This window comes from Hibiscus syriacus, unplaced genomic scaffold (genome assembly GCF_006381635.1).
Source record: "Hibiscus syriacus cultivar Baekdansim isolate YM2019G1 unplaced genomic scaffold, ASM638163v2 tig00112857_pilon, whole genome shotgun sequence".
NCBI lineage: Eukaryota > Viridiplantae > Streptophyta > Magnoliopsida > Malvales > Malvaceae > Hibiscus > Hibiscus syriacus.
In genome coordinates this window covers 738,384-794,295 of record NW_024063412.1, presented here as the reverse complement: position 1 = coordinate 794,295, position 55,912 = coordinate 738,384, and the positions used below count along the sequence as shown (strand labels likewise).

Genomic DNA, 55,912 nt, shown 5'->3' with positions numbered 1-55,912 from the left:
GGTGGATGGAGCTATGAAGTATGTTGGTAGAGACAACGAGAAGCAAGAAATAATTTATTTTCTCATAACTAATAACTCTAATGGAGCTTAAATCCTTTATATTTCTAACATGAGGGTATGGATAAAAAAAATTTGTTCAGCTTGTTTACAATGATGTCAGCGTAAAAAAGTCTTTTGATCACAAGGCTTGAAGTAACCAAAACTATTTTGCAATGAAGGGTTTGATCAACTAAGGTGGTGTTTGTTTTTACTGTGTAAGGTCTGCAAAGCTCTTATGTCTGCGCCGCGCAGACCACGCGCAGACATTGAGCTTCGCAAACCGTTTGTTTTTTAGAAGACAGAAGCTCTTCTAACGTCTGCGCGTGGTTTGCGCGGCGTAGACCAGAACTTATGTCTGCAGACGTCTTCTAACCTCTTCAAAGAGGTTTTATATTTAATTTTATTTTATATTTGATTTTAATTTTAATATTAATTTTTAAATAAATTAAATATTAATTTTTAATATTATATTATAGATATTAATTTTAATATTATTTTTTTAAATTTATTTTATATCATATAAATATTTATATTATTAAAATTTTATATTTATTTTAATTATTTTAATTTAAGTTTAAAAATAATATTTTTTTTGGATTTGTTATTTTTAAATTATATTTAAACTTTTTTATACAAAATGTAAGTATTTAAACCACATTGCTTAGGTGGTGTTTGTATAAAAATATAAAAAATTAAGATTTACAAAATATGAAATCATATAATTTATAAAAACTATTTTCTAAAAATATCATATAATTATAAAAATAAATTATGAATATATATTTAAAAAAATTAAAAGCATTACATAATTGCATATTTAAAAAAAATCATATAATTTAATGATCATTTATAAATTTTATTCTATAAAACTTATAAAACTAATAATGCATGTGATTATGTGAGATTTATAATAGAATTAATAAGGTGATGTTTGTTTTTCTAAAAAAATTATTATTGTAGTTGTATGAATTATTTAAATTCCAATATTGTAAAACTAAAATTATATTGCAAAACTCTTTTAAGTTTAAAAAATCAGTTTATTTTATATTTCAGTTTATTTTAGCAGTCTGCAGACGTTAAAAAACAAACAGTCTTCTTCTTGCAGACTGCAGACTTTTGGTCCACCTCTTCTGCTGCAGATGTCTGCAGATGTGGTCCGCAGACTGCATACCTTTTACCTCTTCAAAAACAAACACCACCTAAAAGATAGTGATTTTATAGAGAAGATTTTTATAGCAGAAAAAGTAAAACATGAGCTTAAAGAAAGAAAGAAAGAAAGTGACGAAGAAAGCTGACAAAAAGGTTGACATGTTAGCACTTAACAGGCCACATAAGTTTTTTGTCAACCACGTTAACGGAGATTAACGACAAGTGACTGTTTTGTTACAAATTGATAACTCTAGTGACCAATTTGTTACTTTTGAAACTTCAGTGGAAAAAATAAAAACTTACTTAAACATTAGTGACCATTTGTGTAGTTTACCCTTTTTCTACCGTGACAGTCAACCCATCCATGTTAGCAGTTAATGCGTCAACTGTGTTTTCCATCACGACTGTTAACTGCTGTTAACGTTGAGTGACCAATTTGTAACCAATAGATAATGTTAGTGGTCGATTTATAACTTTTAAAAGATTAGTGAGAAAATAAAAACTAACCCAAATATTAGTGGCCAACTATGTAGTTTACCCTAAATATTAATGATGGGAAAGGCAAACAAATTCCATTTGTTTATTATTATATTACTTTAGTCAGGGGTCGCATTCACCTATGCTAACAATGTTTTTGGTTTTTGGGTTTTCGATTCTTTTTCTGGGTTAATTTCAAAGATTAAGAGAATAAAGTAGATGTCTTTTATCCACAAATGCAATTATTTTGTTGGGTTTTGTGATTCTTCCCCCCCCCCCCTCCCTCTCTCTACATCCAACTGCAAAGCCCAGTCGGTTGATCTTCTCAATCTCATCTACACCTGTTGAAAATCTTTACTTGAAAGGTGATTGAAAAGAGGGTTTTAGTCCTTTTAGCTTGGCTTTGGTTCTATCGCCTCTTTAACTCCCTCTGCAAAGAAAAAGGGTGCCCTTTTTTTCTTCTCCTTTCACTGTAAGTCTGGGTGTTATATGGTTACTTATATTATAATGAACTTTTGATTCCTTTCGTTTTCTTTAACCACACTGGAAGATATCTTTTTTGGGGGGTGGGGTATTTCGTGTATATTCTGTTCTTATCTTCCTTTTTGATTGGATTTTAGTATATTTGTTTAGGGTTCCAGTTTTTGATTGATCTCAATGAACATGTTTGTGATTGTAGACAACTGTGAATTAGATGTCTGACCTTTCCTTGGTGATTGAATCTTTGTAATTGGTCCCTAAGCTGAGAGGGGGTTTGTTTTTCAGGGTTTCCGCTGTTAAGCAGTACCGGTGAGGCTTACAAAGGATCCAAAATGGATGAGTGTGGTGATTTTATAGAATTGCTTGGACCTGATGTATCTATGAATATTCTCATGAATCTGGTTGACCCTTGTGATCTCATCCGGGTTTGCTTGGTTTCCAGTTCCTGGCATCGATTCGGTGAGAAAATCGAGCTGTGATTATGCATTGTTCACATAGTTTCCTTATGCGAATCCATTGGATCACATTTGTGTTTATCTTGCAGTGATCGAAAACGGTCTTTTTAAGCAGCTTTGCTTGAAATTGTTCCCTGAATTTCCTGGTGTCGTCCACACCATTGAGGCAAACGACTTGATATATCCTGCAGAACTTAAAGAGCATGATCGTAGCAAGTCGGAATGCCAGAGGAGGAATCATCGAGTTTATGCCTTTTTGTCGCGAGTACTTAACCTTTTCATAAGAAAAGATTGCATATCGAAGGCCATTGCTGCGTCAAGTACCGACAATTACCCGGAAGAAGGCATTCATAATACCATTGGAGCCACTGGATAAAATAGATAATAAAGCATTGTATTGGTCAAGTGGTGGGCAAAGTGATCCTTCTGTCCCTGAGACTTTATAAGTTGATGGCCAAGATGTGTCTTGTTACAGAAATCCATGTTAAGCCGTTCCAAGTTTTAACTCTAAAGCTTTTTTTTGTGCCCGTCTTCTGTGTATCGGACTTGCTTACAGAGTGACTCCCATAACTGACTGTGTTCTGTTGGCATATCAGCTTATTTTCAGTATGGCTTCCCTATATACTCATCAAAGGCTGTCAGATTTAGAATGGGCCATCTAAGGGTACCTGAGTGTGGAGTAAAACGGCGGATGGTTTAACTTATAGTCATAAATTGGCTGCTAACGAGTTCATATGGACATATACTTCGCCGGAATTTCCGATGGCTCAGGTGAGGTTCATGTCAACCAGTTGCATTCGATGTTACAGTCGTGGAAATGAAATTCAATACGCTACATGGCAACGAAGGCCATCCGTTGCCGAGAAATTATAAGGAGTTTTTCTCTTTCTTTTTTCTTTTAAAGTTTAAATCTGTCATCACCTGCTTCTATTAATAGCTCGAATAACTAAATCTCAGGAAAACTGCTTACAAAAGTTCAAGCTACCAGAGCCTGCTCTTTGCAATGGAGGGATCTTGCAGGTTGAGTTACTGGGTAGAGTTCAGAGACAAGAAATGGACGGCTTATATTACATATGGTTCTCTCTCTCTCTCTCAGTTTTAGCAATATCTCGAATACTTTATTTTAGGCTTAATCAAAATTAGAATATACATATTTGAATATGTAAAAATTGTTCGAGCCTTGTGCAGTATTTCACATGTTCAAGTCGTCGGACGGCCACTTTTACCAAGATTTGATATAGAGATGCTCGATTCAACAGGGAGGTGTGCTTTGAAGTACATGCCTGAAACAGAGAATAGTATGCTTTCCTCGGCGTCAGCCATAAGGAAAAACGGTGCATCTTCCTTTCGCACCGTTCTTTCGTCTCCGAACCTTCACTGCAAGATTAATACAGAGAGGCACAAGAGGTTGGGAACAAATGATTTTGAATTCGCTACTTCATGCCGGGGTAGCTGGTGCTAATGATGCCGATGATGTGCCCCCCTCTTCGTGCTAATAATTGTTCATCGCAGTTGGTCTAGTTTTGTTTTTCTTTTTACCCGACATTTGACTCTGTTACTGCAAATAAAATAGATTGGACTTGCAAGATGCAATGAAATTCTGGGCATTGAAACATGTAAGCATCATGTCATAAGAAACAGAATCTGTTCAAAAGTTTGTTCTGTTCAATAGATTACACTTGCAAAACTTGAAAACTGGAAATCCTTAAAAAAGAAAACAAAAAAAAAAGGAGGATGAAAGGGAAAATGATGGCTAATCCTTACTTAAAGCACAATGCAAGTTATGTCACAACAAATGCCCGACTACAGAGGTTGATGGGAAAGATAAAACAATAGGGAAGATAGGGCAGCTCTTTCAAAGGCTCTGTACAACAATTTGCCCTAAACTCACTGAACGGGGGAGCCGTTAATTGGGCCATATAAGGTTGGTCATGCCTTCCAGCCATAATAGTCAAGTTCTCTGTTAAAAATCCCGCTATCCAGGAACTCTTGAGCTATATCCGAAACTATATCATCCTGAAAATGGAGGCTCTGAGGCAAATCAGGTGCACCGCGGTTGAATCCAGCATTGCCACCGGCTGCCGAGGAGTCACTGTTTGAAGCACCTTTAAAACTGTTGCTTCGACTCGGTGCAGGCCCAGCTGCACTTCCCGATACATTGGAAGTGGCTGCACCTCGTGGAGCAGTGGTTTTGCTACTAAAGCCCATTCCGTTTCTTCCCACACTTCCATTCCCATTCTGCCCACTCAGGGACTGCAGTTGCTGTTGTTGAACTCCGGTATTGTTATTAGACATCTCATGGTACAGCTGTTGCATCATTTGTTGTTGTAAAACCTGATTACCCAGACACTGCTGCGGATGGTTCTTTTGGTTTTGGATTAAGTTATTGCCGCTTACTGGCTGCTGCTGTTGAGTTGGTAAATGGGGACTCGATAAGCCACTAACAGGCAGGGTCTGCATGGATCCTGATAACACGGCGGCAGCTCCTTGGAAATTTGAAGATGGACTCTGGTTAGAATTATTAAAGGAAGAAGAGGCTTCCTGATTGAGTGAGTTGGGGTTTGAATTCATCGAGTTCTGCCTACTGAGCATATTCTGGTAGTTAGAAAGTGCCAAAGCAGCTTGTGCTGAACCGCTTAAAATTCCTCGACCGACCATGTGCTCGCTGTTCCCCATTGGGCTGTTTATTCCTGGATGAAGTGCCATTAGCTTATTGAGGGTATTCCTGTCAGTTGGCAGACCCTGAGAGTTCGATAACTGCTCCATTTCCTGCATTTGGAGCTTGGATGCACCGGCACTTCGAGGATAGTTTTTCAAGCCATCTGTAAATACAATTTTTAAGCAAACAGATGGTTAGGATCAAAGCTATAAAGTTTTTCTCTCAATTCGCATAAACAAGCGTACATTGACCAATATCTGCACAATATCATTTTGACCAATAGTAAGAGACCAGTAAGGCAAATGCACAACTTACCAATTGGCCCAACCTTGTGTTCTCGACAAAAATCTATTAGATCTTTCATGCTACTTACAACCTCAGCAATCTATAACAAATTATGCAAAATTGTTAGGAAACTAAAAAAATGAATATTTATTTACTGAAATTTAAATGCAAGAGGCTAAAACTGTACCTGCAAACATCTGACATATCTTTTTGAAAACCCCAAGTCATTCAACGACTGCAATTCCAAACTCTTAACAAGCTGCCGTCCAGCTGTCAGGACCCTAAGAGAAAGCAGCCATGTAACCATGTTGAATCAGCAATGTTCTAATGAGTAATAACCAGGTAATAGCTAAACTACTCGATAGTCGATTCTTGGTTAATAAATATATAAATAAAAAATCTTAAGGTCATACAACCAGAAGCTCAACTAAAATAAACACTAATAATTCAAGACCCTGCAAAATAACTTTATTGATGCTTTTCTGGCTTAATGACATTCAAGGGGGTAACATTCAGAAAAATCATATTTCTATGGTTTGTGAAGCAAGAAATCTCTTGAAATCTTAAGGGGTCTCTAACCAAAAGAATCTGATAAGTGACATTAATTCATGGCAAAGAAAGAGTTTCACATTAGTTTAATTAACTCACATGTTGCTGTTTGTTTGCAAGTCCTGCTGAGAAACCCCCTCAGATCCACCTTCAGAAATTGTGGTCTGGCATTTCTGTGCTACCTGAAGTAACTGGTTTACCTACATGATTTACAGTCAAGGTACATCAGGTGACCTTAAAGAACTTAAAACAAATGGCTTAGGAAGTTCAACAGTATGTACTATTATACAACCATAATTATAGAAACAGCATTATGCTTCTAACAAATGCAAGAGAAATAGCAGAGTGACTCTATTTGCAGATGAATCATCAACAGGAAGTTAGAGCTAATAAAGTGCAAACTTTTAGTACCTGGGGTGCAACTAAACGACGTGGAAAAAGTTCTTCATGTCTACGTGCACAAAATTCCCAAGATAATATCTGCAGAAAGAAAGTGACAACAGGTTCTCCCGGAAATTGCAGAAATAAGGACTGCAAAATGTGAATAAGCTTTTGTTAACCTTTAATTCCTGAGTGAATATGATGCGAAGCTGCCCCTCACGAACAACACGAAGCTGTTCATATACACTCTCCTGGACTGCTTTTCCATACTCCAACATCATTATTCCAGAAGGGAATCTACACTCACGAGGCAAGTCCAAAAACAGAAGCTCATCAACCACTACACTACCAAATTTGATTTCATTAAGTCTGGGGAGTACTTCAAAAGTTGCTTCTGTAAACATGAGAGCATTTACTTAGGTTAAAATCAAGTGGTAAGAATAAGTGACTTCTGAAGTGCAAAACTTAGATTGAAGCTGCAAGCATGGGGCCTATGTTTTCTTAACTAGTGAAACAAAATACGAACAAACAATGGATTCCATAAATCCAGAGATGTTATGAATCGATGCATATTAATTTCAACCATTGGAATACAGTATAGTGTCTAATTGAGAAAATAACAAATGATAGGCTTTGTTGGCTAAAGTTTTAAGCTGGCAAAAGAATATCGAGAAATCCATAACCCTGAAAATTCAAAAATTTCCATTTCTCTCCTTCATCCAGTATGCAAATATAGGAGAGAAATAAAAAGGTATTCTATAATCATGGAAGTGCGACTGAGATAAAAAATGAAAATCAATGAAAAGAAAGCAATGAATTTACTGCAGATAGCATCCTATAACAAACATAAAATAAGACCCACTTTTTTCCATGCCGTACTTCTAAAATGTAATTCCTACCAAAATCAATTAAAAAGAATTTTATCTACAACAAAGCAAGAGCTCAGAAATCTCTTACCAAACCCCCTTCCAGATTTAGACCCACAAATATCACAATGCCAGGCATCCTGAAATTTTTACATAAAGAAAATCAGAATTCTACAGATATAAGACAAACAAACAACAATTTAAGAGCCCAAGTGATGGATAGTATTATTCATGCAGAAGAAAGAGTGCAGGATTAACAAATCAGTGCAAACAATTCAATGAAAAGGCCTACACTTCATGATAGAAAGATAATTTTCACATGTTACAAACTAGAGGAAAAATGCATAAAGACTAACCATAGCTGCTTGAGGGAAAACACCAAGTGCATGACTCCCAACATTATCATATTGTGACAAACACCATCTTTTCTTTGCACGAGGAGAATAATACTCTGCAACAAATTTCCTCCAGTATGCAAAAGTATTATCCTACAAAATTAAGGAGACAAAACAGGTTTCTCAGCAATTACCAATTGAAAATGAGTTGATGTCAAGTCCGTAACAAGAAGATAATTGAGCAATCATCGGAGTATATAGTAGATTTGTACATTCAAAAGAAAAGGAAGGATAACTTCATGACTGCAGGAAGTTAACTGAGCATACATATTTCCATAAAAAAAGGCAATCTTTCTATCAAAAATAAAATAAAAAAGGCAATCTTCAAGAGCATGGAAATTTCAAATCAAATCAATTAAAATTCAAGATACTTCGCCACCAGATGTAGAAAAAAAACATAAACTCACTGTTGGCCTTTGCCGTTGGTGATATAGGTATTGCATTAGCCGGCGAGCACATACACCACCATCAAAGGAGCGCTTCATTCCAGCTACTTGCTGCATGCCCTGTTGTTGCAATTGCTGCCTGAAGTGCATTTGCTGCTGCTGCTGCAACTGTGCTCTCTGCAATGGTGGCATTGACTGCAAAATTTGTTGTTGTTGCCTAAGTCGCTGCTGCTGGACCAAAGCTTGTAATTGGGGGTTTCTACCTTGCAACTGCATTGAATCCTGTCTTTGCAGTAACTGTTGCAACACCTGCTGCTGCAGAATGTCTTCTTGCTTGATGTCTAAACGAGGTTTCTTCTGCACCTGAGATAGATTATTGGAATCTTGCATGAAGGACCCTGGAACTCGAGGACCCATAGGAAGTGAAACTTGCCCGGTTTGTGAAGCAGGCAAAGATGTAGCTGTTGAGACTCCTTGCAGCAACAGCTGACTCTGCTGCAGTTGTCGGACAGTTGGGTCTTGATGAGAGTCCTGCTGGCCTGCAGAAGATCCATCAACTACTGATGAACCTGACATGCTTATATTGTTGGAAGAAAATGACATTGGCGATGCTGGTAAGCGCATATATGAATCGGTATTAAAGCTAGCACTTCTCTGCAACTGGGGACATCCTGACAGCGCCGAATTTGCATCTGTGACCAAAGAACTTGCCCCACCACTAGGTCCTGAATTTGCCAAACTGTTCATATCACCCGAAACCAGACCCAGGTTAGGACGCCCAGTTCCAGGAACTGAAATATATGAATTTTCATTAGGGGAGCTCAGGTGAGCATTAAATACAGGCTGGGACTGCCCATCTCCTTGGAAGAAAATTCCAGAACTCGAGGAAGATAGGGTTAACCCCCCAGCCACCCGAGAAGGTGCCATTGGAGGCACTGCCCCTTGGTGGCTGGTGTTTAAATAGCTATCCAGAGCCAGATCTTTGTAATAATAAACACGAGCTCAACAATTTGATGCAGAGATCTAAACACAAATTATGATAAAAAAACAGATGACATAAATTAGAATTAGAATTGATATGCTCCAAGAGAATAAAGTTACAACCTTTCCTAGCAGTATTTCACTAGATAAGTCAATCAAGACTAGAAACACCGTGAAAACACGTCTCTTTTGAAGATTGATCACCATATAAAAGAAAACCTAATTTTGAAACCAACTCATTAGACTAATAATGTGTACTAGATGCTCAAAAACTAAAATCTTTGCACTTTAAGAGCATGTATCAGCTATCAAACCACTCAACACACGAAACAAACTCCGAATCAAAGTTTGACCCAAAGTGATCACACGCATACGCATATCCCATAGTGTAAACAAACTCAAATTAGAAAGAAAAGAAAAGAAAAAAAAAAGCCCAAACAAAAACAACCGATTGACTTCAATTAAATAGTTAATAATAAGTTAAACAAAGAAGATCAAAAAAATTGCAACCAAGTACCGAAATTAGAGAGGAAAAAACCCCGTAAGCTTCACAAGTTTCAGAGATCGATCAAAACATAATCAAACTAGCGAAATTATTAGACTATTTCGATTAAATAAAACGGAACAAATTTAAAAAAGAAGGGAAGCTATTAACCTGAAATCGCGAGGTGGAATCGAAGAATAAGAAAAATAAAAAAAGCGAAACTTTACTCTTTTTCTCTCTCTCTCTTTTTTTTTAAAAAAATCACTTAATTTGGAAACTGGGAGAGAAGAACAAAACATAGAGAGATATTTCAAGGAAACTGTAAGATTACCTGTGGGAATAAAACATATATATTATTTAAAAAAAATATTTAGGATATTTTTGTTCACAGAATGTAAGATTACCTGTGGGAATAAAAGATTATCAAGAATAAGATTACTGAGAATATTGTATTTTGTGTTTGGTTGGTTTAACATAGATGTAAGATTATCGTCTTTGGTTAAAATAATAAAATATTATTGAAATGTATATTTAACCAAATTATCCTTATTATATATTTGTTTTTTAACAAGTTTAATTATACTATAATATTACTATAATTAATTTATATATTTTCTTTAAAAAATTAAATTCATAAAATTTATATAATTTTTTTTACAAAATTAAAAAGATAAATAAGTTTAATGAAAGGATAAAATTTTATTTTAATTCTTGTATTTCATTTAAAATTTAATTATATATTTTTTTGTAAATCTAAAATAGTTTAAGGATAAATTTTTAATTTAACTTTCGTATAATTTTTATTATTCAACGACAAAAGAATGATATTTTTGGAGAAAAAAAATTAAAGGTATTTTAGTCCAAAACGTCGGTAATCCAACAATACCTTATGGAAGGGTAATCACATTCCCAGTAATATAACCCAAAAAATTTACTGTTTGTAATAAAAGATTATCGGGAATGAGATCATCGGCCAACCAAACAGGGAATGAGAATTTCATTTCATTCCCCCGGTAATACAACATTTCTTTAACCAAACGGAGCATTATATCACAATAACACCCATAAACTCAAAAATATGTTCGGAAAGATACACATTTTTCTATGTATTTTGGTAAGTTTGTATACTTATAATCTAATAAATTTTAGCTATTTTTTTAAATTGAACAATAGATTAGTCAATTACTAAATTTCGCAATAATCTGTGGGGAAAAAAATAACATCACTCAATATAATCAACAGGGCCACTTCGCACCATTGACGCCAAAAAAAAATACTACAATTTTATTAGGATTTGTACATCATCCGGGCACAGGCTTCATACGGCATGCCGGGGCACTGGCTAGAGCATGTAGTAAACCCCCAAACATGCAAGCAGCCCAAATCAAGCCATGGGAGGGCAATTTCGGCCCAATATCATAGGCGGGCTAATTATTTAACCCAATCCGACATCAAAAATTTTATTTTGAGAACTCTAGTATTTGTTACAGTGACTTGAAATTCTTCATGTGGATATAACGAGTTTTAATAAAAATATATTTTTTATTGTAACTTGTCACTCCGACGTGGCAAAATCTAATAAAATTTATATTTTATTGGAGCTCATCACTTCCACGTGACGAGTTTGAATAAAAAATATTATTTAGAAAAACTCATCATCTGGACGTGACTAGTTTACCCTACACGTAGCATTTGTCGTAGATCCTAAATTAATTTGAGATAGTCTAATAGGCTAATTTTTTTACCCTCGTGGCCTATTAGACCAATTTTATCCCATGGGAGAGGCAGCGGAAATCCAAGATAAAAAGCCCAGTGTCATACCCACGAATCCTAAACGTTTGTTTTTTGAAATTCCTAAATATTAATTGATATTAATGTTAATTAACTTTTATAATTTAGGGTAAAGTATGCAAATGGTCCTCCGAGTATAGGGTATTACTTTATTAAGTCCCTCGATAATTCAAAGTTACAAAATGATCCTTGACTATAGAGTGTTGCTTTGTTGAGTCCCTCGACTATTAAAAGTTACAAAATGGTCACACGACTATTCATTATATTCCAAAGTCGTCCTTTTCTGTTAAAAGATTTGTGGTATTATAAGCTAAGTGTTAACATGTTAACCGTGATATGATAAAATCTGATCCTAGAATCTCAAAAAATTATTATATCCTAGTCATCATGTTAACCCCCAGCTTAGACAATCGCCGATCTTTAACGAAAAATGACAAGTTTGGAACATAATGAATAGTCACATGACCATTTTGCAACTTTTAATAGTCAAGGGACTTAATAAAGCAATATTTATATAGTTAGAGGATCATTTTATAACTTTTAATAGTCGAGGGATTTAATAAAATAATATCTTATAATCGGGGATCATTTGTGTATTTTACCCTATAATTTAACGAAATTTCATTGATTATAAAAGACTGAAGAGCATAGAAATGGGAGACAAAGATAACCTTTAGGGTGCGTTTGGTTCACGGAATGTAAGATTACCAGTGGGAATAAAAGATTACCAGGGAATAGGATTACTGGGAATGTTGTATTTTGTGTTTGGTTGGTTTAGCAGGAATGTAAGATTACCGTGTTTGGTTAAAGGAATAAAATATTATAGGAATGTATATTTGACCAAATTGTCCTTATTATATATTTGTATAATATTACAAATTGTAAAATATTTATATATTTTCTTTAAAAAATTAAATTCATAATATTTTATATAAATTTTTTTACAAAATTAAAAATATAAAAAATGTTTAATGAAAGGGTAAAAAAAATTTAACCCCTGAACTTCATATAAAATTTTAATTATAGATTTTTTTTTTTGTAAATCTAAAATAATTTAAGGATAAATTTGTAATTTAACCTTCGTAGAATTTTTATTATTCAATGACAGAAGAATGATATTTTTGAAAAAAAAATTAAGGGCATTTTAGTCCAAAACGCTAATAATGTTACAATACTTAAGGAAAGAGAGGTAATGACATTCCCGGTAATATACCCCTAAAAATATACTATTGGTAATAAAATATTACCGGGAATGAGATTCCCGACCAACCAAACATGGGAATATGGGATTCTCATCCCATGAGAATCCCACAATTCTTGAACCAAACACCCCCTCTATTTTCCTTTAGACAAGTAATGTGTACTGCCGCTGATAGGCTGGTCATGTGTCGGTAAACAGCTCGGCACATTGTATTGGTTGTGTGCCATGGGCGTCGGTACCCCATGGCCGACCCCGCCGTTGGGCTAAGTTCTTGCCGCATTGCCTGGATCCGAAAACCCTAGTGAGTAACGTTCCATCTTGTCATCGACCCCTATTTAGTATTTAAAATCCATATATGGGGTCAAGTCAAGTTCTTAGCTTCTCCGAACTTGATTTAAAAATTAAATTTTCATCTACGATGGATATGATTTAAGCTAAAAAAATCTTATTCAATTTAATTTTTAAGTCAAAACTCACGTCGAATTCGACTCAATCTAAATATATATATTAAAAATCTTTACATTAAGTAAAATGAAGATATAATTAAAAAAACGTGTAATATTACAATTATCTCTAAATATATAAGAGATGTTTGTAATATTATGTCAGAGTCAATATTTTTTTCATTTTAAACTAAAACCCGATCTTATCTCATCTTTAAAATACTCGATTTATTCTATATTTAAAGTTTTAAAATAAAAATCAATTTATTTAAACCGGGTTGAGTTAAAACATATATAATCATCCTTATCTATACCTCATAAATCATTTGATAGTATGGGAATATTGTACATCGATGATTTACTATTATTCTAATTATTTTATGCCTTGTTCTCTACATATTTTTAGACCTCACAAAAATTACAGGCTCTCGGTTCCATTACAACATGTGAGTAGAACATTGCAAGTATATAGATAACAAAGGATGCTAATTAGAATTAGAATTGTAATTAGAATATTTTAAAAGTTACGTTGATTAAATATATTTGGTGGTTGAATAAGTTGTTTATCTTATTTTTTATATTTCTTTAAGTCGTGGGTTCTAGATCTATTAGGAGTACTTTTTTCTCCTATAAAATCTAGTATACATCGCGTCTCGAAGGTAATTTCATTGTTATTTAATTTCCTACTATATTTATTAATCATTTAAGTAGCGGTTAGCTTTTCATTTCCTAAATTAATAAAATTAAGATGCAACAAAGAGACCTTCTACCACCCCCAAACTTTTGGTTCTTTGGCAAGTTAATCAATCAAATCTGGTTGTGATATATTATTCCTTTGAGCAAATATATGAACATTTTAAAATAATTTTATTTAAGTTTTATGAAATCAAAGGATTACCATTTATTAAAAATATTAATGTTGTAAAATAAAATACTAACAACAATAATTGTAAAATTATGGTATTATGATAAAAATAATCATTTTAAAAATAATCGTCTTGGTTGATATAATCATAGAATAGAAACCATTCCCTGTTTTTTTTTACATGAATTGCTCGGCCGTGATTATATTTTTCTCCAAATATTTCAGAAAATAAAAACATTCGTTATAAATGTAAAACGAATGATTGCTCTGTCGGATTTCAAGACATGACATGCAACCGTGGGATCACATTAGCTTGCCTGTTTTAGAAGCCTCTGGTGGGGGTATCTCTGCTAGGTTTAATCCTCTAAGCTAATGCGGTTTACGCCATGAATAGATGGCTGGCGAGACCAGAATTGCTGGTTAAATTGTCGATGGACCCAAAGAAGAACGCAAAATTAAATACCAAAGGGAATCAACTTGAATTTATTAAAAATTTTAGGGTGTAAATTTAAATTTATAAAATTTTAAGGGGAGACAAAAACATATTTTTAATAAAAAAAGACAAAAAATTTAGAATATATGCTAATTTTAAATCTTTAAAGTGGTGATCGGCTGAACGCCCCCAACCGTCCCGCTCAGGTCCATCCCTGAATCAACCTAATTTGACGTGTCGTTAGAAGATCAACGCATGTTGTCGATGCCTCTTCTATAACAAGTAGGATTGTAAACGAGTTGAGCCGAGTCTCAGTAAGCTCGAACTCGACTCAGAAACTCTGAAATGGAGCTTAATTTAACTAGAAAACTCGCGAGCCTAAAATTTTCAAACTAGACTCGAAGTCGAAATTTTAAACTTAAACTCGTAAAAGCTCGAAAAAAGGCAAGAAAAAAGGGAAAATCTTAATTTTAACTTGATTAAAGCCTCAAACTCAAACTTGAACATTAAATACATGAAAACATTATAAAATTTTTTTTTAAAAAAAATCAACACATAAATGTTAATATTATTAATAATTTATTTATTTTAAATAAAATCTTAATATATTTTATTTTCGAGCTGCTCGCGAGCTTTTCGAGTCGAGTATCAAGTAGCTCGTTTCGGTTCGTTAAGAATTCGAGTTGAGTCCATTCGAGTCGAATATTTATCAAATTTTAAAATAATCGATCTCAAATAATTCACGATATGTCTCGTTTCATTTACTGTAGTAATAACAAGTCTTGCATGGCTCTAAATATAATAAACTCGGTCTAAAACCCCTACTTTAAACCTACAATAAAGTATCAATAAAAGCATATTAAAGCTAGACCTAAATGTAAAATAAATATTTAAATTATATATCTTTATTGATTTTAGTTAACTATTTAGTTAATGAATTAATAAATAGTAAATTGAGTTTTTATTTTTATATAAATGATCAAGTATAATCATATTGATGTTATTATATAATACGAGAGTTGATAGTTTTACTAATTGTGATTAGTTCAAGTAGTAAGCAGTTTGATATTGTTTTAACAAAGGTTTCGAGTTCGAGTCTTTCTATTTGTCGAAAATCTCTATTGAGAAACTCACTCACTAAAACTAGGCGTGCAATGCGAGTCAATCTAAATTAGTCAAAATAAAACTTTAAAACCGAGAGAACAACTAATAAAAGAGATGATAGTCTTAAAAAATAGATTAGTGATTGAAATAAAATTAAAATAATTGTTCAATGATTAAATATATAATTTATTTTTTTCCTTGATAATTATTAGTATTAATTTTAATTACATTTAACTGGTTTTGGTTTGATCGAAAGTCTAAACCAAGTGGGTTGCTCCGTCCCCATCTCAAACCTATGCTACCACGTCACTCATGCGCTAGACTATCTTTCCCGCAAGCTCACACGCTCTAGCACGTGGGAAATGCCATACGTGTGAAGAAGTGTCGGTGGCTGACAACACATTCAAACGTCATCAGACAGCCAATTTGACACGCACCATTAAAAATTTTGGTAAACTATACTAGAGGCCATCCAACTATAGCCTCTTTTCATTTCGATTACAATTTTTGAATTATTTCCAATCAGACCATCTAACTATTTAAATGCATTCAATCATACCACTTTCTGTTAACATTTAACTAAAGCGATGATGTGACAGTTAATAAAACTGATATAATTACATATTTGATCCTTAATATTTATACATTCTTTTAATTTGGTCATAATTTTAACTTAATTTAATAAATTTAATCTCCAATTAGATAGTAAAATGTGTCACTAGCATATTGAAAGATATATTATTAATTTTAATTATTTAATTTATATCCAATCAGATGGTGACACATGTCACCACCTGATTTGATACAAAATGCAAAAAAAAAATTAACTTGCCGCTTGAGGAACCAAACTTTTAACCCCCAACATCTTCAAAGCACACCCAAACTGCTAGGCTAAGTCCCTCTATCAGTATTGAATTAATCTTCTTATATATAACATGTTATAAACAATGGTAGAGAAAGATAGGAAACTAAAATATATTTTTAAAAAGTAAATCTTAGATTTTTATATTTTAAACTATCTATGAGTTTAATACAATCCTTTATATAAGCATCAAATAAATTTTTAATATAGTTAATAATTTTAGTTTTATTTAATAATATATATATATATATATATTAATTATCTTAAAAAATTAAAATTATACGTTATTTATATAAAAAATAAATTTAAAATATAATTAATATAATATTTAAAATAATAATAAATTTATTATGTATAAAAATATATTTTTATTTTTAAAATAAAATTAAAAATTAATTTTATCGAAACTTGAATTCATATTTTAAATTATATTTATTTTTATATAATCAATTTTTATTTTTTAACCTCTCTATTATATATATATATAATTATTAAATAAAATTAAAATTATTAATTATTAATGATTATATATAAAATATATATAAAAATAAAGATGGTTTGAAAATATAAAAATCTAAATTTCACTTCTTTTTCTTTTAAAAAACTCAAGTTTCGAAACTTGAATTCATATTTTAAATTATATTTATTTTTATATAATCCATTTTTATTTTTATTTTTTAACCTCTCTATTATATATATATATATATATAATTATTAAATAAAATTAAAATTATTAATTATTAATGATTATATATAAAAATATATATAAAAATAAAGATGGTTTGAAAATATAAAAATCTAAATTTCACTTCTATTATATATATATATATATTTATTAAATAAAATTAAAATTATTAATTATTAATGATTATATATAAAATATATATAAAAATAAATATGGTTTGAAAATATAAAAATCTAAATTTCACTTCTTTTTCTTTTAAAAAACTCAATATATAAGTTTGAATCCATTTAAATCATGTTAGTTTCTTATTTTTTTTTCTACCAATGGTCATAACATTTTATATACAAGAAGATGTAATATAATACTAGCTGAAGGATTTAGCCTTGTGGTTTGGACGTGCTTTGAAGATGTTGGGGGATTAATAATATATCTTCCAATATGTTAATGATACATGTCATAATTTAATTAGAGGTTAAATTTATTGAATTAAGTTAAAATTATGACCAAATTGAAAGAATTTATAAATATGGATGATCAAATGTGTAATTATACTAGTTTATTAACTGTCACATCATCACTTCCGTTAAATGTTAACGAAAGTGGTTGTTAAATGTTAACGACAAGTGACCTGATTGAATGCATTTAAATAGTTGGGTGGTCTGATTGACAATAATTCAAAAATAGTGTTCGAATTAAAAGGGGATATAGTTGGGTGGTCTATGCTATAGTTTACCCTAAATATTTTTAGTAAATTACATCATTTATTATTATATTATTATTTTCTCCTATTTTGATCACATATTAATCATATATATAATTTATTAGTAATATTATATTTTATTTACTCTTTGTTAAATATTTATCAGAAAATATAAAATAACATAATATAATAATAATTTTATTTTTTTAAAATTTATATATATTATTAAATTAAATGTTAATTTAAAATAATTTAATATTTTTAATATCTAAATTCTGTATTGATAGTAGGTAGTTTAGATGTATGTATACAATTACATCAAAATTTTATATTTAAAGATACAATTTTTTTAAAATATATATATTAAAAACTTAAAAATATGAAATTGGATCATCTAGAAAAAATTATAAAATATTTAAATTATATAATTTTAATTTTTTTTAATCTATTAACCAATTAATCCGAATTAAGTACTGTAGAGACAAGAGCGACCCTCCCAATCCAATTTACTCAATCTGCGAACGAAAAGGTTCAAACTCTTAATCTTATTTAAAAATTTATTGTCATCCTGAATTAATTAATTGTTGATTTTTAAAAATTGAAAAATTTGATAATATTGTTATCGATTTATCGTAAATTAAACTACTTGATAATATCCACTTTATATATATTTATTTATAATAATTTTGATTCTTAAGTCACAAAAGCGGCTGAGTTAGCTGTCCACTCGTTTTTTATTCAATTTGTTGTTTCTCATCTTCCACGAGTTTCCAAGAGCTTCGACGAAGAAAACATACCACATAGAATTCTGGGTAAAAAAAAATCAAAGGTTTCAGCTTCCTTTGATTATATTTGCTTTCCTGTGATTTTTATCGGGGGGAAATCGCAGATTCTTAGGAACACAATTGTTTTTTACGTGAGCAAAATTCATCTATTTTTTTGTTTACATTATAGTTTAAGAGATCTGGGAGTTCGCGGAAAAAAATCGGAGATTTTGCGTTTATTTGTCTTTTTCTTCTTCTTCTTCACGTTGCATTTTGGTAAGACGCCATTACTGGTGAAGGTGAAGAGTTTCGGTTTATTTCCTCCTTTTTCTAAAATAAATCGTTTGGAAATTCGCGTGCGCGTAGGGATTTGACTCCTATAATGCTGGGATCGGAGTCATTTGTCTGAAAAGAATACAGATCGCCGGCTTTCATTATTTCGAGAGATCTAAAGCAATCGTCCATAAATATTCTTCGTCTTTTTTTAGAGGGGAAAAAAGATGATGGGAATGAAGACTAAAGTGACAGGGCAGTCACCGGTGACAAATGGAGGAGGCTCAGCTTTTAGCGGTGGCGGTGAACCGGCTGCTCAAGATTGGGAGCTTAGACCCGGGGGAATGTTGGTTCAAAAGGACTCCGGTCGAAACTCCATCCCGCCACCGACTATCAGAGTTAGAGTCAAGTACCGGTCCATCTACCATGAAATCAGCATCAGTTCTCAAGCTACATTCGGTGAATTACTATAAAACTCATTCTATTTTCCCCCTTTATTTGGAATTAGTTTCATTGAATCAATTAATCGAAGTTTAAATTATTGACTTTGGGTTGCTTTTGAGTGTGTCAGGGGAGTTGAAGAAGATGTTGACAGGTCCAACTGGACTACACCATCAAGATCAAAAGCTGTTGTACAAAGACAAAGCGAGGGATTCCAAAGCGTTTCTGGACATGGCTGGTGTGAAGAACAAATCGAAACTCGTTTTAATCGAAGACCCAATTAGTCAGGAGAAAAGGTTACTGGAGATGAGAAAGAATGCTAAGATGGAGAAAGCTTCTAAATCTATCTCTGAAATCAGCTTGGAAGTTGATAGTCTTGCTTCCCAGGTACATATTATTCAATTTTCGTGCTCATGAGCTTCATGATTCGTGCTTTTGAGTTTATGTTATTTTGGGGTTTTGTCGATTGTGTTTTAGGTGAAAACCCTTGAATCGATCATTTCTAAAGGTGGGAAAGTGGCTGAGAAAGATTTGATTAGTTTGATTGAGCAGTTGATGAATCAGTTGCTTAAATTAGATGGGATTATGGCCGATGGAGATGCCAAATTGCAGAGAAAAATGCAGGTATCTGAAATGATTATTTGCTCTGCTTTGGTTTTTTGATATTGTAAAGAAACATGTCTTTATTTGCCATTGTTGATGAAGGTGACAAGAGTTCAAAAATATGTTGAGACATTGGATATGTTGAAGATCAAAAACGCTATGCCCAACACCAATGGAGGCCAAACTGAAATGCAGAATCGAAATAAGCATTCGAATGCACAGAAACTAGCACCTATACAAGAGCAGCAATCAAGGGGGCAAAAACTAGCTCCAATGCAAGAGCAGAAATCAAGCAACTCGGTTGCCCATTTGCCAATCCACCAACAGCAGCAGCTGCAGCAATCGGCATTGGGGTCGGTTGTAGTCACCACGAAATGGGAGACATTCGATTCATTCCCGGCATTGGTACCGGTCTCCTCGACATCTACATCCACACCAGCGGCCAATAATTCAGCCTCGCCCAAGTTCCCTTGGGAATTCTTCGACTAAGCAGTACGCTACGTCCCTGTTTTTTTCTTCTTCTTTTTCCTTTGTGAACGTGCTTTGGGTTTGCTTATTCTTCCTGTACTTAGATTTTCTTGAGCAACCCTCTTTTTTCTCTTCTATCTGTCATTAAGTTCACCATAAAAATAAAATGGGGCTTCCATGATAATAGTTAAAAACCTGTTGTTTCAGCTGTATTCTATTGTTGTTGAATTCATTTCCGAGTTTGTGTACTGCCCTCCTTTTGACGGTGGCAAACATTTGTATATTTGTAGACTTTGTTAATTGAAAATATACTAGCCTCTACAGTTTTAAACCCTTGTTTACCTAATGAATAATCTCCATCTCTACGTGGTATGGCCACGGATAGGGCTATAAACGAGTCAAGTCGAGTTCGAATATTGTTGGACTATAACTCGAAATCATGAACTAAAGCTTAAAATGAAAAGAAAAAAAATTTAACTCGATTGAAGTCTCAACTCAAATTTGAATTTGAACTTGAACATTAAATACATGAAAATTTTTTATCATATTTAAAAAAAATCAACACGTGAATGTTAATATTATTATTATTTTTTTAAAAATCTTAATATATTATATTTTTGAGCTGTTCACGAGTTTTTCGAATCGAGTACTAAGTAGTTCGTTTTGACTCATTAAGAATTCGAGTCGAGTATTTATCGAGCTTTGACCGAATCGATATCAAGTAGCTCGCTATCTGTCTCCTCTCATTTGCAGTCCTAGCTATATTTTTTTTTTCTCTGATCTTGAAAAATTATTTGATGGTTTCGACTCACTACATCATTCATGTTCCTAACAAAATTCATCTATCTCAAAGTAATTTTTAAACTACTCATTCTTTATTTACATGTAGAAAATAGGTGATTATTTATTTTGAAAAAAATAACGAGTCAGATTCATCTAATAATTTTTCCTGAGCTTGACTATAAATTGAAGTATTGTAGCGATTTATATAGACATTTGGCGATGTTTCACTCATCCCCAATTAATACGATACAAATATGTTTTCTCAATATTATTTTTGATTCAGGAAACTCGAATCCAAAACTTTTTAAGGGTGTTAAACTCGTTACCACTGGATTTAACAAAACTTGGTAATGATCGGCGGGTTAATTTAACCATTTTTTTAAACAATGACAATTAAATTTTATTAATAATAGAATAAATCTAAAATTACATCACATAAGAATAAAGAGATAAATATGAAATAATAGTCATCAAAATACTCAAATAAAAGTAAATAATAAACCTAAAAATACGAGAGAAAAAATTAAAATATTCTATTAAAAATGAAGACCAATATCAAAATCCAATAACCTTTATATAAATTTCTTGTCTCTGTCGAATAAGAGACTTGACGAAGTGATAAATAGAGTGGAGAGCGTACCAAATAATCTGGTAGGTTGTTTCGCTACACAATTCTGATTACATCGGCAAACAACCTTTTACCAAAAGAGAGAATCTGACTATATGTGATCACTGACTAACCAATTAGAAAATAAATGTTTGTGCGAGAACCAAAACAACCGCAAATGTATGCGAAAAAATATAACAAAAACTATGAGGATCGTGCCACAAGAGCAGAGGAAATGCGTGCCACAAGAGCAGGGAAAAATCATGTCACAAAGACAGAGATGCATATTCAAAATTTTAAAAACTCAAGAGAAAAATATAAAGATATAATATAAAAAATAAGAGAACTAATATTTCCTGTGATCAGCAACCAACATTAAGATTAGTGTCGCACCAAATTAGGTTGAAAGAAAAGAGAGGCAACTAAGGTTTAAATTTCACTTTTTAACTTCGAATCAAGTATTTATCAAGAGTTCTAAAATGAGCAAATCGGATAAAATGAATTGAATCTATAACTTACACATAATACATTATATATGTATTTGAAAAATTAGAGAATATAATCAATACTACTTTTATTAAGTTAAGATGAATTTATATAAATCAATACCCGTTCTAAATACTTTACTATTTGACAATGAACACTCAATCACCTTGCTACAGTCGCTGGTGAATGAACTTGTAACCTTTAGGAACAACAACGATCCCAGTAAACACTAAGGTAAGTAGGTAAGTTGATTCATGCAATTAATACTAATCGGATAAAAACCAAAATTTAAAAAATTAAGAATATAAAAACTGAAAATAATGAATTAAAGTTATATCTTTGAGACAACTTCTCTCCGTCTCCCATTTAGAAATTATACGGGCGGTGCCACTGCCCAAAATTTTATTATTGGAGGTCCAATTAATAATGGTCCGCCAGCTCACACCTCTTGAGTTGGCTTTTCAAATAATATCGACGAAGGGTCAATCAGAATAATTTATCTTAAAATGTTTTATAATCATTGAAAATGATTTTTCATTGAAAAAATTAACAGCCGAAAAACATAATATTTGAACGTTTATTTTCATTTAATTTAACTTTTTACATTTATCTTCATTTAATGTTTAAAGTTTTCTCTGATCCAACTAGGCATTTAAACTTAATTTATAAAAATAATATATTTACTCTAAATTATTTTTTAAAAAGTTTAGAATGATTACAAGTGTATATGTTTAAAGTTTTCTTAATTTTTTGACGATGCACGTTAATTTTATAGATAAAACTGCTCGAATTATATATAATTAAAAATAATAATATATTTTTTCTATCGAGGTCTCTCAATAAATTTATATTTATCCTAAAATAAAACCTTGTTTTCAAAGCCATCATTTAGTATCATTGCGAAGCCCATTCTGTTATTTGTTTTTACAGGCCTTTATTCTTTGTACTGGGAACCGTAAGCCCCAGCCTCAAGGCTGTATTAAGAATGCACGACCATAGACCGGGTGGGTTGTCTAAAACCATGGCCTATGATTCATCACAAATTTCACCCTTTGATAAGGAACGTTTATACTTTTGACATACGCGTTGTGCTCGAACCCGAAACATCAAGGAATATCAACATACCCTTTAACCATTGAAATCACTTGGTTTATATATATTATTTATATCCGATCCCATTCTTAACATAATCATTCTTTCTCTGTATTTTCTTTGGTGTTGGCATATTAATTGGCGTATTGCATGCATGGCCTCTTCGTAACGTAAATGCATGCTTTCACCAAGCTATTCTCTTTCTGTCAGAATCAATCGTACTGTGACGGAAGAAAAATGGCGAACTGATTACTTCTTCTGTTGGACTTTTATTAAAAAGTAGAAAATTTAGTTGAAGTATATATCTCGTTACGTAAATTTATTTTGTAATCAAGTAATTATCTCTATAAATATATGTTAGTGATCATTGATAGGGTAGTAGTTAATCGATTAAACTTTGAAAGTGGTGTATAACCACAATCTTCTTCTATTTTTGTTATTTTAGATTTAGTGAATTTCTAGAATGACATTATCTCTAATTACTTTAATTAATGTCATTAGGTAACTCTATAATGAATGTCAACTCCAATAATGTATTATGTATATCACATAATTAAACATCAAAAATTCGGTTTATACATATATTAAATTATGTCTCAGTAAAGTGCAGAAAATATAATTTTTTTTCTGCAACTGTGAGTATAAGTACTGATATAAATCATATAATAACATGAAATAGCTCCGACCAAGACATTTTCAAACCTTTTCTTATGCCCTTTCACGAACTGCATGAACATCCGGCCTTTCAGATCTCCTAAAACCTCTGACCAAAACAAAAAAAAAAGTGCCCCTTTGCCATAATCAAAAGCAAACTGCCCCTTTCCATTAGAGGCCATTTGATGCTATATATGATTGCTCTCATCAGTTCTCTTGGCTCTTTTCAAAAACGCATACAAATCTAACGTATTTTTTTTCTTTTTAATTTATTTCCTTTGTTTGCACATGATGTTTCATCGACGGATTAAGTCGAAATTGTTTACAAGTCCACATTGCTATCTGCTCGCAAGACTTGTTTATCATTGAGATAGTATGATTGCTGCGGTTTCTGTTGAAAACGATGTGTTCTCGATCTACATGCATCAACATTTCGCAGCGTTTTTGGTTGCCCTTTTTGCAACCCTAATGATTGACACAAACCAAGTGGTCTCCAAGATAAAGAAATTATTGTTATACGTTCATGAACCGGGTTCGAACACCAGGTATGCTAGGAATGTAAACGTTCAACAACGTAAAGAGGTTGAGAGTTATCTTTGAGAACATATATTGTCTTAAACTTACCCCAGATTAATAAAAAAACGATTAGATAAGTTTTCACATCTCTTTCTTATATTTTTTTCGTTAATTTGGTTTCAAATCTACGTAGGGATTTAATTTGCTGTAAGGGTAGACTTTATGCAAATAAAGTATATGGCTTACTTGAAGGGCTTGTGATTAGGAACGTCACCTATGATATAAGCACATGTACGATCAATGATTATTATAAGTATGTTTCATATAACATGTGTTTTTTTAATCATTTTGCTTCATTGTCCAATTTGGACTTCATTTCATGTTTTTCATACTATATATATACATATATAAATAAATAAATGTTAATCTTGTCTTTGAATATTAATTATGGAATTAATTTTGATTAATGCCGTTTCTTTTCTAATATATTATATTATTTATAGACTCTAGCATTTTAATCGAGGACTATGCACTAAGAGGCTCCCAACACTTTTCAGTACTGTTTTACTTCCACAGGTTTTGATGCTTCGCAATTCTGAGGTGTTAATCAAGAAACATAGTTAATTAAAATTAAAAGATTTATGGGTGATTATCAAGCGAGTTAATCTCGAGTTAGGCAGTTATCAACTCGTACTCGTTAAAAAAATATGTTGCTCGACTCGACTTGTTACTCGTTAAAATTTTGTTCTACTCGTGCTCGGTAAAAAAACTTGTTGTTCGACTCATGCTCCTTAAGCTCGTTGCTTGTTAAGCTCACCAAAATTTCTATCTATTTTTTTAACTATATGTAAAATCTACTAATACTATATAGAGTTTAATATAAATATAAATTGATACATTTAACCAAAAAATTATCAAAAAGAGTGTATTAAACAAATTGAAAGTCTAAACTCTATTATAACAATCCATAAATACATTAAAATAATAATTAGGGTTTAAGATTTTAGTGTAATAAAATAATAATTATTAATTAATAATTTAATATTTTTATTATTTATTAGAAAATTAATAAAGTATTCATTTATTAATAAATTAGTAATTTTTTAAATGAAATATTTTTTTAAGATAACTAGTAAAAAAATTAAAGCGTTGCTCATAAACTTATCGAGTAGAGTTAAACTTTGCTCGACTCAGCTCATTAAGGTCTCAAGTCGAGCCCGAGTTCGAGTCGAATCAACCCGAGCCGAGCTTTTATCTAGCTTTGACCAAGTCGAGTTCGAGCTGCTCAACCCATTAAGCACCCCTAAATAATATCTTCCACAGTGATATGATTAGGTTACAAGCAGACAGGACTGTGCTTTAGGGCAGAAAAAGATCAGGGCAAGTCGAAAAATAGTTCTTTATCATATTTATTTTTATTTTCCGATAATTTTGAGGCCAGTACATTATGATAAGCATACAATATTAGTACATTAAATAATTAGTTTTGTATAAAAATACCTTATAAAACCATTCTGTCAAACAAAATCCTTAATTTGCGTATACAGTCGAAAGAAATTTAAGGAATAATAATGGCATGAAATCTTTCTAAAGTTCAACAGGGAAGATCTTCAAATTTCAAGGCTTTAGATCTCATGGTCCCAACTCTGCATGTGCAAAATATGTTTAACACGTCAGAGATTCTCCTATTTTCAGTCTCTCCATGCAATAATATATTTTACTTCTATTAAAAAACCTTCTTTAACTTTTTTTGAGTTTAACTATTAAAATTTAAATCACGGATTAATTAATTTGAATTAGATATTACAAAAAAAATTATTACAAGAACGACCATTTTAAATTTTAACCCAGTTTGTTATATTTATAATATTAAGAGTCTATCTATATCTCGTCTGATTAGACTAATCGAATATTAATAAAAGTATTTATTAACTAGAATTTAAAAAATTAACCCTAAGAAAGGGGAAGTGATGGAGTCGTTTAAGGCAGCTGGAGCGAGGTGGCGGCCGGGGAGAATACGTGGTGCCAGTGCAGCTCAATTGACAAATTTAAGGTTTCTAGTATTTTAATTAATACCACTCATCAAACCAACGTGATTTATGTTTTGTCTTATCTATCTGGTTTTCGAGGTTAAGTTTGTTGATGTCACGACAATTTTCGCATGTCTACTGCGATAATTCGCACAAATTTAAAGATCTAGGGAAGAATTTTCCGGTTCCTAGTTAAAATAGCGTTTATAGTAATTAAATTATTAATTTTTGTCTGTTTAATATTTAGATTTTTAATTTTTTTTTAAAATCATACTTAAAATTAAAATTTTCTTTCATTTTAACATTTCACCGTTAAGAACTTTAATTTTTGTTTTATATTAGTATCTCTTTCAAAATGTAACGTTAAGTTTTGAAAAATTAAAATTTATGTATTAAAACGGATAAAAAATGATAGTTTAGATACTAAACACATTAAGTTTTTAACAATGAAATATTAAAATGAAAAGAAAACTAAGTATTAGGTATGTTTTTCTAAACAAAATGAAAGTTTATGTATTAAAATGAAAGTTTACGAGAGTGTATGGTGGTGCCTACATTCAACAACAATGGCTCTATGATTTTTCAACCTTTCAGCTAAGCTCATCAGTCAGCTAGGGGAAGAAGAATTAGAAAAGGGTAAATTAGAATTTTGTCCCTAAATTTCTTTGAATTTATAAAATGGTCTCTAATTAGTATTTTTTTTCTAAAATCCAAGGTTAAACCCTTTTACTAACTTGTCATATCATCAAAATAACGGAGGTCAACGTTTCAGTGACAACATATTAATTAAAACGAAACGAAAGTGACCACATCTTAATTAAAACGAAATGAAAGTGACCACATATTAAGTTTTTTTTGGATCGATTGACCATACATTTATAAACATGAAACAAAAGTGACAAACTCTGTAGTTTACCCTTATTCTTATTAGTTTTTCTAAAATAATTTATATAAAATATGATGATTAAATTTGAAAAGATTAAAATAAAAATATAATTATTTTTTGAAAAATAAAAAGAAGATTATTAAGTATATAACTAGGGGGATTGAATTAATAATTACGTGTAATTAGTTTTCCAAACGTAAATGCCTTTTATCTTTAAGCATTTATTACGTCGAGGATTTGTCTAGGATAGTTTATAGGCAAAGTTCAAGCAAGTAATTAAACCTAAAATCATGCCTCTAATCGTAATTTTCTTCTAACTTTCCCTTAATTGTCCTCATTTAGCTCGACCGTGCCGCGTCAAACCCTTTATTTTTCCTTCTTTTGGGAGACAATCAAGGAATTGAATTTTGCACATTAACCCATTCCTTTTCATATATATTGAGTAGAAAGTAATAAAAACGAGATTAAGATCATATATTAAAAGATTAATTAATTAAAATTAAGATCAAATATTGTCAACGAGGGTTGACACAAGTAGTTGGGAGTCGGGAATTTGAGCTATTAAGATCAAATTTGAATCCTACCACCGTCACTGATTATAATATAGTATATTTTTTAAAGATTCTGAGTAATTTTGAAAACTTCTCATCCTTACAATTTATGGTGTTCAAATCTGAAATCTCTAGAGGTAGCAATCATCTCTTTACTCAATAATATTTGATTTTTAATGAGTATATCGAAAAAACCGAAAATAATGAATATCATCCTAACCCATGTTTAATCTATACAAGATAACATGTAAAACTCCAAAAATAAGTTGATTAAACGAGGCAATAATGATCCAAATCACCAAATGAAGAAAAAGAATCCTCCTTGAGATCTGCTTCGTGTTGATTCTCTTTGCTGTCGTCGATGACGAGTTCAGCTCCGGTGAGCTTCTTAGCTCTTTCGGCCTCCAAATCCCAATCTGTTCTGACCAGAACCAGTAACATGGTGACCATACACGAGCCTTGAGCAGCCAACATCCCGAGCCACAGTCCTTTGAAATCGTATCCCGCGAAGAAACCTAGCCACACTGCCACCGGCATACCAACAAGGTAAAAGCAACCGAGGTTTATGTTCGCGCCTTCTTTCGGCCTCGCCGTGCCTCTTAAAACCCCGCACCCGGTGGTTTGCGGGCAGTTCCCGAGTTCGCACAGCCCGATTATAGGCAAAACGAGGGACGTTAACGCGACGATCTCTTTGTCAGTCGTGAACATTCTAGCCCATATGTTTCTCACCATTGTTGCGAAAACGAGCGCTGATAAGCCCAGCATGAAGCCACAGTAAAGGCCTACGAACGCGGCGAGTTTGGCCTTTTTGGGCTGGTTTGCACCGAGTTCGTTCCCCACCCTCGTCGAGACGCTGAAGCTTAACGAAGACGGGAATATGTAGATCAACGCCGTGGTTTGAATCAAAATCCCCATGGAAGCAACGGTGGCTCTGGGATTCAAGAGCAAGCCACATAAGAGAATCATGATCTCGTACCACCACCATTCGAGGCAGACAGAAATGCAGCTCGGGATGGCCAAATTCAAAAGCGAATTCCATTCTTTAAAGCACTCGACCGAAAACCCTCCCCATGTCTTTTTGTGGACACCAAAGTAGAGGATGTAGATTATCAATGAGGCCACGAGGTTGAAGTTTGTCCACACGCCGCTAAGAGCGACGCCCTTGATGCCTAGTTTAAGGTGCGATACGAGAAGGTAATTGATCGGTAGGTGGAGAAGAATCGATAAAACGGCACAGCACGTCAAAGGAAGAGTTATGGATTGCGTTCGCAGATAGATTCTCAACGGGTGCAAAAATGATTGGACTAAAAGGTCAGGGAGAGAATAAACAAGATACCATTGTGCTTCCATGGCTATAGCTTCGTCCTGGCCACAAAGTATCAATATTCTCCTCATGTTGATCCACAGGATAGAAATGGGCAGCGATGAAACCAGGAGCAAAAGCACCGTCCTCTGCAACGTGATGCCGAGAACCGTGTATCGTTTAGCACCAAACGCTTGCCCGCAAATCGATTCCATCCCCATGGCGAGACCGGAGAGAACAGAGTAGCCGGTTATATTAGCGAAGCCGAGGGCGAGGGAGCCGCCCGCCAAGGCAAGCTCGCCGAGGCGGCCGAGGAATAGCATGGAAATCAACGAACGGGAATATAAAATGAGCCCTGTTAGTATCATGGGGACAGCAATGTTGGCAATGGCAATGGCTTCCTTGATTGCAAGAGGGACATCCGTGGAGTGACACTTCGATTCTTGCTTGTATGTCGGGCTGGTAGGGATGAATGGTTCGTAAATATTGGACGAGCCTTTCGAGTCTTGGACCGAGACAAGGTAAGGGACGTGGGGATCACATTTGCAGGAGGATGTGAACTGGCACATTGTTTTTGTGTATGTAAAAACGCTGCCAGGGAGATGATTGAGGAGCGTTGTGGAGTGGGTTTTATAGTGAGTTTTGTGTGCTTGTGAATGTGGACCGGCATCGGGAGTCAACCGAGAACCGGTGTCTAGAAAAGAAGGAAAATTTACATTTTGTTTCTCAACTATGATTCTAGAGTAATGACTCCCTTATTTGTTTGGTTTACAGTCTAAGGCGTATTAGCAATGGTGAAAATACACGAATTCGACCGTTCCTGATTCGACCCAATTCTGTAGGTGTAGATTTCTCTCTCGAAATTTTAAGGTTCGTCTATTTTAAGGTGAAAAATTACCTGTTTGACCCGACCTGAATAATTTATATTTATATATATATATATATATATATATATATTATATTTAATATTTTAGTAATTTTAATTTGATATTATTAAAATATATTATTTAATTATTATTCCATAATGAAAAGTAGAAATGTGATCTCTTACGTTGAGAAGACATTAATATAAAATCATAGCCATATTAGTTTAATCAAATACATACCAAACGTTTAAAATAGAATTACATATCAAATAATAATTAAGAATCCTACTAATATATATACCTAAAAAATATATATTGTATTAAGTAACAATTGGAAAAATTTCTTATGAATATTGTTGTCCTAACCTGATCACCAACAACCTACAACCTGCGCACAAACAAAAATTGTTGGTTGAGCTCCATAAAGTTCACTTGTGCACAGATACTCTATTATACTACTTGTATCAAATAAATCTAAACATAAAAAATCATAAATAATGATTTAAGTATTTATCAAGAAAAATATGTTAACAGATATGACAGTCTAATAATAAATCATAAATTCGAGTCAATAATGTTTATTTATCTTTGAATATTATCTTATCGTGACTTACATTATGATTCATCACTTACCATATGTTCAAGTGATAATTACGCCCCTAGTCACATCAAAATGTACAAAAGGGTATAGTGACAAAGTAAATTGTAATATTACCATAAATGGATCGTCACACACTATCACTTATTTACTTGCATATGATCGCTAGTGTATATTCTTTTATGCCCCTAGTCACATCAAAATATACAAAAGGGTATAGGGTCAAAATGCTGCTGTGGACGTTCTCGGTACAAGCTGCAGCGGATGGTGAACAATGTACTGCCTTAAAGGTCCTAAAACCGAAGGACAAAAGAAGTAAGAGGTTGAGATTTGGTACATATGTAAACCCCCTCACCCCCCCCACCCCAAAAAAAAACCTATTAGGACCATTAACATTGTCCCTACACTATATGAACTTTTTGCCACCCTTAAATTTGTTCAAGGTAAGGAAATGTTAAGCATTGTAATATATTAAAAGTTGTTCAATTATTCACCGAATAAATTTGTCGATCGTATTCGAACATTCGTTATTCATTATATTGATAACGACAGATCGATTAAAAGGAATAAAGATAGATACATAATTTTATATTAGGAAATAACTGTGTCGTTAAGCCGGGGGAGGGAGCTTGTGTTAGGGAAAGGACAAAGCAATGGAACCCATTTTGGATTGTGTCCGGAATGTTTGGCAAATAGCCTAAAGTCAAAGTCAGCTTTTGTTGGGGCAGTCCTCAAGATCCCATAAACCAAACATTATTGGTTGGTCACATTGCCAACTGGTTGGCAGTCATGGTTCCACACATGAGTGGGTTAGTTCTAAATCTCAAACCCATTATTATTATTAGGGTAAATTACATGTTTAATACATGAACTATCAGTTTTGATCCGTTTTAATATATAAATTTTCACTTTTTTTCAAAAACATACCTAAAGTTTAGTTTTTGTTTCATTTTAGTATATCAGTTTAAAATTTAACGTTAAGTTTTGAAGAAAAAAAATAAAAGTTTAAGTATTAAAATATATCAAAACTGATAGTTTAGATACTAAATGCTTAATTTACCATTATTATTATTATTATTATTATTATTATTATTATTATTATTGTTGTTTTTGTTGTTGTTGATGTTGCTGCTACTGCAGCTATTATATCTTTCATATTTATTCTACAAATTACTATATATATAATTACTTCTATTAACAAAATTATATTAAAAACAAAATTAGAACGTCATTTAGGGCTGTTCATGGGCCGTTAATTATACCGTTTCTTCTAAACGGTCGGTTAACTGTTATAACTGTTATGAGATTTTACTAAAAACAAAATTAGAATGCTATTTAGGGTTGTTCATGGACGGTTAACTACATCGTTTATTCTAAACGGTCGGTTAACTGTTATAACTGTTATGAAATTTTTTTAACCGTAACCTAATCGTTAAGAAATGGTTAACCGCTAACGGTTAACCGTTATTAGTGTTTAGGTTACAGGTTAACCCATTACAATTATTTGTCAAAAAGTTTTCATAATTCGTACTACAATAAAGTTTAGCACTTAACATATACTTACACAGGTAAAGTGAATAAAAAAAGTGTAGCACTTAACAAATACTTACACCGCTATAAGTATATATCTTTGTTTTGAAAATCGGACCGGCCGGTTCAACCGGGAACCGTTGCTTAGTCCGGTTCAATCTAAACCGGTTGAACCGCTATTAGTGAACCGGCCAGAACCGCTGAACCATTCGAACCGGATCGGCTGAAAATCGGAAAAAACCGGGATTTTTGTTTTTAAAAAAAAAATTAAACCAAACAACGTCGTTTGTTAAACGAGCCAAGTCAAACTCGAGTATTATTGAGCTCGACTCAAACTTGAAAACTTTAAAAGTAAGCTCAACTCAACTAAAACTCACAAGCTAAAAAATATCAAGTTCAACTCAAACTCGAAATATAATATTGAAACTTGAACTCAAAAAGGCTTGAACTCAAAAAAAAATTAGAAACTCGATTGAAGCCTAAAATTTGAACTTGATTGAAGTGAAAGAATAGTTCACTCAATGCTCACCAAAAGGCTCCATGATTTTGAATGTCAAATTACATCTATTATTTATAGAAGTTAGTTGTGATGCACTTCTATGTTTCTTAGTAATGTGAGATTGTTTTGTTCTTATATTTTTACTCTTTAGACTTTTGGGATGCTCTTCTATGTTTCTTAGCCATGTGAGATTGTTTTTAAAAAAAAATTAAACTAAACAATATCATTTTGTTATGATTTTTTTAACCCCAAAATTATTTTTTAATTATAGCTATATAATTATATTTATTATTTAATATGTTTTACCTTAAATATTATGCTATAGTTAATTTGAATCATTTTGTTTCACTTGATTTTATAGTTTTTAACTTATATATGTTATGACTTGCTTTGAATATGACTTGTGATATAAAAAATTATTTTTTATTAAATATTTTTGATATTTTTATTTAATTTTTTTAAATAATTATGACGTCGTCCGGTTCTTTCGACTTGTCGGACCGATTCAACCGGTTAAACCAGTGAACCGGTAGCATAACTGGTTCGCTAACCGGTCCGGTTCTGAAAACCATGGTATATATATTTTCCAGTATCTTAGTACCTAACAATAAACATATAATTATATTAGTGTAAGTATGCTTTTATACATCCAATGAAACTAAAAATTAAAAATAGTATCAACAAGTCAATTAACTAACTTATTAAATATAACGATTATACCGATTAATAATTTCGGTAAACGGATAATGGTTACGAGTTTTTTTTAACACCGTAGGTTATAATTTTGAACCCTTTATCTGGGGCTAAAGAAAACACTAGGAAAAGACAACGCCGTAAATACTAAAAAAACGTGTGGAAAATTCTTCGAATGTCCAAGATTGCAGGGTAGAGTTCCCATTTCGTTTGGAAAGTGTTGTATGTTAATTGGAAACGCTCACGTGCGGAGTCTTACCATAAGGCTAAAATAAGGAGATATTGATTTTGTTATTATTTTAAATAATAAAATCGGTAAATGATAACGGAAAACATTATTTTTTGTCGATTCTAATTACCTATATAGGTACACGTGGTAAAAAAATTCGGTCAAAAAATGATGTTTTAGGTAGCGTTTTACTGAAAACATTAGTTTTTAACTGGATTTTTTTACTGCGTTAACCTATTTAGGTAATTAGAACCGGTCAAAAAAATGATGTTTTCGATCATTTTTTACCGGTTATATTATTTAAAATAATAACAAAATCGGTACCGCCTTATTTTAACCGTATACTAAGACGCCATACCACAAAATTACCCATGTTAATTACTTTAATACATCCATCGTCGTCAACTCATCATATAAAAACTATTAATTAATTATATAATTAAGAATAATATATCACAATTAAAACCAATAGAATTAATAATAATCTGACTAAGATAAATAGTTGTCCCCTATTCCCACATGTAATGAGGTAAGGAGAAGGTAAGATAGTAGGTTGTCCCCAACACCAGGTTGAGAGCAACTTCCGTAGAAGCCCATCCAACTCAGTTGGTAGAGCACAAAGTTATTAACCTTGAGGTCGTGGATCGAGTCCCAAATATAAATAAAATATACATATAAATATACAAAATACAAATTAATATAAAATTAAACTTGAATCCACATATGACATTATATGATACAATTCTAGAAGAATTATAGAAGGCTAGTTTTTTTTCTTAATTTTTTTGGCTCAAAATACTTTTCCGTCCATTTAGCTTTTAAAATTAAATAAATTAGAATACCATATCTTAATTTTTAAAATTTTAAATTAATCACTTAATATTTAAAGTGTAACCCTTATTTTTTAATCATTTATATTTATCTTCGTTGAAATTTCATCATGACGGGCTTATATTTATGATATATAGAGATGAAAATTTAACATAAACTTGAAGGGTTTTAACTCGATCCGATCTTATGTAATCAATTTTTTAAAATTCAAGTCTTACATTATAATTATTCAATTATAACGACATCTTTGATTAACGAATAAGCAGCCTTTGATTGCTGAATTCTTTTAAGAGAAAATAACCTCAGTGACCAAAAATCTCAGATAATATACGATTTTGATCAACTTTTTTTGGATTTGTGAAAATGACCAAAAAATCGCAATGCGATCTTGTAGATTGACTTGTGTTGGTAATGCTCAATCCCACATAGTATTGGAAACACTATTGGGAATGGTATTTAAGGTTTGGCTTTCCCACTTCCTTGTTGAGTGATAGAGAACAAGGAGGACTCTCGCGCGCCGCCGCCGCCGCCGTCTCATCTCGTCTCGTCTCGTATAATTTACAACTCTCAGAACAATTGGGGCTTACAAAATCTCAATACAAAAATAAAACTGAAACCAAAGTAAAATCTAACTTAGAATTCACACGTAATTTCATTTGTGGAATTAATATACCATTAGGTACAAAAGTTTTGTGTCTACACTGATGTAAATCTAGACATAAAATTTATATCAGAATAAAATATAAATCGAGAAATTACACATATTGTTATGGGTAAATTACGCATTTAGTAGAAGTTTTGGTTCATTTTAGTGCCTAAACTTTAAAAAAAATTTAAAATTATACCTAAAGTTAAGTTTTTGTTTCATTTTAGTATCCCGTTCAAAATTTAACATTAAGTTCTGATTTTTTTTTTGAAAATTTAGATACTAAAAAGGATAAAAACTGATGATTTATGTACTAAACTCGTTAATTTTTTAAAGATGGGGTACTAAAATGATTGAAAACTAAATATTAGGTATGATTTTGATTTTTTTAAAGTTTAGGCATTAAAATTGGTCAAAACGGATAGTTTAGGTATTAATGCATGATTTACCCTATTATTTACATATACTGATTTTGACATAGAAATTAAGAACCAGGTTTGAACACTTGGGTTTGTCTTTTCCAAAGCGATCAAGAGAGACACATTCCCATTTGATATGGTAATCTTTGTTAAAGGCCAAAGCATTGTGTTTTGCTTTGTTAGCTTAGCTTTCTTTCTTTCTTTATTAAAAACTCACATTCCCGAAAAATTATTAGATGGATCCGGCTCACCACGTCATCGTGATCCAAGCTAATAGTAATTTTCCATATCATTTTTTTTCAAGGTTAATCTTCACCTCTTCCCTACGTGTAAATAAAGAGTGAACAGTTATTTGGAAGTTATTTTAATATTGATGGATGCGATTTATAAAGACCATAAATAACGTGGTGAGCGGGGACTGTGAAATAATTTCTCCACGTTACCATTTGGCCTCTGCTCCCAACATGAGACACACCATGCGTTGCTACTCACTATATTATTTATTAAATGAAGGATTAGGGTTTGAACGGTTTCCTCTTTTTCCAATCAGTTAGTTGAGAGGTCGATCGTATGTTCCTTTTCAACGTTCAATGGTGTTTGTGCAAAGTGAAGTAAAGCATCTTTGAAAAACAATAAAAGCAACCTATTCAAAATGTTGATAGATGAGGGGAGGACTTGTCTTCATTTGGGAGCTACAACCTCCTTTGAAAAGTAATGTAAAAGCACTAAGCTCGTACGGTGTGCTTCATCCTCTGCTCTGTTTTTTTTTTAAAAAGCAAAAGGTGACAAGAAAGATGTCACATTCATATCATATTGCTAACGTCGTTAAATAGATGCTTTTAGATCATGTATATGTTTGAGGTAATGGATTTAAAACCTACCCTGCATTAATTTTTCAGCACTTGTAGCGACCGCAGTTTCACTCCTCAGGTACCAGGAGGCAGATTTGGACTTGTTCTTCCCTTGTACTCGATGGTTAGATGCTTTTTCATTACCAATTTGGTCAAGGTTTGAGACTTGGTCAGCAAATAATATAAAACATTGTATTTAAATAAAGATAAAAATATATGTATGATTTTCGAATTTAAATAATATTCGGAAGCGACAAAAGAGGAAGAAAGAGTGAAACCAAAGGAGAGTGGGTGGGTTGGTGGGGAAGAAAAGACACCATGACATTAAGTGACCGTAGACACTGTTTTGTCTTCAAGTGTTTCCCTTAATGCAACAGCTTTTTTTTATCTGTGCCCTGATTCGCTCATAAAAATGATAGTGTACACTCGTAGGATTTAGCACAGATATAGTAATGCTCTCTGAAAAAGCTTTTGTCATATGTGCACTTCTGTAAGCGCTTTTACGAGAGATATACTCTGCTTTTTTAGTAGTGGCATTTCAGGTTTCAGCCTTAACAAATTATTGGTGCAAAATAAAATGGAACCAAATCCAACGTCACATATGGGTCCGAAGTGGATATCATCTAGATCCATTTCAGATCAAAGATCTTTCTTTAAAAGCTGTTGGTGAGGTGATTAATGGAGATTCCAATGCCTCTGAATTAGGTGGAAATACGAGCGGGGCCATTTGCACTCGGCCTCTGAACAAAAGACCACACCAGGACCCTGTGCTACAATCAGGCTTATTGCAATATCTTCCGATGAGATCTTAAGAGCTCCTATATCAGGCTAACAGATGAAATTCTAAATTATAAGCCTTGGTGACGATTAAGAAAACACGATATCGGGGATAGCTAACGAAATGTAATCAAGCATAACAAATGAAACGAAACGAGTTTTCAAAGTAAACAGAATACACCCATCGCACCTAAACTAGACGGAAATCTAGTCTTTTTAAAACTATGCACTACAGCAAAAGGTCAGAATCCAACTCTAAATGTAGTTACATAAGCAGTTTTTTCACCAAACAATGTTTTCCAACTGAGTTCTGCCACAAAGACGAAGGTCTTCCTTCAATGCTTCTCTAGATCTCAATCATTCCTCTGCTGCGGGTGATTGACTGCAGTTTAAATGGGGGAAATATGAAGTGAAACCAAATCTCCAAAGTAAGAGCAAAACTCGTTTATCATGACGATTCAGACCTGCGATATCTCTCATTGACTGGGCTCTCAGCTTCACCACCATAGGGGTTGGTCCTTCTTTCTGCACGGTACTTGGGTTGGGACCACGACCATTCTCTGGGCTAGTTCTCTCCCTTCCATATGGGCTGTGGTCAACTCCACGACCATTGTCGGGAGTGGGCCTTTCTTTTTATATGGACCGCAACTAGGGGGCCTACCATCATTTTCAGCGCTTCGCTTCTCTCTCCTGTACGGGCCACGGCTAGGGCCTTGGTTATTCTCAGGGCTAGCCCTCTCTTTCAGGTAAGGACTTCGGCTGGAGCCATGAGCATGGTCCGAACCAACATCGAGGAGGACTACGGCTTGTAATCTGGTCATGCTCGGGGGTATCTCTCTCTCTCTTATGGTGAATTGGACTGTGCCCACGACCATAATCAGGGCTCTCCCTCTCCTTCCTATATGGACTACGACTAGAGCCACGACCATAATCAGGGCTACCCCTCTCTCTTTGGTAAGGACTTGGAGATCGCCTTCTGTCACGACCTCTCTCAGGTGACCTACCACGAGTTTCATATCCATTTCGGCGATCATCGTCATCTGGAACGGCATATTCTACCGAAACAACTCTATCCATCAGCTTGCTACAAATAGACCAGAAACCATGGTTCATGAAAAATAATAAAATTTACTGAATATCTTTTAAATAAAGGAGTGAATGATTGGCAATTCTTCTTCGAAGTTAAGTGATCTACCTCATATTTGTAGCCTCCAATGCTCTGATGGCATCATCCTGGGAATCATATTGTACAAATGCAAAATTCCTTTTGATCCTTACATTTACTATCTTTCCATACGACTCAAAGTGTCTTTCCAAATCCCTAGTTCGAGTGTAATATGGATCAAAATTGATGACAAATAGAGTCTTCGAAGGTCTTGTGTTGGCTGCAGATCTCCTTGAACCACCCCCACCACCCTCAGGCCTTCTAATGCCTCGCTCATGCTAGAACAAAAAAGTAGAAAGGAATTTACTAAGATGAGAATGGAAAAAAAACACAGTTTAACAATCTCTGCCAAAAAGCCAATACCAAATCATTACCTTTGTCAATTCAACACGAAGCCTACGTCCTTTGTGACCAAATTCTGTTCGATCAAGTCCTCGGATAGCATCTTCAGCATCTCTCTCATCTTCCATATAGATGAAAGCAAATCCTACACACCAAAAAAAGTTGGGACTCATTAGGAGTTTCACAATGGTGGAAAATGATTAACTAAGTTGGGACTTGGGATGAATCCTCCCACCGAAGGAATCTTCTCAGTTGGTGTTTACTCTCCAGCAAGAAACAAACCACCTAAATGATGCCCTAGGACTAAATTTTGGTAAGCTCCTAACAATATATAAACTAAGACCAGTGAAAGTAGTAACAGACCTTGTGTGATGAACTAAGCGATGTCAAGGAACAAGAATCCAAAAATGGATCTTAGGTAGGTCAAGGAATTACTGTGCCTTCTCCATATTTTCTGTAGCCTCTGCCATGAGGTCAGTAATGTTTCTACCTTGAAACATGTCTGAATTTGAGGGCTAGGAAAAAGTCATGAGGAATGAAATGAAAAAATGCCCGAGGAAAATGATGGATGATCCACGACATTGCGGATTAGAGTGACTATTCTTGAAATCAAAAAGAGGAAGATCGTCACATGCATGAAACAGAACTCTGAGGAGCTCCTCCATTAGGTCCCAAGAAAATCCTGCGCCAAAGAAAATGTTGAGTATGGGTGCTTATTATTATTTTTTAAAATAGTTTTTCCTTAAACATCCTGGACCCCCAGTAAAACTCAACGAAGGATGATTGACGCTGCTGAGTCGAGTACTATGAGGACATACTGTTGTGCAACCATCATGATAGGGATCATCACCTTAATGCTCTGAAAGTAGGACAATTGATATTCCTCATTGCTGCAGGAACTTTATCTCACCTCGAAATGTGCATACATATTGCTATATATTTTAATTTTTACAGGCATTTACAATTAAAGAGTATTATCCTTGCGTTAAGCATTCAAATTAAGCTAGTTTTTAATAGAGTATCGAGATTATACTTGCAAAATTCAAGTTCAGCACACAAAAAATAGCTTGGTTTCATTTACACATTGAAACTAAAAACCATGAGGAATAGATTTTTAACTGTGATATAATTGATAAGAAAACAACTTTTTAAGGTCAAAATACTTTCGAGTTTTGACACATTTATAACCAACGCATCCAGCTAAATAGAACCAATAGCAAGAAAAAAATAGGACAAAAAAGGTAGCAGGGAATGATGCTCACGATTCTCACATGGAACCAATTGCCAATAACGTGGATAATGAGAAACAATACTTACCATACTTCATATCTACTCTTTCAACTCTCCCAAATTTTCTAAAGAGTCGTTCCAAATCAGACTGGCGTGCATCTTACTCAAAGTTTCCAAAATGGGTCTCATATTACCTGAGCAGAAGATATGACAACTTTCCATCAGTATTTCACACACACACATACATGTATACAAGCACAAACAAACTTATGAAAGAACAAGTCAAAACTAGAGCGTGAACTATCAAGTAGTAATGCACTCTAACATGAACAATACAGAATGAGCAAGGCAACGACGCCAACAAATATTTGAAAGCTATTTAATAAACAATGAGAGAGCAAACAGAAGATAACTGACAAGACAAGGGGACCTTCGCAACTATTTGAAATATAGAATTGAGGTCATTCCATAAACAGATTCCAGAAGAACAAACTTTCTCTAAATGAATTACATCTCTCATTATTTATATTTCTATCCATCACACAATAAAAAGAAAATTATAACCGCAGCCTAGTGAATGATGTTTTTGACGTCTTTGAAAAGAAAGGGTACCTAAAAACAAAATTATAGTTATTGGATCTACATCAAGAAAAATGAAACCAGACATCAACCAAATCTAGAATAAGAATATACAAATCACATATCTGCGCTAAAATCTTCTCTTAGATGTTAAGACAACAAATAAGGTGGAATAAAATATTGGAACTGAACAAATAAATTAAATTAAAGGAATCATAGAAAATAATTTTTCCTTCATGTTCAAGTTTTTTCATGGAAAATAAATCAGACGGCTCCGGAAATTAAAATTAAATACAATTTGATCACAGAGGCGATGGTTAGTGTACGGAATTACCTTTGCAGTAATGATTCCAGAAAGAACAAAAATCAAGGAAAGTCAGAAACCCTAGTGAAGGAGCCTTGCGATATTTTTCACGAAATGAGCTAAAAATAAACTCGTGAGTCAATAAATAGAAGGTGAAAATGACTTCATTTATCTCGAGTCCCCAATTTTGAGATATTGACGAAATGGCCTTTATATATTAATCAAATTCTAATTTGACCACAATACTATTCAATATTTCATTTTAATCGGGAATAATTTTCAAAACTACGCATCAACTTTGATAAAATATTTTATACAATACATGTAATTTTTTTAATATAACCAATAGTATTTGATTCATTGATTGATTAAGACAAAATCGGAAGAATCAAACTTATGTCTCAAAATTTTTAGAATCGAGTCATAACTTAATTCATGAGTAGATCTATTTATTTAAATATATATATATATATATAATTAAAGGTAATCTAAACAAAACTAAACTCTTAAGTCTAATTCTAAGCCCAACCCCAAAAAAAAATAAACTCCACGCCCAATCCTAATATAAGTCTATTCTTAACCCTAAATTAGCCCAAATTAAACACATACTTTATATAACCTAAACAAACATCCAGCCAAAAGATATATAATTACATCCAATTTAGACCCTAATGTATTTTTTTTTGGCAAAAAAAATCAAATGTGCTTATATTTTTGAGAAAAAAAATCAATGTGACCTTCATATTATTATTTTTTAAATGTGGTTCTTTCACTTAGAAAACAAATTTAATGGGATCATTTGACCAGTCTTTTTCGTTGTTTGACCGTTACGGTGCTGGTGTGATGGTCCACGGTACTAACTTTGCAGTCTATCTGTCATGTTTGAGTTATCAATTTAACTCATCTGTCATGTTATCATCCACCGTGATTTACTACATCAGCACTATAATAGTAAAAAGGCCACATTAGGTTTGTTTTATGTGTTGGAAAACCGCATTGAGAGAAAAATTAATACAAACTCATATTGGTTTTTTTCAAAAAGTATAGGTACCTTTTTTGACTATATTTTATTGTTGAATTAATTGGTTATGAATATTCGAGATTAACAATAATACAAGTAAATAGAATTTATTAAATGATCTTAATAGTAAAAGAAAACGTTATTTTTTTATCTAAATGACTCGAGTTTGAATAGATATACATGCAGCATTAGTTTTACGAAAAAATGAACTATAAACATGGTATGTATAAACAACAAATTACAATAACATATTGTTATTCTGGTTTGAAATTGGCATGGTTTCAGGGTGAATTAGATAAGGTGATAACAGCATTGAGCTTGGCGAGGCATTCGGTAGGTAAGCTGAGGAAAGAATCCATGAAGAAATCATGAATAGGCTCAACAAATGCCACCCCTACCAATTTGCATTTCCCTTCTTCATCCAGCCTCTCACCTCTCCCGCCTCTAATCTTCCCTCTCGATTCATCGGACGTTAAAACAGTCTTCACCAGCAACGGCGGGGCTTTATAAACGCTCCCAACGGAGAAGCAGAACTTGGCCAAGAATTCCAGCTCAACCTACAAAGCCGAACGCAAGAAATCAACAACGAATAAACATCCCAAACCCATTACAAATTTTGTTACCTTGCCGGAATCCTGGTTGATATTCCCTTGAAACAGTTGAGGAACGATGTCGATTTTCAAAAACGGTGGCAAAGGCAGTCCGAGGAACTTGGTTGTTGAGGTTGTCAGTGGTGGGATGTAGAGTGTTTCAATGTCGAAATCAACTGAGAGTTCACCGGCGCCGTCATCGTCGACCTTTGAAGCGGTCCCGGTCCCTGTTCCACCCACGGCGTTGTACTCGAAGTCGGGATACCTGGAAATTCCAAGCTTGCAAGCTCCCAGGGTCTTGAAGCTGATAGTGTAAGTATCGGCAGTGGAAACAGCTCCTCCGCCTTTGTCCGGTGCATAAGAAGAGAAGGCAATTGTTTTTTTCCTAAAAGAAGTTGGTGTTCCGGCAGGGAGACGGCACAAGATTGGTGGTTCCATGGAAATCGTTTTACACCCCAACCCCATCGTTTTTGCTGGGAATTCGAAGCTCGGGTCTGCTTGTTTTTTGAGTTCAGGAGTTAGAGAAGAAGAACCGAGGATATCGAAAGATGAGGCTGGTATTAGTCGGAGTGTCAGGACCTCATGTTTTACGCTACGGAAAAATCGTAGTCTAATTATAGATTCTATCCCTCCACGTTGCGCAAATTGATAAATTAGTCATTTTATTTGGTTAAATAATCCACAAGGCCCTCTACTTTTTGAGGAAAAAACTTGTCACATCTGAATTTATTTTGAATCTAGTATAGGTTTAATACATATACATTGATAACTTCTAATGAATTAGTAGTTAGCACCATGATACAAGTTAATTAAGATAGCATTCACCAGATGAAATGACAATACATATTAACAAATGGGGATCAGATACATAAATAGGGGAAACTGATACATAATATTACACCCGACTGTTCAAACCAACCTGGAAAAACTTTATACATGAATCAAAATCCCAGCAGCCACGACTTTGTTACTCTCTCTCTACCTATTTGCATCTACCAATTAAAACGCCAGAAGAGCAACGATCCGACTGACATGACTCTCCTTTAACACTTTGAATTAAAAAAAAGCCGATGCTATGCACCGGGAAGCGGAAATATGAACTCGGAACGCCACCTAATATGATAAGAATTAGCTATAGAACACTTTCGACATGGAAATGCAGTTTATGCGAACGTCAACCTGCAGCTCAACACACAAGAGATGACCAGAGGGATGTGGCGGTTGGGAGATTCGTGCATGATGCCCACCGGATAACGGATTCTGACACCATGAAATCGAGTTGTTTTCGTTCGCCTTGACCGACGGTGCGGTTCCTCTTGCTGTTGAAGGCCAACGACAACCTAGACCCGCTTGTTCCTGCTGTCCTTCCAAATTCAGCTGTTTTGTTCTCTTTTTCTCTTGCCTCGGGACCACAGCAAAGCTGAGAATCCGGTAATACGAGCACCTTATCCAACCCTGGCACTCATAAGAGATGCAAGACATGATTTCAGATACCTCGTGTATGAGAACAAAAATCATACAGATTTGTAAGATGGTTAGCACAAATTACCTCCATCTAATCTATCCATCTGAGTGATGTTGGTCGAGAAATCTGATTTGCAGCTCTCTTATTCAACCACAGAACTATGACCGAAGAATGCAAAGCTCGACATTGATGGAATGACAGAATGAAATTCCAAGGTATCAGAATTACTACCGTGGAAAGAAAATCCACAATGTGCGAAGCAAGGCGTAGATGGCTCCACCATGGAAGAAGAAAATGATGTTCTCCGTGTTAATGTGGGTGACCGAACATCATAAATGATTGGCGGCCTGCCACCAAAGCTGATATCCTGATCCCTGAACATAGAAAATGAGCCACTACAAAACTCCAACTCTCCGCAGCTTTGGCATACAAGCTCACTTGATTCTTCATGACAAGATTCATCATTCTTCATCCATGAATGGTCTAAAAGGAAATGACATGACGTTAAGCTCTTCGTTGAAGAGGGAAATTTCCAGTAACATGCAAGAAACGAAACAATCTGAGGTGACTTCTTGGCCTCCATATATCAGTAAGCCCAACAGGTAACTTGATTAAATTTAAGAAAGCTAGTATTAAAGAGCTACCGGGGTTGACCCAGTTGCTCATGCGCGGACTTTACTTATACATACTTCTACTTACTTTAATTGCCACGAAAGATAATGATTAAACTACAATCCCAATCCTATTTGCATGCACCGATAAATTTACGATGAGCGTTTGCAAGGATTCCAACGTAACTAAAACCTGAAGTGCAGTGAGCCTCTGCGAAGGATCGGTATTGAGCATTCCCCTGACTAAATTCTTTGCAGAATCAGAAATGTGATCCCAAGGATCTGATGGGAACTGCTAATCGGCTGCCCTCACAGCATCAAATATCCGTGATTTCGTTTTACCCCAAAATGGCAGTCCCGCTAAGAAGTATGTAGAGAATCACCCCAGCACTCCAAATATCAGCAGCCTGATTATATCCCCCAACTAAAACCTCAGGTGCAATGTAAAATGGACTTCCGACCGTCCCTAGCAAACACTGCCCTGTTGGTAACAAACACCAAAATGGTTAAAAACAAAAGAATCTCAAAATTTTCAAGGATGGATGTTCTTGGTTAGAGAAATGAAAAGAAAAGGTATAAAACTCTACCAGACTCAATATATGTTGCAAGACCAAAATCTGCTAGTTTGATTGGTGACGATGACGCTTTTGTAGCTAACATGATATTCACTGGCTTTAAATCTCTATGCACAATCCCGATTTCATGACAACATAGGTAAAAGGATCACTTGCATCAGATGCCTGAAGAGAACTCCAGCATCTGCCTCGGAAAAACGGCCATACCTCTCTAGCCGGTGAAAAAGCTCCCCACCTGCACAAAGCTCCATAACTAAATGAACATAGTCTTCATCCTCATAAACAGCCTTGAGATCCACAACATTTGGATGCCCTAATAGCCTACTCATTATTTCGATTTCAAGCTTGACACTCCGCGCATCATCAGAGGTTACCAATCTATCTTTAGATATCGACTTGCATGCCAAAACCTCTCTTGTCAACTTATCCGAGCACAACCTAATAACACCAAATTGACCCCAACCCAATTGCTCCCCAAGAATGTATTGATCCCTCAAATTTGCGGTTTGGTTAGTCTCCAAAATCGTTTCACTCAAGCCTGCAACTTTGTAGCAATTACACGGCTGCTTTAACGTTTCATTGAAGCTGCAGCCATAACACTTTCCAGACGTCCGATCAATCGACGATTCAAGATGTCAGCTTAATACCAAAGGTTTCCCAGCAGCTTGTAACAACTTAGTCTCCCTAGGAAACAAGCTAGTCAAATTCTAATTGTCAAAATTTTGATTTATGCATTTCTATGTTCACATAGCTCTTACCAAATCCAGACTCGAGATCAAGACTCCTTAAACATAAGACTTTCATGGGTAGTGGTTGAACTTTGACAGCAAAACTTGCCTCGAAGAACACGGTACCAGAAATCATGACGAGACTATATCAACCCCAGAACACCATAATCTTAAATGCACACCTGAAAACTCATCTTAACTCAATTAGATTGCCTGGATCTGCAAAAGAATTTGCAATTATCATATTACAATCAAGCACTTTAGTTCAGCTCCAAAAAAAGCAACAATAACCCATCACCTAAAAAACCAGCAAAACCACAAAACAAAGCCAAATTCAACAAAATCCCATAAAAAAAACTACCTTGAAACAAAGCACCCCCGATCCAAAATGGTTCCTTTACACAGATAGAGAAGAAAAAACCCCAACTTTCAAATTTAACCATCAATCCTAAAACACTACAAAAACTATATAAAGAAAGATACAAACCTGGCAAGATATAAACACACACACACACACAGAGCACCACAGAAGAAGTCCGATGGAGCAGTGATAGAATGCTCACCCCAAGACAGACCTCTCTCTATATCTGTGGCTCTTTCCTTTTGTCGTTTTTGTTCGGATCTGTATATTCAAATTGAAAGAGTATCACATCGGACTCGACGTTTAAGTTTAATCCTTTCTTTTTGTCGTTTTTGTTCGGTTCTGTATATTCAAATCGAAAGAGTATTACATCGAACTCGACGTTTAAGTTTAATCCAGCTTAATTATATGCTTGAATAATTCAAACTCATTGGATTTGTATTAAAATATCATAAAATGAATAATATTTTAATATACCATGTAAATATTTCAATATTTTAAGGAACGATTTCGAGATGAGTTTCACCTATGTACTTTCCATTGAGGCCTTTAAGCTTGCCGGTTGATTATACACCTCTTGAATTTCCCATTACAATATATGTTCCACTCTATTCTTCTCTTACATGTTGGTGAAGCAAACTCTTAAACCAAATGATCTGATGTGTTATATTAACCTAATGGCTAAGTTGTGAAGCTAGTGACTTTGTTATTTCACACGTGGTAACTCTTGTAACGAACTGAATGTGAGTTTTTCACTGTTCCGAGGACTTACCTGGAGGAACTGCAGTAGTAGTTTTTGCAGTTGGTGACTTTGTGTACTCTTCTTGAAATTGTTAAAGTTGAAGCTTATGTGAAGGTATATGTGCCATTAAAGGCACAATCTGCTTTATAGTTAGTTCATAAGATGTGGATGGTTTTATTCCAACTTCGATTAAGAAATTGTATCAAATAGGCTTACATATACAAAAGGGAAAGGGACTCAACGTATGCCTTTGGTTCAACTTTAGTGCCTAACGTTTATTTCGTTATAGTTTGGTGCCTAACGTTTCATTCCATAACTCAAATTGGGTCAAGCCTTAACGGACCGTTAATTTTGGCTATTAAGTGACACATGTCACAATCTGATAATTTTAAAAAAATTATTTAAAATTAAAAATATTAAAAATATATATATATTAAAAAGAAAACATAAATTTTGAAATAAATCCAAAACTTTGAAAACCTTCATTTCAACCCCTAAACTCACGCCGATAGTGACCTTTTGCCGTCGATGAAGCTCCACCCGACCTCCCCTCCGCTCAGCGACCAAAACCCCCATGAAATTGTGATCGATCGACAGTAGATCGGTCGTCGGAATTGCGTGGGATCACGATTTTCATCCTAGGGTTCGTGGGGTATAAAACGTTGATTCGTCATCAATCGACTGTCGATCGATCACGATTTGATGGGGTTTTGGTCACCAAGGGGTGGGTAGGTTGGGTGGAGCTTCGTCGACGGCAAAAGCGGTGGTGGACATGGGTTTAGGGGTTGAAATGAAGGTTTTTAAAGTTTTGGGTTTATTTCAAAATTTTGTTTTCTTTTTGAAAATATATATATATATATATATATATAATTTTAATTTTTTAATTTTAAATTAAAATTTTGAAAATTAACAGGTTTTGACATTTGTCACTTAACGACCAAATTAACACCGTTGACGGCCAGGGAACCTAGATGAGTAACGGAATAAAACATTAGACACCAAACTGAAACGAAATAAACGTTAGACACTAAAATGCAACCAAAGGCATACGTTGGGCACCTTTTGTATATTTAAGCTTATCAAATACAATAGAATTCTATTATTTACTTTGAATCAAGAGATTGATCCTCACTCGATAATATAAGGTTTAAGGGTTACTTTTGTCATTTTTATATACTCAATTGATCATTTTCACCCTATGTTTTTTTATATCAATTTAACCTTTGAAGTTGTTTAGGGACATCAACCTAACCCTCGAAGACCGTTAATCATTTTGACTAACAGAACTGTGAGTCTTATGTGTTATGGGTTATAGAATTATATTAAACTATTTACTAAATACATAGATTAGAAAAAAAATCTCAAAGTTTTATTACATTTCAATGAGATTAAGAGATTACGTCAAATTATTGAGATTTTTTTAACTATTACATTTAGTAAATATTTTATTATTCATTTTTTAGTAAATGTCATGCAATCATCAAGCTACATCAGTAATTAGTGACAGTTCTAAAAATATTTTTAAGGTGGACACATATATGTTAACAACATAAGTTTTTTGAATAAGGTGGACACAATAAAATTTCAGGGTGGACACCATCAATAAAATAAAGAACTAATCAAAGAAAATTCAGATTTCAAGATATACACGTGTCTACCCTCAAGTTGACGTGGTTTTGCCACTATTAGCAATATTGGCTTATGTGGAAATAGTTTGCATCGATAAACACATAAGGCTAACGGTTTTATTAGTCAAAATAGATTTTGAGGGTTAGGGTGATGCCTCTAAACAACTTTGAGGGCTTAATTGATGTGAAAAAAATTATAAGGACGAAAATGATAAATTAAATATACTACAGGAGCAAAAGTAGTCATTAAGTTTTAATTTAATTAGAGGTAAATATTTAATGGAGTTAAATTGAATGAAAAATATTAGAGTTATTCAAGTTCATGAGTATCATATTATCATTTGAAATTTATTTTTAAAAAATCGAATTAAGTTAATGAAATTTTAAGTCGATTCGAATTGAACATATTTGTTCGAATTCTTTAAAATATTTTTTTTGAAATTGAATCAGATCTTTCTCACTCTTGTATTTAATTAAATTATAAATTCTAAAATATTTTTTAATCTCATAGTAAAATAAATTATAAAAGTAGGTAGATATTTTTAAAAAAACCAATATAAACTTTAAAATATGTTATTTAAGAATCAATTAAGTATTTTATTTGCGTAAATATAAACTTTCTTACTAAGTATAACTATTTACTATTGAGAATTAGAACACTAATGAAATCTGCCGGGCAGCAGGCATATTCCTACCCCTAAACCGTATTCTCTTTGCGTCATCCTTCTGATCGGTGTATCATCCGCCGTTATCGGACTCAGTTCATTCACGATTCCGGCGATTTATTTCGTAATCATACTCTTTTCCGCCGAGATTTTCTCTTCAACTTCCTATTCCCAAACTCAGTTAAAACTGAAGCTTCATCAATACGATCCGTTGTTACGCGCACTAAGTTTAAGCGATTATGGATCTAGACGGCGGCGGCAACAGGCGCGTCTACAACCGGCCCGGAACAGACTCCTCCAAAAACCAAAAAGTTTGTTTCCATTGGCGGGCTGGTAAGTGCACCCGTTTCCCTTGCCCTTTCTTGCACAGCGAATCGTCCCACCCTTCGGGCTCCGCCGCCACCGCTAACGGGTCGGGTGCCCCCAAACGATACTCCGATGATTCCGGATTCTCGGGTCAGCCCCCCAGACGAGGCCAGAACTTCCAAAATAATCATCATCATAGTAGTTGGGGGAGAATGGGAGCTAATAAGGTGGTTGGAAAAACGGAGAAAGTATGTAATTATTGGGTGCGAGGTAACTGTAGTTACGGAGATAAGTGTAAGTTTTTACATTCATGGAGTTTAGGGGAAGGTTTTAGTATGTTGAATCACCTCGATGGGCACCAGAAAGTAAGCTCTTTTTTTTGTTTTTTTTTTCTGGTGTTAATTATTGGAAGTATCAAAGTATTTGAATCTGATGATAATGATGATGTGTTTGTCTTGCGAACAGCTTGTTAGTGGAATTGTGTTGCCAGCAGGTATGGATAAGCTTTTCACAGTAAGTAAAGATGAGACTTTGAGGGCTTGGGATACTAATTCTGGTCAGGTTAGTGTAAATTTGCTTCTTTCCTTTTATTTTGGTTGTTTTAATTTAGTTTTTATATCTCGAGGGAACTCAATTATATGTGTGTGTGTGTGTATTCTGATTATTTGTATGGCATTTTGTGTAGTGTACGGGTGTGATTAATCTTGGTGGTGAAGTTGGTTGCATGATCGGTGAAGGTCCTTGGCTGTTTGTTGGCATACCAAATGCTGTCAAAGTAAAGTTCAGGCAAATCTCTATCAGTTTGTTTCTTCTTTCTCTCATTGTTATTGGATATAAACTTAGAAGAACGATGATTATTCCGCCATTACCGGTCTTAACTCAGCAGCAATCATATTGCAGGTATGGAACACCCAAACTAACCAAGACCTTACTCTTAGTGGACCTGCTGGGCAAGTTCATGCTATGGTTGTCTTTAATGATTTGCTCTTCGCTGGTACACAGGTAATGTTTTGAATACTCATTTGAAAATTCTAAAATTGCTGCTTACCTTGAAAGAATAGATGAACCCCGAGCTTTTATAAAAGTGGTGGATCTTTGGGAGTCAATTGAAGTTTGTGCTGGATGACTCTCACTTGGCAAATCGTTTGTCATTTCTCGGACCATATCTCTTTATTGCTCTAGCTCTTTGTTCCTGATCTTTTAAAAACAATATCTATTTTCTGCAGGATGGTATATTGGTATGGAAATTTAATGCTGTCACAAACGCCTTTGAACCAGCGGCATCACTTAAGGGTCATACCCGTCCTGTTGTATCGTTAATTGTTGGAGCTAATAGACTCTACTCGGGTTCCATGGACCATTCTATAAAGGTAAGGTTGTTTTAAGTTAGAATTGTTTGATATTGCTGATTGAGATAATAGTTTCGAACCACCATCAACAGTATGTTATTTGGTTTATTTCAGGTGTGGAGTCTGGAAACTTTGCAGTGTATACAGACTCTGACAGAGCATAATGATGTCCGTAATGTCTTTGCTTTGCTGGGATCAGTTTCTTTTGTCCTGTTCATTGGACAAAACCATAAAGGCTAGAGTTATTTTGTGGTTATTTTTATCATTTTTATTTGTTAGATTTTCCTTCCATTAAAGGTATTTTTTTGGGATTTATTTATTTACTTTTTGCAGGTGTGGGTAGCTACTGAGAATGGGAACCTGGAAGTAACATACACTCACAACGAAGAAAATGTATGTTGTATTAATATATCCTGCATGATGTATGTTGTATTAATATATCCTATCCTGCATGCTGTATTTTGATTTAATGCAATTAATTGCAAGGGGAAAGGGGTTTGAGGACAGAATGGGAGAAGGGAAAACTCAATGTATAGGAGATCATCAATAGGCTTCTGCTTTTAGTTTATGTTTGTTGGTAGAGATTACAGTGACTTAAGAATGGAGGCCGAGACACTGGTGGGTTGTTGTTGAATGCAAAGATGATTGATGGAACAAAATGCTACTTGGTTTTGCTTTGTGTGTTTGGGGGACAGAATTTATGCTGTATTTGTATTTTTTAAGTTATCTTAAAGGGCAGAGTTGTTTGGAGGACGACTGGGATCGAGAAGCGAATGGTGGATTTGGATAGACTTTTTGATTTTACCAAATTGTGTTCTAGTCGGTGCTTTCTCCTTCCCTTCGTATCCTGGACACCCATGGGTTGTTTTACAATAATCATGATTCTGTTAGATGGTATTAGATGCATTTTTCGGATAGATTTTCAAGAGAAAACACAAACCAAATGGTCCCAATTCTATCAGCGTTTTAATTCCATTTCGTAGGATCTTGTGAAATGTTTTAAATCTTGAACTGTTGGCTTCTGTTTCCAGGGTGTGCTTAATCTTCGTGGAATGCATGACTTGGAATCCAAGCCTGTCTTGCTGTGCGCATGCAACGGCAATTACGTCCGGCTCTTTGATCTGCCCTCGTACGTTTTAACAGAGACTTGCATCTAGCTTAGTGCACATATCGTTTTTGAGCCTCTTCTGTCCTTTCAAGCTGCTTATGGGGATATCATTTTTTTTCTTTCCTTATGATTCAAGGTTTTCCGAGAGGGGTAAAATTTTTGCCAAGCAGGAGATTCGAGCCATTGAAGTAGGTCCTGGTGGCCTTTTTTTCACCGGGGATGGAACTGGTTTTAAAGTGTGGAAATGGGCAGAACCAGTTGCCATATCATGATGCCTTGCACCATTTTATAACATATTCATCAGACTATTTTTGGCGATTTCATTTTGTTCATCCTTCCGGGGAGGTTTTCAAGCTTGTGGGAGAAATCACGGTTTGGAGAAAATAATTATTTTTTCCTGGTGGTATGTTTACTAGCACTGAGCATCTTAATGTGTGCCATAAAGTACATTGAAATAACAGAGAAAATGCACAGCAGTCTGATCACCGACGAATCCGTATTCGTCGAGAACGGTTAGTAGTTATGTGCCAAATTGAGTTGGGATGGAGAATTGAGTTAGCAGATTTTGAGTTTTCTATTTGAGGCATATTTTATGTTATTTAAAACTCTTTAAGAGCATGAATTAACTTAGAAAATTGTTACCAGTAAACAAGTAAAATGGAAGATGCTAGTGTTCCCGTTATTGATTCAGTTATACGTAGTAGTGATAGATTTACAGAATGTTGCGGTTTGATCCTTTTATTGCATATACAGCCAGAGGGGATTTTATCCACTCTCATTGTGCTACTACTTTATTAGGATAGTCACAGATTAAACATAACCTTAATGTCATCGCCACCACGGGCAATGGTTTCAAAAGCTTCTTCAACCTCTTCTTGAGAAAAGCTTCACATTGATCTTCCCGCTTCTTAGAAGCTCAATGCCCAGAGGCCGAGTGTTCTTGTACCGGAATATGATTTCGGGACCAATAGGTCCTTCTCCCATGATAAACACATTGATTTCGGGACTGATATCAGCTCGGCGACAAGCATGAACTGCTACACTCAAGGGCTCGCACATAGCCCCTTCTTCCAAACTCAGATTGTCTGGCAATTTGAAACACAGATCTGCAGGGTGCACTACCTACATTGAAAACCAACATATACATAAGAACCATGGACCATCAACATTTACATCGACATCGAAATGCAGCTTGAGCCTATAGGGGTTCACCTGACGGGCAAGAGAACCGTTGGCAGTGGAGTGGCAAAGAACTTCATATTATCGCATATATTGTATCGACTTCCTTGCAAGGATTGCATCGCCAGCAGCTGATCCCTGTTTCCAATGCCACTCGGTCACCAGGCACTAAATTCTTGACTTCACTCCCAACCTCTTCGATGATCCCAGCACACTCATGCCCGATCACCATCGGTTCTTTCACTATGTAATCCGCAAGCCTCAACGTCTAAAAATAAATACTAATGGTAAACATTCTGACTTCTCATGGACATATATATATAAACACAGATAGAAAATATACCTTGAGAAAATGAACATCACTTCCACAGATGCCAACAGTTTGCATCCTAACTTTGACATCGCGGGGTCCTTAAAACACAAACTTTACCCAAAACACAGAGACAAGTAATCAATCAATATATAAGAACCAAAAAAGAACAAAGGGTTACCATAAAACCATAATGAGAATAATACCAAGAGTAGGAAGCTTGAATGGCTGAATCTTGAGGGTGTTGATGCCCACAAGCCATGCAGCCATGTTTATTTCATGAGATTCTCCTCTACCCATTTCCTTCCTTTTCTCCCTCGTACTCAAACTGGAATTTGTTCACTATGGAAGCTTAAAAATGCTTTAGATTAAGAAAAATATATAATACTGATAAGCGATACGTGGTGGTTGGTAATGGATACAAATTTCATCTACAGATATCTGCTTTGGAGGGATTCCTTGTCCCATAGCTTGTGTGGAAGTAATCAGGGCTGGATAAGCACACGTTAAAAAATTGGTGATAGCCGAGTACGACGTATAGCAATAATACATGTTTGTCAATTTTCATTACATCAACAGCTTAGCTTCTTATCTGTTTTAGTGTCTTGTTTTATTATAACAGTTGGAGTTTATAATTCGAATTCTATTCTGATATTATATTATTAAAGTAACAGTTAAATTACGCGTTTAGTACCTAAATAATAAGTTTTAATTCGTTTAGTACCTAAACTTTCAATTTTTCAAAACCATACTTAAACGTTTATTTTTTGTTTCATTTTAGTGCCCCACAATTAAAAACCTTAGTTTTTGTTTCATTTTAGTATCCCGTTCAAAATATAACGTTAAGTTTCGAAAAAATTGAAAGTTTAGGTTCTCAAACGGACCAAAACTGATAATTTAAGTACTAAACACGTTAAGTTTTTAATGGCGGGTATTAGAATGAAATGAAAACTAAACGTTAGGTATGATTTTGAAAAAACAATAAAAGTTTAGATACAAAACGGACTAAAATTAATAGTTTAGATACTAAATGCTTAATTTACCCTAAAATAAATTACTACAATCGTTAGAGTTTATAACCTGAACATATCAAGTTAAAATTCTGATCGAAACAGTACAAGGTTGAACCCAAATCACAACCACCTGGTCTTGGTCTTGCCATCTTGCGGGTATTAACCTGAGGTGATAGTAAGGTTATGGTCCATTAAGCCCACTTCTGTTGTTACCGATTCAATTGCAAAGTAACAGCCCATGTACTTGATGAAGTCCCTCGACAAGTATTCATGGGTTTATTAGGGTTGTAAATGAGACGAGACAGATCGTGATTTTTTCGAGATCAACTCGATTAAATCTCGATAAATATTAGATTCAAATGGACTAGACTCTAGTTTGAATTCGGCTCGAGTTCTTAACGAACCGAACCGAAACGTGCTACTTGATACTCTACTTGAAAAACTCATGAGCAGTTCGAAAATATAATATATTAAGATTTTATTTTAAAAAATAAATTATTAATAATATTAACATTTATGTGTTGATTTTTGTTAAAAATACAGTATAAGGTTTTCATGCATTTAAGGTTTAGGTTCAAGTTTGAAGCTTCAATCAACTTAAGATTAAGATTTTTTTCTTCATTTTGAGCTTTTACGAGCTTCACTTCATAATTTCATTTTCGATTAGAGCTTAAAAATTTTAGGCTCACGTATTTTTAAGTCGAGTGGAGCTCGACTCGGCTCGTTTACAGCCATAGTGCTGATGCTATGAAGCCCCCTTGACCTTAGCCTTTTATTAAAAAATCCAAATAACAATAGAATTTCTATTTAATTTGTCATCAATTCTTTCAAAATCATAATTAAAAAAAGGAAATTTTAGTGTTTTATAAGTATAATTACACATATAATCGTAAATCTGGGGGTTAATTCGAGTTATCAAAATCCAACACTGTTAAAAATCAGATAAAAAATTTCCTCATATTATTATTGCAATCAGATTACTTTAGAATACAAAACTTCACATATATATACAACTCTAAGCTAACCAATTAACTGCTAGTTAGTTACAAGTAAAACAGGAGAATAACAAACTCTAACTTCTAACACTCCCCCTCAAGTTGGCGGGTAGAAAATATTTTTTACCCTCAACTTGGATACAAGATACTCATGTTATTGTACCCCTAGAGCTTTAGTAAATATGTATGCTAATTGTTTTGAAGAGGATACAAATTTTGTGTTGATAAGTTCTTCTTGTATTTTCTCCCTCACAAAGTGGCAATCAATTTCTATATGCTTTGTGTGCTCATGATAGACTGGATTAGCTGCAATCTGAAGACCAGTTTTATTATCACAATATAGCTTGATTGTATACTTCCTTTCTAATCCAAGTTCTTTAGCTAAACCATTTAACCAAACCAATTCAGCTGATGTAACTGCCATGCTTCTATATTCTGCTTCAGTAGATGATCTGGCTATTGAATTCTTCTTTTTGGACTTCCACGAGATCAAGGAATTTCCAAGTTTAATGCAAAAACCAGAAACAAACCTTTTTGAAATATGACATGCAACCCAGTCTGAGTCACATCTACTTCAAGA

At 33.9% G+C, this 55,912-nt stretch overlaps 4 protein-coding genes and 5 pseudogenes across 5 annotated transcripts; 3 read left to right on the top strand and 6 right to left on the bottom strand.

The window, feature by feature from the left end:
• Positions 1-1,948: 1,948 nt before the first annotated feature.
• Positions 1,949-4,269, top strand: LOC120184205 (annotated as a pseudogene).
• Positions 4,206-9,855, bottom strand: LOC120184204 (probable transcriptional regulator SLK2). 2 transcript variants are annotated; one of them, XM_039188726.1, is made up of 10 exons: positions 9,758-9,855; positions 8,143-9,144; positions 7,697-7,828; positions 7,432-7,480; positions 6,654-6,868; positions 6,505-6,573; positions 6,193-6,293; positions 5,732-5,825; positions 5,575-5,644; positions 4,206-5,422 (listed from the first exon to the last, which is right to left on the bottom strand). In XM_039188726.1, exons 2-10 carry the CDS (start codon positions 9,046-9,048, stop codon positions 4,530-4,532), a joined length of 2,529 nt encoding a protein of 842 aa, XP_039044657.1. In that variant the 5' UTR covers positions 9,049-9,144; positions 9,758-9,855; the 3' UTR covers positions 4,206-4,529. The 2 variants fall into 2 exon arrangements, with proteins under 2 accessions (XP_039044657.1, XP_039044658.1); XM_039188727.1 differs by having other exon boundaries at positions 8,143-8,860; positions 9,758-9,843.
• Positions 9,856-18,934: 9,079 nt separating this feature from the next.
• Positions 18,935-20,519, top strand: LOC120184219 (BAG family molecular chaperone regulator 1-like). The gene is made up of 4 exons (XM_039188740.1): positions 18,935-19,166; positions 19,279-19,535; positions 19,626-19,772; positions 19,854-20,519. Exons 1-4 carry the CDS (start codon positions 18,935-18,937, stop codon positions 20,238-20,240), a joined length of 1,023 nt encoding a protein of 340 aa, XP_039044671.1. The 3' UTR covers positions 20,241-20,519.
• A 7,575-nt stretch (positions 20,520-28,094) lies between these two features.
• Positions 28,095-29,696, bottom strand: LOC120184172 (protein DETOXIFICATION 49-like). Its single transcript, XM_039188703.1, has one exon. The coding sequence runs from the start codon at positions 29,694-29,696 to the stop codon at positions 28,095-28,097; it is 1,602 nt and encodes a 533-aa protein (XP_039044634.1).
• A 7,598-nt stretch (positions 29,697-37,294) lies between these two features.
• On the bottom strand, positions 37,295-39,972 carry LOC120184211 (annotated as a pseudogene).
• Positions 39,973-41,834: 1,862 nt separating this feature from the next.
• On the bottom strand, positions 41,835-42,858 carry LOC120184210. Its single transcript, XM_039188735.1, has 2 exons — positions 42,331-42,858; positions 41,835-42,264 (listed from the first exon to the last, which is right to left on the bottom strand). The coding sequence occupies exons 1-2, from the start codon at positions 42,760-42,762 to the stop codon at positions 41,989-41,991; spliced, it is 708 nt and encodes a 235-aa protein (XP_039044666.1). The 5' UTR covers positions 42,763-42,858; the 3' UTR covers positions 41,835-41,988.
• Positions 42,859-43,384: 526 nt separating this feature from the next.
• LOC120184171 lies at positions 43,385-47,355 on the bottom strand (annotated as a pseudogene).
• A 1,715-nt stretch (positions 47,356-49,070) lies between these two features.
• LOC120184046 lies at positions 49,071-52,433 on the top strand (annotated as a pseudogene).
• Positions 52,434-52,699: 266 nt separating this feature from the next.
• LOC120184170 lies at positions 52,700-53,624 on the bottom strand (annotated as a pseudogene).
• Between the last annotated feature and the right edge of the window lie 2,288 nt (positions 53,625-55,912).

Bases quoted from the DNA above. Each gene is read 5' to 3' on its own strand.
- LOC120184204 (XM_039188726.1), bottom strand. From the start codon at position 9,048: ATGGCACCTTCTCGGGTGGCTGGGGGGTTAACCCTATCTTCCTCGAGT. The intron at 6,294-6,504 runs GTACTAAAAGTT...TAAATCATGTAG, and splicing joins GTCGTTTAGTTGCACCCCAG to GTAAACCAGTTACTTCAGGT. The intron at 5,645-5,731 runs GTACAGTTTTAG...AATTTGTTATAG, and splicing joins GATATGTCAGATGTTTGCAG to ATTGCTGAGGTTGTAAGTAG.
- LOC120184219 (XM_039188740.1), top strand. From the start codon at position 18,935: ATGATGGGAATGAAGACTAAAGTGACAGGGCAGTCACCGGTGACAAAT. The intron at 19,536-19,625 runs GTACATATTATT...ATTGTGTTTTAG, and splicing joins TTGATAGTCTTGCTTCCCAG to GTGAAAACCCTTGAATCGAT. The intron at 19,773-19,853 runs GTATCTGAAATG...TTGTTGATGAAG, and splicing joins AATTGCAGAGAAAAATGCAG to GTGACAAGAGTTCAAAAATA.
- LOC120184172 (XM_039188703.1), bottom strand. From the start codon at position 29,696: ATGTGCCAGTTCACATCCTCCTGCAAATGTGATCCCCACGTCCCTTAC.
- LOC120184210 (XM_039188735.1), bottom strand. From the start codon at position 42,762: ATGGGGTTGGGGTGTAAAACGATTTCCATGGAACCACCAATCTTGTGC. The intron at 42,265-42,330 runs GTAACAAAATTT...TCGGCTTTGTAG, and splicing joins TCAACCAGGATTCCGGCAAG to GTTGAGCTGGAATTCTTGGC.